Genomic DNA, 72089 nt, shown 5'->3' on the forward strand with positions numbered 1-72089 from the left:
GACCTGAGCCGAAGGCTCAATTTTAGGATATTTAGGGTATTATAAGGCTCAAAATTCTGTCTCATCCATTCAAATAATCTTGGTACAGGTCTCAGAGTCCCACTTTTATTTTTTTTCCTCATCAGGACCTTGACTTTGACCTAGGACACCTATCAAAACTCTGAATTCAATCTCTTCTGTAGCTAATTTGAGCCTTATAATATCCTATAATATCCTAAAAATATTAGGATATTTTCATCCCCCAACACAGACTTTATGCTATTGTTATCATATATTTTCCATTTTACTAATACATATAAGTGCCAAAATACATTGCATCTTTCTTTTAGATGCATCTTTAAGATGCTATTTATTTGGGCACCTGGGTGGCTTAGTCAGTTAAGCAGCTGCCTTTAGCTCAGGCCATGATCCCAGGGTACTGGGATTGAGTCCTGCATCAGTCTCCCTGCTCAGTGGGGGACCTGCTTCTCCCTCTGTCTGCCGCTCCCCCTGCTTGTGCTCTCTCTCTCTGTCAAATAAGTAAATAATATCTTTTTAAAAAAATATGTTATGTATTTATTTCGGGGGGAGAGAGAGAGAGAGCGCTCACGCTCGCACGAGTGGGGGGAGGGGCTGATGGAGGGAAGCAGACTTCCTGCTGAGAACAGAGCCTAATGCAGGGCTTGATCTTAAGACCCTGAGATCATGATCTGAGCCAAAATCAAGAGTTGGCCGCTTAACTAACTGAGCCAATCAGGTGCCCTGGTGACTTAGATTTTAAAGAGATTCAAATAAGAAGAAATGATCTTATATATTTACTCATGTAGTAGCCATTTTCAGTGCTCCTTTTTTCTAAATATAGATCTGTATGTCCATCTTGTATCAAAACAAACAAAAAATGACTGCATATACAGTTTATATTCCTAAATAAAAAATATATCCATAAAATATATGCTAAAGAGAAAAATAAATCAGAAAAGGGAGATAAGGGGTAAGAATATGTGTATAGAAATTTCAAAGAGGGTAGTCAGTTAAGACCTCATTAGGAAAGTACCTTTTGGGTAATACCCAAAGGAAGTGAGCCAGATGGGTATCTGGATGAAGAATATTCTTGAGGTATGTGGTAGACCTAAATAACAACCCCTGTCCACACCCTAATCCCAGAAAACTGAATATATTACCTTAATGGCAAAAGGGACTTTGTGGATGTGATTAAGTTTAGAATCCTGAGATGGAGAGATTATCGTGAATTATCCAGGTGGGCCCAATATGATCACAAGAGCCTTTGCAAGAGGACGGCAAGGGGGTGAGAATCTGTGAAGGAGGTGTGATGACACTAAGCTACTGGCTTTGAAGATGGTTGAAAAAGCCACGAGCCATGGAATACAGGTGGCCTTTAGAAGTTGGCATAGGCAAGGAAATGGATTCTCTCCTAGAATCTTCAGAAGGAACTCGACCCTGCTAACATTTTGATTTTGGCCCAATGAGACTGATTTTGGATTTTTGACTTCCAGACTATAGGACAAACTTGTGTTTTTTTAAGTCATCAAGTCTGGGGTAATTTGTTACACAGCAATAGTAAACTTATACAAGGCAATGCCTGATGTGTTTGAGAGGTAAGAAGTGGAGAAGTAAGGAGTAGAGAGGTCATGTGGAGCCCTCCAGGCCATTATAGGGACTTTGGGTTTTACTGAGTGTGATGTTTTGACTTATGTTTTAACAAGATCACTCTGGCTGTTGTGTGGAGAGTGGGGCTGGGGGAAGCAGTGTCGAAGGTAGAGCAGGGGAGACCATAGAGGAGGTCATTGCATTAACCCAGGTAAGAAGTGAATGGTGGCCTGCCAAGCAAATTAACCATTTGGCCCTTGTGACTGCTCCTGTGTTTCTTCTGATTGTGCTTCCCAGCACCCAATTTTCCTCCTTGATGATGTTGACCTTTTTGACTCTCAGTGCCTCTCACTTGGCAGTCTTTTGTTATGTGCCTTAGTGTCCTTCCCACAGTCGCTGATGAATCTTACAATGGACCTGTCACTTCCTCCTCACCAACTGCTGGGGATGATTCCTTCTGATCATGATTATTTTCTTTTTCCAGCCTCTCTTGAATCTAAACTTCTAGCTCTGTTGCCTTTGTATGTTGTCTTCTTCTGTACTTGCCAATCAATCTTCAGCGTGCTTTAAGCGGTTAAAAATTCATCTAGGGTAAAGTTTATATTTAACTTAAAACAAAATAGTTTAACTATTAACTATTAACTAATAGCAAGTACTTATGTGGGGCTTACTAGGTGTCAGGTTCTGTTTAATGTGATATATGCATAGCACGTCATATAACTCTCACAAATCTATGAGGGAGGTACTATTTTCACCCCTTATTACAGATGGGGAAACTGAGCTATAGAATTTCAGAATTTTCTCCAGATGGCACAGCTACTAAATGGCAGAGCTGGGTTCTGAACCCAGAAATTCCTGCACCAGTTTCCCTCAAATACCATCCGATACTGCCCTTCAAAAGGAGCCAATTTTTATATTACCAGGTAAAATAATTTTCTTTCGTTTCAGCTATTGCTGACTTTGAATCTTTAGTGAATGAAGAACATCATTATCTTCCAGTGGAAGAAGTAGGAGAGAGAGAGACAGAGAAGAGAAGGTTTTTATAACATGGGTCTTGGCCAAATAATAGAAGTGCTGCTCCAAGGCGTCTGGTTCTGCGAGTATGTGTCAGACAATGGAACACACAAGAAATTTGAATTTAATGTAAAAGGGTCAACACCCTCTCTGCTCTCTACTCAAACACAGGTAGCAGTTGGCAATTACTGATGCATTTATTTCAAAGGATTTTTTTTTTAAAGTCCTTCGAAAGTCACAGGCTTAGACCCTTTCTTAAAAATCAGTAAAATGCATGCCATTATGGGCTGAATTGTGTCCTTCCAAAAATATGTTTGAGTCCTAATCCTCAGTACCTTAGAATGTGATTTTATTTGGACACAGAGTCTTTACAGAAGTAATCAAGTTCAAATGAGGCCATCAGGGTGACCTAATCCAAAATGACTGGTATTCATATAAAAAGGGGAAATTTGGACATAGACAAATGCAGGGACAGCAGTAGGTGAAGATAAGGCAGAGATCAAGGTGAGGCTTCTATAAGATGAGGAACACCAAAGATTGCTAGCAAACCACCAGAAGTGAAGGGAGAAGCTGGGAGCAAATCCATCTTACAGCCCTCAGAAGGAAGCAACGCCTGCCAACACCTTGGTCTGGGACATCTGGCCCCCAGAGCTGTGAGACAATACATTTCTGTTGTTTAAGCCGCCCAGGTTGTGGTACTTCTGTTACGGCAGCCCCGGCAGACTAATAATGCACTTGCAGACACGACTTACTGTAAAAATATCTCCGTCTTCTTAGTTTCTTATTCTACTTTCTCTCTTCCCTTTTGTTTTCATTTTCTCTCTTTCCCATGCATGTTCTCTGATGCCTGTGGTCTCTGTGGCCCCAACCCCCTGCCCTGCAGTCTCTCACTCTTGGTTTCATTTGAAATCGTCTGCTCCAGGTGGATATAGGACCCAGGGGACATGTCATCTTAGGGACAGATGAAACTGTCTAGAAACTGTCTGGGTCCACCCCTGAATTCCTCAGCTCAGTTAATAGTTGCTTGACTTTAAAGAAATGCAAAAAGGCAGTTACCAATGCTGCTGAGCAGGCAGGACAGGTTTTGAAAGTGTGGATAAAGAGAAACCAAACCTGAGTCAGCCCTTCTGATTTACTGATTATTGGAAGATATTTTGAACCTCTCATGATGCAGTGAGGCACTGAGCACCCCACTCTGCCCTCTGTCAGTCCTCCCACTGAAGCAGGGACAGTGAGGCAGGACACCAAGAGCCTTCTGTGACCCTGCCTGCTCCCCACCCCTGACCTCCAGATTCCTGGGGAGGGCAGCAGACGTGGACCCTGAAGTCTGCCCGCCTGAGGTTAAGCCTGATTCTACCACTTCTCTTGGCTTTCCCACATGTGAAATGGGAACAACAGTCGACCTCATAGGATCGTTCTGTGCACTGACATGAGATGGGTAAGTCACTTAGAAAATGGCCCAGAAGACAGGAACTATTCAAAGAAAAACATGTGACTTGTTCTCACCAGTCCTAAAGTGGGGGAGGACACAGTTGCCACTGACTTTCTACACAAGAAGGGAAATGAAATGACTGACCATGTCCCCAGAGGAGTTGAAAGGGGATGGCAGCTTTCGTGTAACCAAACCCTGTCCCCAGCAGCAGGGCATGCTTTAGTTAACAGGCACTGACTAGCAGAAAGGTCTTTAGAATGTGAGCAGTGTGCTACCATGGATCAAGTTTCTCTGGAGGTTGATGGTGGTGGCCAAGACCTTGCTATGCAAGTAAGTGCTGGCTCTCACCATGGAAGCCTGGCCCTGGGCTGACTGGCTGGCTCCCTGCAAATGCTGCAAGGAAGGGCCCACATTGGCCTCTGTTGACCTGGGGCTAGTTCTTAGAACTAGTGGCTGACCGGAAGAGCCTCGTTCTGAGCTACAATGATGTTGCTTAGACCCTCTCCCTCCCCACTATTTCCCTGACCCTACTTGGAGGCAAGTTCCCTTCCCATCCCATTTCAGTTCTGTTTTTAGTTTTATTTCGATTCTGGCAAGGACTAGCGATTAAACGATAAGGATTTCTTTCCTTGCAGGCACACATCGCATAGTAAACATGGAATGGGAGCTACGTGTAGCAGGGTACCGGTCAGTTGCTGGGGGTGATTGGGAGGAGGGCTGGTTGGGTATTTGGAGGGTTTAGAAGTGTGTGTGCTCAAAAACACGATCTCTAAGTCAAGAGAGAAAACTGGGGCTGCATTTTGAGCACAGCTCCTTTTCTTCCCTCCAAGGGTGGGGGGAAAAGCAGAACCATTGTTGGGTTGACAGTCTTAGATTTTGGATTTTATGGCTTGAGCATGATCAATGTAAACTTTGCTACTTCATACTAAGTGTCAGTGAAAGCCTAACAGTGAATGTTCTCATGAACACTCTTGTAACATTCTCCAGCCCCAAACAACTACAGGCTCTGGGACCCCATTGACCATCCAACCATAGGCTCAGCCCCTCTGAGTTTCTGAGCCACTCTGATTAGCAGATGGACTCTGTGCTAAGTCTCCATAGTAATCTGAGGTCTCATCAGCTTGTGGAGACTCTGCCCTCACACATGGTCTAATAAGGATCATGGGCTCCCCTAAATGCAGCTACGTGCTCCTTACCAGGCTTCTGTCTCAATTCCCTGATTTGCAACCTACGTACAACAGCAGCAACAGGCATTTTCTGAGCATTTGTCGTGTGTAGGACATTGATGGCTACAAAGATGAATCAGACATGGAGGCTGTCCCCAAGGTGGGACCGTTCTAGTTGGGGAGATAGACCGGGAAATGGAGGATTCTAATGCAAGGTAATGAAAGAAGAGGTGAGAACAGGACATTGCAGGAGTCCTCAACAGGGACCCCTAACCCAGACTGGGTACAGGAGACTAATCTAGGGAAGATTTCCCAGAGGAAGTGGAACACTCCCGCCTCATGCCTGGGACTGAAGCCCTGATTTTTGAATCTTACGTGGGTACTGCATCCTGTCGCTTGTTTCTGCAGCAGATGTCTGAGCTCTGCTCTAGGTCACAGCCCACCTGGTCTTCGGACATGCGATTGCTGCCCTTCAGTATTGCACGGCCTGAGGACTCCTGGTACTTGTCTGCCCACTGTACCACAACTCCAGCCACAGCCACCAGTTGGGTCATGTGTGGGTTCCTCACACTCAGTCATTTATTTGGGGTCCAGTCCCAGAGGGTGCTTTGGACTCTATTTTTGGGGGGGGAGGCAGTTTATTCCCCAGTAACCTGGCTGAGAGCCTGCTGTCTGTCTTTCTGACTGAACTCATCTGAGTGAAGGCAGGATCTTTTGCAGATGGTATATTGACTTCCACTCTCAGTACAACCAAAGAATTCTACATTTGTTTTGCTCTTGACCTCCTACGGGCTGGTTTTGGGGTACCTTATGTACCCTTCAAAGTACCACACACAAGAGACAAAAACAGATTCTCAGGGAGCAAAGAGGAAAGGAGCTGGGTGGCAAAGGGGCTGGCTGGTCCTCTTTCCTCTTTGGAAAGTCATCCTTAAGGCTCAACCTACCCACTAGGTGAGTGTAGGGGCCCAGCCTCCTGACCATGGTGTTCAGACATTTTATGACAACGTACAGATGTGGGTTTTGATGTGATTTCAGGAGGTTAAGAATATATGATGGAAAATAGCTAATTTTAAAAAAACAAATCTTTTTCTTTGGTAAAGGCCCATGAGAGACCCACATTGTTTGTGACGTTTCCCTAAGGCTCAATTCTTTCTTTAAATTCTTCCCCAGACTGACTCTCGATCTGTCCAACTCACTTGGAAATTTAATCCTGGCCTGCCTTGCAGTACTTTTTCCATTTATAAACTTTGTTTCTGCAAATAGATGGTCAAGGCCTTGAGGCCAAGGGCTATGTCACACTTCTTTTTATCACCACCCCCTCCCCAGCCACCCCTTCCCTAGAGCTTTGCCAGACTCGGTTTAAGTCCTCACTACACACTGGACTGGAATGATGAATGTCATCTGTTATTTCATCTAACTTTTTTTTTTTTAAGTGGTATATTTTCAGTTTAAGCCACCTTTTAGGTAGACGGTTTTGAAGCTTATATTAGAGAACTGGACTATCCTAAGGGGCATGTGTACTTTCCCCTCGCATCCTGATGTTCAAGTGAGCTTTTAGAAATTCCTAGAAGGCAAATGAGGAGCAGACTCAAGGGACCATAGGAACTTTGAATTGTGGCCTAACCCCTGAAGAATGTATGCACAGAGTAAGAATGTGGGCAAAACAGAGTGGACACTGGAATGAGGGAGTGGGCTGCTCTCTCACCATCCCTGCATAAGCACCACACTCTCTGGGAGGGGAGACGCTTGGTAGCTTTCCCTGTTGGGGCAATTGATGCCAGGCTGAAGTCAGTGTCTCAGCAAGAAATAGTTTCATCTGCAAGGAGATGGGAATGTGAGAGGTTGAAGAAGCTGACTTGAGAGATGCCTCAGCCTATGCACAGCCTTCCATCTCTACGCCGTCATGCTAAGTCCCCCGGATCTCCTGCCTGGATTTCCCAGCTTGATCTACTGTTTGACCTGTTTGTCCAGTGATTCTGACACCAACCGGTATGCAGCAATTCAGTTCTGGCACTAACCACCTGGAGTTCAAGCAGACCCCATAAATTAAAGGGTGTGGTCCACAACAAGACTGCTCTCATTTCTGACTGACTAGCAACAAATCTGGGAGGTTCCCATGATCCTCCTCAGGTTTGATAATTCACTAGAATGATTCACAGAACTCAGCAAAGTGCTATGCTTGTGGTTATGGTTTTATTATAAAGGATATAAATGAGAAACAGCCAAATGAAGAGGTACATAGCATAAGTTCAGAAGGGCCCCAAATGCAGAGCTTCTGTGTTCTGTCCCCATGGAATCAAGGCATATGACCTTTCTAGCACATTGATGTATTCACCAATCAGGACGCTCCACCAAGCTTCAGTGTCCAGAGTTTGTGTTGAGGTTTTACTACAAAGGCATGATTGATTGAACCGTTGGCCATGTGACTGAACTTAATAATCAGCCCCCCACCCTTCCCTGGAGGTTGGGAGGTCAGGCTGATGCCAGTGGCTCAAAGCCCTAATTCTCTAATCAATCACATCGTTGGTCTTTCCAGCATGATCAGCGCATCCTGAAACAATCTAGGGTTCCATGTGAGTCAGCTCATTAGCATAAACTCGGATATAAACCAGGGGCTCATGAACAATGAAGACACTCCTATTACTTGGGAAATTCCAAGGACTTAGAGTCTCCCTCCCAGGAGCCAGGGACAGAAGCTCGTCGAATTCTTTATTATATGATACTAGCTTTTGGCCTTCTTGTTTTATTTTCCAGATTCAAACTCATCTATTGGCTGTGAACTTGGGGAAGTTATGATATTCTCTATAGAGGGAAACAACTAGAGCTGCTCCCCACTGCCTGACCACTCAACTCAGGTAAGATTATGATAACAGGGAGCTTCGAGATCACTGGAACAAAGCACTGCTGTTCACTTGTGCTGTGTGGACCTTGCAGGTTGGTGCCACTCTGTTGCTTAGGGGCTTCATATGGGGCCCCAGGCTCATGGAGCAGCGGTCATCAGCATAGGGCTAGCCATTGTGGTAGAGGAAAAGAGGAGCATCTCCCAGCAGGCATGGGCCCTTACGGCTTCTGCCGTAAGTGACACATCACTTCCATCCGTTTTCATTGGCCAAAGAAGGGCTTTTGGCAAGTGATAACTATGACCCAATCTCAGATTTAGGAAGACAAATTACAGTCCAGGGGATAGCGCCTTAAGGCAGAGACAGGACCGAAGAAGGAGGGGGAGGGGCGCCAGAGGCCATGGGGAGCAGTCATATGAGGAGGCAAGGGCAAGGAAGGACCCAGGGGTTCCTGAGGGATCTAGTTTGGGTAACGTGGGGGCATTGGCACCCAGAAGGTCAGGAGGAGCCCGCAGAATGTTCTCTGCCTTTGCCGGATGGTGCTGGAGGCAGCACCTGGGCTTCCAGCCAGCAGGAGGAATATAGGGAAAAGATGAGGTTTCTTCATCTCAAAAACAATCAACCCGTCAATAAGCAGGCGGCCCTCTTAACCTGAACTCCCTGTGTTAATCGAAAGCCAGGAGGACTTTGACCATGCAGGCTCGGTTGCAGAACTGGTTTCAATGCACTATTGTTTTCCAGCCTGGTTTTTTCCATGATGAAAGTGATTCGTGGGCCCTGCTGGGCAGGAGATCATATTTAAACGTTTCCTGGGTTTGATCTCCGTAAGGGGCTTGTGCTGAGGCACAGAGTAAGTGGTAAATGGATCGAATTAACTTAGACGTATTTGAGCCATCACGGTGGGCGGTGGTGACCCAAGGTGTGGGTGCCTGTTGCTTCCCAGCCTGGTCAGCCCCAGAACTTGCCACTCTTGTACTTCACCAACTCGAAGGGGTTTGACAGTGGAGAAGCCAGGGTGGGGGTGGGGAAGCCAGGCCGGGAGCCAGGGGTCTATAACGTATTTCTGCTTTTGCTGCGAGCCTGGGCAAGTCGTGACACGTTCTAAAGATTTGCCAACTGTTCAAGGACAGTGATGGGGTGAGGGTGGGTATCCCAGCTAATGGAATATGGAAGTTTGTAGACAGCTCCTGAGGAATTCTCAATGCCAAGCCACTTTCCAGAAAGAAGAAGAGATTCCGTTTTCCTCTGTCTGCTGTGGGAGTGAGCAGGGACCATGCTGTTTGCACAGGAACCTCCACTGCCTTGAGGCCGCCCTTCCCCGACCAGAGTGGACTCTGGCTCGGCGAGCTGTGCGCCTGGCTTTTCTGCTTTGGAACCAGGGCGAGGGGGGCGTGGGAGGAGAGAGAACCGGGGAGTCAAGGAGGCAAGTGGTGAGGAGTGTCTGGAATAGGGGGAGGAAGACTCAGAAATTTGCTTACAGGAGGGAATTGGGAATTGCGCGTAGGGGTGAGACAAAGGGAGTGGAGAAAGAGAGGCAGCTGTGAGGAGACAGGCTTTGGGGAGGGGCAGAGAGTCCGAGAGAAGTTGGGGGGTCAGTGGAAGAGAAGGAAAAAGAAGATTTCAGAAACGTTTGCATTAAACTCCATCCTCTGATGTCCGCTTGAAATTCTAAGTAGTAATTGGATTGATTTTTAATCAGAAATTCCTGTGGAATGGTTCTTCCTGTGAATCCACATGTGGGATTCAGGGTGTCCCCAGAATCCGAGCTGCTCTGTGGCTTGGGTCAGCGTGGGAGCTCATGGCTGGCAGGAAACACCCTGCCCGGGAGGGCGGGGATCTGTGCCTGCTGGTGCCAGCTTTACCGCAGAGGACGCTGGGCCGGGCTGGCTGCCTGCTGGAGCCTCAGCTTACCCAACTGTCAAACGGAAATGGCCTTGCCCACTCCGTCCTGGACTCTAGCTTTCTCATTAGACGGAAAGCGCCTCAGGGGCAGGCCCCTGCCCACACATGTGTGCAACAATGGGCACTCACTCCAGGGCTGGGGAGCAATGAAGAAAGTGTGCACAGCCCGGTGTGGCCCTTCTTGAGCACGGGAGCCCTTTGGCCATGTTTCTTTGCTTCACCTTTCCTGTTTCAACGCTTCTCACTGGATCATGGGCTCACTGCATCCTGAGTCCTTTCCACTGGAAAACAGGATGTGTTGCTTTGACCTCAACCTTCTCTCCCCTACCCAATAGCTCCGAAGCCCAAACACTTGGCTTCGTTTGCTAAGATGCAGCTGGTTGGTCGACTTCCTCAGCGTCGACTGCAGCTTCCTCCTTCTGGGTCCACAGACACCGGAAAGGTAAACCTGCCCTTCCCAGATCCTCTGCACGAGGGTTCTGGACGTGATGAAGTTTCTGCCGCCCAGAGGCACATGACGAAAGTAATTTGAAATGTAGTGAAGGGGGTTACAGAGGCAGGGCAGAGGGCTTCCAGGGCACGCACGGCTGTCGTCGCCCTGGCTTCCTGGTTTGGTGCCTGGGAAGTCCCTGATCACAGCCAGGGGGCGGGTCCTTTGGTGTGGCTTTGGGAGATGAACCTGAGGCCTGACCTGGCCTACGTTAACCGTCCCAGAGATTCTGTGAGCCTTCTGATCCCTTACAGGCTGCCCTTTTCTGCTTTCAGGTAGACTAGGTTCTCTGCAGCTGAGTCCTGCCTGCCACCTAAGAGAACCCTGGTTTGAAGGGTAGTTGTGAGGAGCCCGTCTCACACGTGGTCCTGGCCACCATGTCGCAGGGTCTGAGGTGGCTGGCCGGCCCCTTGACCTTTTGCCGTTTGCCTCTCTTTTCTTCCCCACTAGAGCCTGGTTGCCAACATGCAACCAGGAAGGGGCGGTGGCTGACAGAGGGGCAGAAAAACCTGAGAGCTGGAGACCGGTGACACTGTGCCTCTGGGCTCTTGCGCGTGTGTGAGGAGCTTCTTCAGACACCGCCTTTCTCCGCATCTGGGGCCCTGATCCCTCTCCTGCCCAGGGCTAGGGTGTCTTCATTCTCTCTGGTGTTGTATTTTTGGCTCTACTGTTCCTTGAAAGCCTTCAGGTTTTCTGTGACATTGATTTTCCAGAACAATCCAAGGGTGGGTTGATGCTTTTATGTCTCTAATTTTCTGTGCTTTGTCTACTACAAGAGCAAACATAAATGTTAAAAAAGACTGTTTGTACCTTTGGATGATTAACTCCTCCTACTGATTAGGGTGGAGGGCATAGGGGGTGAGGAAGAGCAAGGAGGCTTTAGAGTCAGACCCAGCGGCTTTGAATCCAGGCTCCACCACTCACTAGCTGTGTGACTTCGGAGAAGTAACTAAACCTCTGTGAACTTCAGTTCACTCATCTAGAGATTGGTAATAGCAACAGTCACCAGCTCACTGGATTGTTAGAAATTGAAATAAGGTAATGAAATCTATAAATATTTGACTAGTTCATGGTATTTATTAAGAGCGAATTTTTATAAAAGCTCCTATTGTAATTAGCCTCAGTGTTTTCATCTGTAAAAGGGACGAATAGTAAAATGCCACAAACTAACTAATAGAAAACTGGCTCTAGAGCAAGGAATTTTTATAAGGCCAACCCAATGGTTTTGGGGCTTATTGGCCTGACAGAGGTTAAGAGGAGATCTGAGTGGATTCTGGGGGCAGCTGAGGAAGGGAAAGGCCAGGCTCTCTGTCTCTGTCCTCGCCTTATACTGGACTGCTTCCCTCTCACCCTGCGCAGACCTCAACAGATGGGCCTGCAACAAGCAGGTCCAGGACTCTCACTTAGGGTAGGTTTTCTTTCTTTTGAACATTTACACATGGCGTCTTCCTTGGGATACTGAGTCATTAATAGGGGCTAATCATCAGACAAGAAACAATCTTGTAGGGCCTAGGTTGGGTATGAAATGTTCTTCTTGGTCCATCGGAAGAAAGGAGAATCCGCTTTGCCTGATGATGCCATAGCCCCTGAAATACTAAAGGTTGGGGGGGATCCTTCTCAGTTTTGTACACCAGGGCTCCAAGAACAAAACTATGGAGTAGTATAAAAGGGGGAAGCAATACATGTTTGTCCCTCTAAGTCCCTTCTACAAATGTTTTCTCAACTTCTTCTAGATCACTTCAAATTTGGTCTCTAGGTTGAGATATTTTGGAATTCATCTGAATAAATGTAATTAACCTCTTCTTCCAACAATCTTCAACTCAACTTACCCACAACATGAAGAATGTACAGAATGGAAGTTCAAGAAGTCCCTTCTCAAAGTTCGACTGCAGTCTTTCTTAATTTTCAAAAGTTTGCTTTGGTGTTCATTGATAAGATCAACATTTTTGGATGGGTTTAAGAGTGAGAATCAGATCTCTCCCACACAGCTTTGAAGACTCCAGCAACAGTCAACTTCCATGGTGTGTGTGGCTCTGGGCTTGGGTTGGAGGCCTGGCCCCAGGCCTCCATGGGGATACCCCACTCCTCCGCCTTCCCCTCGCACCACCCTGGGACAGCTCTGTGGCTCCCAACATGCGGTCCCTCAGAAGGCTAGTGCTGGCCACATCTGTTCCTTGGGCTGATCCACCCCCATGTTAAAAATGCAAATGTCTGATCACAACTTGTTCTATCCCCTGCCCCCATTTTGAAAACTCCTAAGCTCTGGTGTCTGCCACTAAGAATTACATTGATTAAGGGCGCCTGGGTGGCTCAGTTGGTTAAGCGACTGCCTTCGGCTCAGGTCATGATCCTGGAGTCCTGGGATCGAGTCCCGCATCGGGCTCCCTGCTCGGCAGGGGGCCTGCTTCTCCCTCTGCCCCTCCCCTCCCCCCATGTGCTTTCTCTCTCTCTCAAAAATAAATAAATAAAAAATCTTTAAAAAAAAAGAATTACATTGATTAGAATTAGCTTTGAGGAGACTTTTCTCTTTGTCACATGTCTAACCTGTTTATTAAAAATATAGCCTATCTTTAAATTCTTTTCCCTCCATATGTTCTTCAGTTAAATTTTTTTCTCTCATTTCCCACTCCGCTGCTAAATTCCTTTAGGTATACCCCCACTTCCTTCTTTCTCCTGGACCTCTTTTAGTCAAGGGATCCTTATGCTCCCATTATTTTGCTGGTCTCCTCATTTTACATCTGATTTACAAAGAAAACTGGCATCCTCATACTTTTCCATGCTTGCTTGAAATACCATCTAGTGAAGTAATGTATGAAAAAAAATTGAAAATAGCTTTTCGGTCTCCTTCAAAAATTTTTTCGTCTCTAGTTGCAACACATGGAGCCAAATAGCAGATGGAATACATTTCTTCATCTTTAAAAACACCAAATGGTTTTTTTTTCCTTATTTGATTTTTTATAGTCACACTGATTCTCCATCTAGCCTGTCTGTTCTTCATCTCCCAAATCTCCTAGTTCTGTTTATCATGAAAATAATCCCCAGAAACATGAAAACTCGGGCTCTCAAGGTGTCCATACATTTGGGGAGGACAAGCTGGCTTAAAGAATAAGGGATGTATGGAAAACAGGGAGCCCCACTTTCAGGCTATGGCTATAGGTTTGGTAAATAAAAATATGAGTCTTCCCCCATTCCCACAAAAAGAACATGGGTTCTCACAACTCGGGGCACACAGCAGTGAATGAAAACTTTGCTTCTATAGTGAAGGAGCTAAATCATCTTAGCTTTATAGCTTAATAAAACATAAGAGTAAAAGTCTTATGCACTGCCCAGGTCTTGGATCTTCTGTATGGCTTCTTCGTGGGCCAATCTTCCATCGTGTTTTGATTTAAGTCTTGATGAGTCATTTTGCACATTTATAAAGTGTGGGTTGTTGATAGACCATAATATTTAAAACAAGGTATAGATGTCCTAATCCTCGCGGCACTCAGGGAGGAATGATTTTTGTGAGAGGCTGAAGCAAGCTCATACACAATTATGTTCCCAAAAGAATATGATCGTCAAGACAGAGATTCCATGAGGGACGAGACCATACCCTTCAGGGGGCACAAAAGAAGCAAAATCTGCATTAGAGCCCAAGGAAGCAAGAGAGGAAGGATTAATTTGGGGAGTTGAGGAATTTACAGGAGGCAATCATGAAGAATTTGAAAACCTTATCTGTATGAATCGAAATCATAGTATTATCACCTATCTATTCTATAATGGTATGTATTTTCCTTAAAAATGAAAAAATGAGTATGCTATCTCTAGAACTGGTTATAAAAATAATTACAGTTCTATTCACAATTCTGTTGCTGAGGAAAACAATATTTTTGGTCAGCTTTCTCTACTTTCATTAAGAACTTATCAATGATAGTTCACTCAATCACAAATATTAATAATTTCTTTTCTTTAAAAAAAATTTTTTTTTTTTTTTTGTCAGAGAGAGAGAGAGAGAGAGAGAGAGCTCAAGCAGGGGGAGCAGCAGACAGAGGGAGAAGCAGGCTCCCCGCGGAGCAGGGAGCCCGATGTGGGACTCGATCCCAGGGCCCTGGGATCATGACCTGAGCCGAAGGTAGATGCCTAACTGACTGAGCCACCCAGGAGTCCCACAGATATTAATAATTTCTTCATGGAAATAGAAAGGAAGCTGCCCTGGCCTTTCACACTGGTGGAGTGGCGGGAGTCTGAATTCCAAACATTGGGCCCTGTCACATGAGGGTTGTAATTCGGAATGCAGACTGCAGGCCTCTGCCCTGGCACCTCCATCTGCTCAAAGGAACTTCTCCCCAGCTGAGGAGGAGGCTAGAGACTGAATTTCATCCACCCAGATTCACACGTTGAAGCCCTAACCCCCAATGGGATGGTATTTGGAGGTAGTGCCTCTGGGAGATGATCAGGTTTAGAAGAGGTCAGGAGGGTGGCCCCAGGATGGGATTAGTGTCTTCATAAGACACTGCAGGTGTCTCTCTCCCTCTCTCTGCCATGTGAGGACACACCAAGAAAGCAGCGTCTGTGAGCCAAGAAGCAGGCCCTCACCAGGAACTGAGCCGGCCAGCACCTTGGTCTGGGCCTTTCAGCCTTAGGTCTGTGAGAAATAAATTCTGGTTGTTTAAGACGCCCACTCTGTGGTGTTTTGTCATAGTGCTCACTATCGCTCAATGGTGGCCCTCTGCCTCCCTCTCCTGCCCCACCCAGGCCCGCGCTCCAGAGTGCTCACAGGTGAAGTCCAGGCCTCTCGGCAGGTGCCTGTTAAGAATGGCATTTGCTTCGAACCCTTTTACTGGTGTGATAGCTCTTTCCAAGCAATAATGGTGGAACGACAATATTTGTCAGGGAGCAGTGAGAATCCTTTAATAGTTTCTTTTTGCCTCTAAATTGGACTGTTTTTCAAAGGTTGCAGTTTTTAATACAGGGGTTTACTCCCCTCCTTTTTTTGTAGCTTGCAAACTATGTTCTTGGTTGCCATATGGCTTTGTGCTTATCCGTGGGTTTGGATAAGCACAGGGGAGCTTCCCTTTATAGAGCATGGGTAAGGCTTTTGGACTCGAGGCCAAGCGGGGCTGTCAGGAGGCCGGGGCCTAAGCAATGGGGCAGTGAAGACAAGGAGGACAGAGGGGCACATTCGAGAAGAGGGAAATGCAGTAACAGGAGCAGGAGGAAAGAAGGGGCCGAGGAGTGCAGAGGTGAACCTTTAGGGGAGCGGGGGAGCCGACCAGCTGCTCCAAGTCTCGGGCCCGCGCACTGCCTGTGGAGGGCAGGGGCCCGAAGAGGGCAGGAGCCCAGCCTGGCCGCCTGTGCCCTCATAAACTAGGGCGTCACCCAAGGGGGGAGGCAGGGGGACGGAAGAGGCATGAGAAGCCTGGCCTTTAACCCAGCTGCTTTCAGGGAACTGTTAACCCAGGGGAGCACAGGAAGGGGAAGTTGGGAATGAGGCCAGAGTCTCTTCTGAGGAGGCGGAGGTTCTGGTTTATTGACCCTTCCTGAGAGCAGGAGTGACTGGGCCCGCTCCATCCCACCAGGCACGGGCCTGATAAGGCAGGGACACTTCGAAGGTGGGCTAAAAATAGGTTCTCCCCAAACCTCTTCCTTCACATTCCTACAGCCTCTGAGCTGCTGAGATAGAAAGACAGGCCGCAACACCCCCCCCCCCCCCCCCCGCCAAGTTTAAAGTTTGGCTCAAGGCTCCCAAGTCTCCTCCCTGCACAGGTTTGCTGTCCCAGGGGGACTGGCGCTTCCGCTGTGAAGCCCACCATGCTGGGAGTGAATGAGCACGAGACTCTCCCAGAACACAGATGATAAGTGACCAGCCGCTTTTGTCCCCAGGAGTGACAACAAAGCACAAAAGGAATGTCCCTTTGGGGCCTGGAGGTTGGCGGGCTGCCTGGCACTCAGTAGTGCTCAGTAATACAAAAGGGCTGAGTGAGCAGAGTGATGCCAGGCCTGGGCACAGACCTCACGCACTGGCTGGGAGACTAAGGCTCCCGGCTGGCCTTGCAGCTCAGCTCTGGGGCTACATCTGGGCCAGTGAGCCTGGGTTTGGGCTCAGGTCTCCAGCTTGCAGGGGATTGAGAGTGGGCCGCACTCCAGGGCTGGAGGAGGCGAGGAGGGGGCCAGGCCCAGGAAGGGAATCACACCAGACCCCTGCCCCATCTATGGTCTTCCATCTCACCCCCTCTGGCCTCTCTCTCACCTGCTGCTAGCGATACTTCCCTAAAACCTCCAGCTGGCCAGGCCACTCCCCCGCTCAGATCCTTTCCGTTGGCTTTGTAGGACAGAAGACATCCACTTATCTATTCCTCAGACATTTGTTGAGGCCCAGGGACGAGGGTCGGTGGCCTGGCAGGGAGGGTGAACGTCAAGGGGCCCACAGACTGCTGAGCACGGAGGCCGTGACTCACAGGGCAGCAGAGGAAGGAGCATGATTCAGGCCCCTCCTGCGGCGTCTGAGGGCCAACCTCCCTCCCGCGGCCGCCTCTTGCCTTCTTCCAGCTTTAAGCCCTGCATCAATGACAGGGTTTGCTCCATTCTGTCCTTGCAACGTCCTGGTGTTCCCAAAGCCTGGCGCCGGGTTAATGCTCAGGAGCTGTCAGTTGCCCCTCTGTCCCCAGACCTTCCTTACTGTGACTCAGGCCAAATTTGCAGTCTACTCTTCTAGCAGAGAAACGGTCTCATCCATTGTGATGAGTGCACAGTGCCTGGCGCAGAGTAAGCCACGACTCAGGTGGGTGGAAAGCAGTCGAAAATTGGGGCAGCTTCCATTGAAAGAGTTGTCTGAGAGAGGGGACGAAGGCAGAGTATCTCACAGGGGTATTTGGTCAGGTTCCCATGGAGCGGGGGCCTGTGGAGTGAGAACAGAAGAGAACCGAGTGGGAAGGTCTAGAATGAGGGGCCCTGCCTTGGGGCCCGGGTACCTGGGAGGCCTTTGCCTAGGGCTGGCTCTATTGTGACGGGACCTCAGCTGACCATACGCCTTGGGGCCACCTGCGAACACACACTGCTGGCTCACCTGGAATGTTCCCTCAGGTGCTGGGGATGGCCCCCAGCATCTGGGGTGCCAGAGCCAGGAGAGTCAATGGTCGCTTCAACTGAGGCAGCATCTCTTGGAATCAAGCCTTGGAAATTTGGGAGAATTTATAAAAACACATACATAGAAAAGCAAGAATGATTTTCCACAGTGATCAAAAAAAAAAAAAAAAAAAGCACAACAGGCCTCTTGGGGCTTTGAGGTAGAGTCTGTTGTCGGCACCATCAGAAGGAAAGAATTTGCATGTGATTTCTATTAAGCCAGAAGGTTTTTCTCAGGATGCTCTGGAGGCCCTGTTACTGGTTTGCTTTAACTTTGCCAATCCTTTCCCTGAACACATCTGCAAAGTTCAGCTCGGTTTCTAGTATGTAGGAATTTAAAACAATCCATTTCTCCACCTCTTGAAGAATTGATCCCACTTTCCTAAGTTGCAGAGGGAAAGGGTAGGTTTGTAAGGACTTAGATTGACTCACTCGGTGCCTCTGAGCCATACCTAGACCTTCCAGGTCCATGAGGCTGACCTGACCAGCACACATCAGACAACACGGACCTCCTGAATGGAAAACCTGCCCCAGGCAGAGAGGCGGTCTCTTTCCAGATCCAGGAAAACATGTTTATCCTTTCTGTTTAGGAGTCCTCAGGTTCTATACCCTCCCTTCAAAAAGATTTCACTTCTCTCCTCTAATATAGGAAACTCGCCTGCTATCCCTGTTCCCTCTCAGCTGTGGGAGGCTCAGAGGCCTCAGTTTCCCCTGCAGAAGTGCAGCCTGGGGCCCATGGGCAGGCCGGGCCATGCTTGGTCCCCAGGAAGGGCCCCCACCCAAAGCAAAGCTAGGGGACCTGAGGCTATCTCTGGCAGAAGCAGCCGGCAGGACAATCTTCAGGTCCAGCTGCGGGGTCTGCAGGTGCCCGGAGACCCCCAACATGACGCATGCTTTCCTTCTCTGGCCGGGAGGGGCCAGGCAGCAGGGACACCTGACGAGAGGCATCCCGCCGTTAGCATACAGCCTCAGACCGAGTCTCCGCCACACCCCCCCCCCTCCCCCGGCAGAAGGGCTCTAGCTGCCTGGGTTTCATTTTTAACACCCCTCGTTAATTCTCCCTGGAGGGCACTCGACAGGAGATGGGCCAGCTCATCGCGGCTGCCCCGAGGCAGCACAGGTGGTCTGTTCCACGGCGGCAAGCCCCCGTTCCCATCCTTCTTCTCTTCTCTGTCTACATCTACACCTCTCAGAAAGGTCCCCCTGTGCACTGCTGAGCGTTGGGTGAAGAGCAAAGAAAATCATGCATCCCGCCTGTCCAGGGACAGCTGGTTGTTGGCAGTGGGGTCCCCAGGCCATGGTGGCCATCCCGGCCCTTCTCCTCCCTGACACCGCTTGCCACTGGGGAGAGCCTAGGAGAACCGTCAGTGATGGGGAGAACAGAGCGGGGAAGGGAGAGGAAGGGGGACGGGTGTTGAGTGCCAGATCCAGGTCCCCACCTGATACGTCGTCATGTGGACATGAGCACGGCTCCTCATCACACGCTGCCTTAGTTTTCGCATCTGTAAAATATCCCAAACTAATGGCACGTGCACCGTGTGTGTTTGTGTGTGTGTGTGTGTGCTTGTGTGGTGTGTGTGCTGAGTGTGTTACTGGGCGTGGTTGTGTGTTTTGTGTGTGAGCATGGGTACGTGTGTGTATGTTGTATGTCTGTGTGTGATGAATGTATAGGGTTGTATGTGTGTATATGCTAAGTATGTGTTACAGTGTGAGTGTGCGGTTGTGTGTGAGTATTTGGTGAGTGTGTATGGTTGTGTGTATGTGAGTGTGTGAGTGTGTGGTGAGTGTGTATGGTTGTGTGTGAGTATGCCGAGTATGTTACTGTGTGCAAGTGTATGGTGTGTGCAAGTGTGTGTGAGTGTGTGTGGTTGCATGTGAGTATGCTGAGTATGTGTTACTGTGTGTGGTGTGTGTGGTTGTGCGTGAGTGTGTGTGGTTGCATGTGAGTATGCTGAGTGTTACTGTGTGCGAGTGTGTGGTGTGTGTGTGGTTGTGTGTGAGTATGTTGAGTGTGTTACTGTGGGGGGGTAGGGGTAAGGGTGGTGAGAGTCATTTCTGAGGTTTCTTCCAGTTCTGCAACTCGTGCAGGGCAGAGTGTAGGCCAGGCTTTGGTTCCCTTAGAACCCAGGGAGTAAGACGGTGGAGGTACAGGGGGCGTCTCCTTCCGCCCAGGATGCGCTAGATCTCTCAGAAGTGATGGAGGAGCTCCCATGGCTTCCCTGACTGCATGGGCTTCCCTTCCCTACCCCCATGCCCTTTCCTCAAGCCCTGGGCCAGTTGGGACCCACAGGTCCTGCTGGCACACCTTGGCGATTCCTCAGCTCCCTGTCATCTTCCCTGATGCTCCTTTGCCCAAACTCCTCAAATCTTGGGGTGAAAAGGGCACTGGGGACTTAGGATCACCGAGTTCAACCTGTAGTTGGACTCTGGGCCACAAGCTCCTTCCAAGGGCTCTTCCTCCGTGCTTTGAGCACATCTGATGATGAGAGCTCATCACACCAGCATGGCCTGGCCCCTCGGAGGGGTTTTGACCCTTAGGCTTGGTTACCTTGGGCTGAACTCTGTGTCCTCACGGTGCCAAATAGAACAAGTGTAGCATCTTCTCAGACCTAGGCTTTGGCTCTCTTCAGCCCCTGTGCACCTGCTTTCCCAGACCAAACAGCTTGGCTCCTCAGCCCTCGGTCATTCGAGCCGGTCTCCTGTGAGCGTCTGTACCATCTAACAGGAGCTGTAGAGAAGATTTTCTGGGCCTGGAGGTCAGAAGACCGAATGTGAACCCCAACTCTGCCATGTTAACCTGTAAACTGGGACCAAGACCTCTTCATAAGATCGTCAGAGGATGAGATTAAAATGTATGTGAATGCACTTGGCAAATTAGATTAGACATCTTTCTGGCACTGTCTTCCAGTAAATTCCTCGGTGTTCCTCTTGTTTCTGCAATTATGTTTTTAAGATTTCAATTTAACATTAATTTTAATTCAATGTTAAGGGTAGTATTTAATATTTCAAAAGAAGTTTTAGACTTTTCTTATGAGCCCTGGAGCTGCTATCTTAGCCCAGGGAAGCTGGTCTTCCTTGCACTTTTCCTTCCCAAAGCTCACCTGCTCTGAGTCACCATACCCTTCCTCTTGTTGACAGTTTGTTGGGGCTGACATTCTTGGTGGGCTCCCCAAAGCCATCGCCAACCATTCCCTCGCTCACCCACTTCTCAATTGCCTTGCAGCTGAGCGTGGCATGTGGAACATAAGGCAAGGGTGTGGGCAGTGCGGGAGATGCTGGGGTCCCTCTCGCACTCCTGCCTGTTCGGGTGGTGCCAAGCGTGGTGGTGACGCTCGGGTCTGGGACAGCCTTCTTGGAGCCTTGGGAGGGAAGACAGAGAATGCAGAGATGCCATGTCACAGTTACTGAACCAGCCAGAACTTTCCTCCTGTCCTGTTCTGCTATTCAGTAAACGATGAATGCGTTTACGGTTTAAACCATATGGCCACGTCCAGCCTGCTGCCTGGTTTTGTAAATCAGGTTTTACTGGGACACAGCCAGGCTCGTCTGCACACTCCTTGTTGGTGGTGCTTTGGAGCTGCAATGGCAAGCACTAGCCTTGTGACAAAGGCCATGTGCCCACAAAGCCTCAAATACTTAACTATCTGACTGTTCGAAGGAAAAGCTTGAAGGAAAAACTTGCTGATTCCTGATTTAAATCATTGGCGAGTTGGGGTTTTGATTACTTTCAGCCAAATGCATCTTACCTGATCTTGTAACAGAAAAGGCAAGCCCAAGGAGCTCATACTCTCCAGGAGCATGTGACCGAGAGAGGGCTGATGGGTGTGCTGAGCCCCGTGTGCATCCTGCTGCCTCGTTGCTGGGTGGACAGCCTCAGAGTCGTCGCTTCTGCACAAATGTCGGGCAGGAGAGGGTGATGATGTTTCCTTCTGGGTCTTTTTAAAATTTTTAGAGCAGAGCGAGCTCCCCCAGAAGCCTCTCTGGAGACCCACCTCTTTTTCATACCGAGTGGAGCTGGGCCACGTGTTGACCCCTACCCCAGCCACTGGCACGCACCGCTCACTTGGATGAACCCAGATCCACCCAGCGGAGGGAGGGGCGTCAGACACATGCAGGGAAGTAGAAGGGCCGGTGGGCACGAGCCGCCCCGAGCCCAGGAACCCCACATGTCTCTGGGACGCCATCGCTGGTCTTCCCATGCACCCTGAGATTGACCAAGAGCTGAGTCAGGAGCCAAAAATGTCCCCAGTCTGCAGATGTGCCTTTGTTGTCCTTAATAAATGTGAGGGAAGTTTGGATAAGAATTCCATCCGGCAAGCTGGCCGAGCATTGTCTGTGTGCCAGGGTCTTCTGTTATGTGCTGGGGATTCAGGATAAAAAAAAAACCCAAACATAGTCCTGGTCCTGAGGGACCTCGGGGCCGTGGGGGAATCAGACAAGCCGGCAAAAGTAATGGCAGCGATGTGACGACTCAGTTGTATGCCAGGGGCCTGGGGAGACAGGAGGCAGGGGATTCTTGGGGAGGTGGCATTGATTCTGAGCCTTAAACCATGAGTGAGAACCCCTCCCTGGGAAGCCTGATGGTTTCTTCTAGTCCCACTGCTGGTCATTGGGATTCTCTTGCTATTAGTTCCAACTTATATGTTACAGGATTTTCCTGAACTTTCCCATATGGGGTTTCATCCCTTGGACAGGGCCCGGTGTAGGAAGCAGCACCCTGTGACACTTCGGTTTTATAGGCCAGCACAGAGAGGGCCTCAGAGTGATTGCCCAAAGTGTGAAGGTTGGAGCTCAGGTCGGGATAGGATCCATGAATCTGGTCTCTGTGTCCCTCAGGAAGGCACCATTTATTTGCAAAACATTGAGTAGACTCCTGCCGTAAGCTGGGCACCGTGTTAGGAGCAGGAGATGCAGTGGTGTCCCAGACAGGCAAGGTCCCCATCATCAAGAGGTCACACACTGGCACGGAGCAAGATGCATGTGTCAGATGTCTGGAAGGGAGCATGGTTTTGAGGGAAGGCTGGAACAGGCTCTCCTCTGAGGAGTAATAGTGATCCTAAGTATCATAGACATCTGTACACACCCGACAAAGCTGTGTGAGATGAACAAACGAACCACACTTCGCAGTTTATAAAGCACTATGAGGCTAGCCAAGTGAAGAAAATACGAGATCATTTATTTGAGTTCCACGGACCTAGTAACTAGGAAACATTTCTTGCCTTAGGTGAGAGGAGAAAGGCGGTCTACATTCTCAGGCTTACTAAAGATGAGATGGATAAGGCGCCTTGGAGGGAGACCTCCACCCCGTCCTGCATCAGGTGCTGGAGATGCAGAGGTGAGTAATAAGTAGCCTCTGCCGTCAAGGAGCTCAGGGTCTGGTGGTGGCTGGTTCCAAAAGCCATGCTCATTGATTCAATCAGCGAACACGTATTGCCCATGTCTGGCCTCTCAGGGCTATAGCAGCCCAGGTACAGAAACCCCGTTGCTACGGAGCATACCTTGCAGAGGCTGGGCATGGGGACAGATGTCAGGCAAGCTGCTCTCAACGCCTTACTTAGACTTACTGCCTCACCTATCGCCTGTCATGTGTCACCATCAGACTGGTCCAGACCGTGCCTTGGGTGTGTGGCTGCTTCCTGTGTCTTGCCCCCATACTACCAGGATGTGACATTGTGACATTGTGATCCTTCTTGTCATCACTGCATCCCAAGTGCCTGGCACGTAGCAGGAGGGCAATAGATATTTTTCAATAAATTAAATAAGGAAAAAACCCAAATATACAATTACAGCTAGAGATAAGTGAAGACTCCCTGGGAGGGAGAATGTGGTGGGAGACTGACAGGAAGTGCTTGAAGGAGCCATTGGAGTACCAGAAGGCCAAGGAGGAGCTGGGGTTGAAATCGGAGGGGGTGGCCATGAGGGTGTTGCAGGCAGTAAACTGGCTGGATCAGCTCTCTCTAAAGGAGGTCGAGCCTGCAGGGGAGCATGAAGGAGGGATTGGTTCACTCTGTCCACAGGGGAGGCGGGGCTGGGTGGGGAGGTCCCTGTCAGAGGTGGCATGGGAGCTGGTTCCTGAAGGAACCAGAGCATGTGGCCGGGGAAGAAGGAAAGGCCATTCCTGGTGGGAGGAAGCAGAGATGCAAAGGCCGGGAGGTCTGAATGAGAACGTTGTGTTCTAACGGCAAACAGCCTGTCTGCATAATGTGTAGAGCCTGTGGGGAGTGGTGCATAAGGAGGAGCAGTTCTCCAAGAGGAGGGTTTAACATCTAACTTAGGATCCTCTTAGCGGGCTTGGTGGGAAAAGCTGGTGGTGACAGGTTCTCATGAGTTATTACCTCTTTGCCTCCTCACAGCCACATTGTGTGGATGACTGAGCTTTGGCTCTGTCCCTGAGCTTCTGAATCCTCATGAGGGGAGACGCTAGATGGTCTGTAAGCTTCTGTCCAGATCTGTGATTCTACAATTCTTTCAGGAGCCCAGTAAGGATGGGAAACCAGTTACCCGAGAGAAAGCCCTTAGTCTCCAGTAAACGCTGTGCTGCTGGATTGTTCATGAGGGCGATTCAGGGCATGCCCCCATTGCAGTGTGCTCGTGACAGGGGCTCTTTCCTCCTCCGGGCTGGCCTCAGTCACTCTGAGACAAGACAGAGGATGAATGTTAGGCATTCTGTGGCATGCTTGAATCTGGGACTCTTGCCAGGCCCGGATTTAACTGGCACCATTCCTGACGGTCTAGAAGAGGAAACTCGTCAGGTCTTGCCTTCCTAATGGAATAGGTCACCATCCGGAAACGGCATCACTTGAGCTGCGATATCTTTGGTAGGCAATAAAACAGATTGCCTGGGTCAAGTTAAGAACAGATGGGTGAAAGGCAGGGAAGAATTGCCCCTTTAAATAATACAACCTTTGGTGGGCAGCTTATGAATGTTACCTCATGAGAGCAGGCAGTAATGCCGAACAACTTGGTGGAGCGGGTGATTTACCTGGGTACAAAGTGTAAGATGGTCAAATAATTTTCATGAATTCAGGCAACAAAGTTCTGTCTTTTCTCAATGTTGTTGTGCATGGTTGGGCAGACCTCCCAGTACACACCTGGGCAACCATACATGGAGACGAGGCTATTCTACAGTTCGTTTATTCTACAACATTTATTTAATAACTTCTTTATACTAGGTACATGCCCGGTGATGGGCATAGGAAGTGAACTGCAATGGGTCTCAGGCCTCAGGAAAATACAGACAGATAGGACCTTCATGTAGGGCAGCGTGGTCAATGTTTTGATAGAAGGCTCAGGGAGGGAGCGGTGGGAGGGCAGGGAAGAAGACCTTAGCCCAGACTCGGTGGAGTGGTGGAGGGAAAGAGGAAGACAAGGCCCGGAAAGCATGACCGAGAGAGTAGCACCCAACATTTGCTACGTTCTCCTGGCCCAGGGAACTCGACGGACCTTCTCGATGGGAGCATTGTCCTTTCAAACTCTGCCGCTGGATCCTTGTTCTTCTGATGGCATGGCATTACTGTAAGTGAACCTTCTCTTCCTGAAAGAGAATGCCTATCCCCGGGGATGTGGCTTGAGGAAGACCAAGTAGGACCAGGAGCCTGCTCCTATCTGCTGTGGTTGTGTCCATGTGGCCTGCCCTGCCCCTGTCCGAGGTCAGGGGGGTGAGCAATAGGGCCGTGCCTACTAGCTCCAGTTGGCCAGGATTTTAATCTCACCCTGTCTTCAGTGGTAATCCCTGTTTAAACAAAGTGTCAAATGTTTTTCAAACCATAAAAACATAACACAGCAGCCACATCTCTTATCCAGAGGGCACTGATTTTTTTTTTTTTAAGATTTTATTTATTTGTCAGAGAAAGAGAGAAACAGCACATGCAGGGGGAGCGGCAGGCAGAGGGAGAAGCAGGTTCCCCGCTGAGCAAGGAGCCCAGTGTGGGGCTGGATCCTGGGACTCCGGGATCATGACCTGAACCGAAGGCAGACGCTTACCCGAGGCGTCCCCAGAGGGCACTGATCTTGTAACCAACCAAGACCCAATAAGTAAGCCAAAGGCTCTGGGAAACCCCAACAACTGTTCTCATCTCTGGACAGCGAAGTGAATATATCAGAGGGACCCTCAAGCCCTCACTCCTAAATGTGTTTACTCTTCTCACAAGCCCCACACTGACCAATGCAGCATATTCTCCAGACCTGTCCTCTCTTAGGGATGTGCCTGCCTCCACCCTGCCCGCCACCCAATCTCCATGTCTCTATTTACTCTATGACTATCACCTGGCAAACAGCTTTGGTCTCCACACCCTAACCATTCCTTCCTCTCTCCCCTAAATTCTTGCAGTGGTCTTCAACTGAGTTCCCTTCCCCTTGCCAATCCACCATCCAACCCTCAGCAGCCTGATGGGGGCTTTCTAAGCTGCAAATCTCATCAATTTTTCCAAATTATACCATGGTTCTTCATTTTCCCCATCATAAAATCTGAATTTCTTCACATGGCTCCCAGAGCTTCCCATGATCAGAACTCTGTTTAGCTCTCAATTCTTTTTCCCCTGGTAGTCTCTACCCCCAAATACGGAGACTTGCTCTTAGTCCTCAGAACACGCCAGCTCTTTTGCATCCCTCGCTTTTGCATGTACTACTCCATGGCTTCTATTGTGTGTCCCCAATTAGCTAACTCCCTCTTTTCCGTTAGGACTCAGTTTGGAGAGGACTTCTCTGGGAAACCCTCCCATCCCTTGTCCAGCTGGGCAGGGTGCTTCGGCAGCTATATTTCCATGGTGTATTAGGATAACCCTTATGAGGGCATTTGTCTCAGAGTATCTGGATTCTTCCCTGGATCTTTCCTTAGACTAAATGCTGCTTGAGGGCATGGCAGGGTCTTATTGATCAAATTGCATAGAACAAAGCTCATAGAAGGCATTCGGGCAGTACGGATTAAATGAACGATAAATCTGAATTCCTGGGGAAAATTAGAAGAAGTAAGTTATTTGGGTTTGAGATTCTTGATGAAGTCAAATATGCTGTTAATTAGTTAAGAATGCTTTCAGCTGCAACGACATAAAGCCTCAAGTAATGATGGTTTGTGAGAGAAGTGTGTCTCTTCTTGTGAAAGTCCTGCGCACTGCGTGTGACTGCAGAAGTTGTGGCCTCCTGGCAATGCTGGGACAGGGGCCATCTTCTGGGAGCTTTGCCCACCGTCTGTGTTGCTTTTAGCCCTCCTGATAATTCTGTTAACTATCCAGATCTCTTTCTGTCTTAACTAGCTGGTATAGATTCTAGTTGCCTGTAGGTAACAATGCTGGCAAATACAAATCTTTTACTTGAATCCCACAAAAATGCCAAAGCAATAGAATGTCTGGTTTTATAGTAGTAACTGGGAGATGTGTAAAAGGCAGCTTTGGAAACAGTTGAGACACTAGAAGCTGATTCCCAGGAGGAGAACTGGTCCCTGCTTAAAACCCACGTATATCCTCAAATCTGTTTTTCCCATTCTCAGTTACCGAATGTTAGAATTAGAAAGGATAACAAGTTTCATAGTGGAAATGTCCTCATTTGATGAAGAGAGACCGAGATGTCCAAACCACATGGCTGAGAGGCTAAGCTGGACTCAACCCTCGGAGAACAAGTTTGTTCCTGCTGATCCGTGCTGCCAAGGCCAGCTGAGCAGAGAAACAAAGTGGAACAGGAAAGCCTGATAAAGAGACTTAAACCTTGTCTACCAGCTTAACAACAAATCTGTGTAACTGTCAAATTGCCTGCTTGTAAATGGTTTATATCCCAAGAGGGCCTACAACAAATTTCCTTTGCACTGAGCACAGCCAGCTGGGCATGTGTAGGGCCTGACTTCTCAGCGGACAGTCATGGGGTCAGGGCCTTGCTGTCCAGAGTCTGGGCGTCAAGCCTAACAGAGGACCACACTCCATAGCCCTCTGAGTTTCTAACATTATCCATTATAGCATTTTACGTGGAAGATTTAATTAGATCCCCGGAGTTTTCTCTTTTACGTGGGTTTAACTTCAGATTTCAACATTTTAAGCATTTCTCCAGCGGTGGGCCTGGCACCTTTGGAAGATGCATTTCCTTTTGCAGGCTTTGGGGGGACCACTAAGTGCTGGGAAGTTCTGACAGGTCAAATGGCCCCATTATTACTGGCCTGTGGGGGAAAGGCACTTCTCAGGGTGCTTGAGTCACTGAAGAAGTAGCAGCCGCTTCTGGAGCAGAGCCCTGCTCACCAGGCTGCCTGGGGAAAGGTGCTGGGGAGAGATAAGGGGTAGAAACCTCTTTAAAAGTTAATGAGCTCAGGGAGCCTCCCAGGGCTCTGTTTTCTACGCAGCTTTGCAGCACTTTGAATTTCCACGCCCTCTGAAGATTGGCTCCTGCAGAGCCCAGCTGGCTTTTAACCCTTTCAGGCACCTCAGATGCTCCTGTGAAGGAGGAGCTTCTCTGGCCTCTTCCAGAACTAGTCTGCGTCCCATGCCTCCGGTCATTGCTCTGGGAAATCCCAGCTTCCCAGACCAGCTGGGCCTTGAATGCACATCACTGTTTGCCCCTGCTGCCCACGACCAGATGACCATGGTGCAGCCTTCCTGCAAGTCGTTGCTCCTTTGCCTTCCCTGACCCCAGGCCCTTGCCTCTCCCTGGCTCACTGGCTGCACTGCAGGCTGCTGAGCTATGAACACCCCACAAGCTCAGTCCCAACTGCAGTGTTGAGAACACTGAGTGAGGGCGCTGGACCTGTGAGGGGTGGACATTGGACATTGGACCAGGTTGCAAGGGCTTGTTGACTTGGCTTTCTCATTTAGCTGAGCCTGTGAGCAGGCACCCTCCTTCCTTAGGCCTCAAGGCTGCCTCTCCAAAGTTGCCCTTGATCCATGGTGTAGGGAAGAAAAAATAATTTTCCTCTACCCTTCTAGGTTCTTGGCTGAGACCCTGTAATAAAAAGGCAGATTAACAGGAGCAAAGCAACAGAAGTTTGATAACATGTATATCTCCTGTATATATGGGAAATACTCAGGAAAACTGAATAACTCCCAGAAATGGCTGAAGCCATCACCTTAAATACTGTCTTCAGCTCAAGACAAGAAAAAAAAAAAAGACATTGGGGAGACTGGTGACAGGGCCCCGTTATCGGGAGGTCACCAGGAAACCACAGTAAATAGGGTAAGGCTGTAATGCAGATTTAAATTCTTGCCTTCTGCATTGGTAAGAGTTTCTAGAGATTGTGTCCCCCCGCCCCACTTCCTGGTACAGAGGGAGACACCCTCACACATGGGGATTTCCTTTTAAATGTGAATATCCCTTACAAAAGAATAACTTCTACTAGGTTTTCAGAGTTTCTCCTGTGTCTGCTGTTTATTAATAATAATCAGCTCAAGATAATCCTTCTGCCAAAGAGGCATAGTTTGGGGTGTCATATTCTTCCCTTCACTGGTTTCCATAGCAGGGAGGGTGTGAAGGAAGGTATCAAGATCACTGTGGGCTTTTAAAGAATTCTTATATCGTCCTTCTTTCTAGAGGGCATTTCAACATATGGCAGAAGAAGAAAGGGGACACAAAGGGCTCACACACCCATGCGCAGGCATAAGCGCTTGCGCACACGCACGTATTTTTTCTTTTTTGGAGATAAAAAGATACCTAGTCTGATTATCCCCTCCCTAAGCTGATAAACACTGGACCAGATTAGTGATTCCTAAACTCCTGGCTGTTTCTAAGAATTCCTCAGGCTAGATTAGTTAAGAATTCAGATTCTTGGACCCCTCCTCAGATCCATTCGTTCGGAACCCTTGGGGCAGGACTCAGGAATCTGCATTTTAAGAAGTCTCCTGGGGTATCTTCATACTCAGCGCCTTGGTGGGTCACTGGGCAGACAGGTCATTGGGTAGTCTCCAGCCCCATGTGGAGGCCCAGAGAGCAGGATGCTTTAGGTTTGGGGGGTGCCTGGACCACTCTTGAGGTCAGCCCTTCAGAATTTCATGGGGACATCCTGCATCCCCCCCCAGGCTGGGAAGACCACTTACCAGTCAATTCCTGCAGCACAAAGTGAAGGGTGCTCCATCTGATAGGAAACAGACAACTGTGCTTGGTTGTGTAGCAGGGGAGGGGAGGCAGGGTAATCTAATTCACCATGCCTGTGCAAATATGATATAAAATCAACATCCCCTCTGCTTGCAGCAGGGGCAAGGGGGATGGGATAAGGGAGTCCACAGCAGTCTGCAAGAAGACCAGGCATCAGCTCACTGCCCAGGCCACTTCCCTTCAAGGCAACAGATTCGGGTGCCCAACGCAGCTGGCGGCCTTTTCTAAATGTGCGTGGTCCCCCAACCCAGCCCCTCTCCTCTGAGCCAATCCCTTGCAAATCCCTCAAGCATTAAAAGATAAGTTCCTGCAACCCTGCTTTCTTCAGTGTTTGAAGCTGTAATTTGACATTAGAATGTTGGCAAAGATGAAGAGAGTCATGTCCAACAACAAACACCCTGAGGTCTCATGGAAACCTCGGGGCACTGGCCAATGAATGTGATCAAATGCTGCAGTGTCATGATCTCTACTTGTCTGGAGAGACCCACTGAGTTTGGAAGGCCACAAAGAAGAGCTTCAAAAGAAAAGATTTCCTAAAAAAAGAGAGAGAGAGAGAGAGAAAGGAAAGATTTTCTAAAAAAAAAAAAAATCAACTAACAGTGAATTCACAGCTGTGTTCTGGATGGTGGACCAAGTGGGTAAAAAAAAAAAAAAAAGCTGCAGAAATTACATTCAAAGTAGAATGGGTTTCATTTCATAGTGAGAAAGAGAAGAGCAGCCTTGCACCAGGGGCTGGCCTGGTCCTCTTGGCTGGATACTCACAGCTGGCCAGTGGTGTCCTCCTGTTGAACAGAAATATTTTTGCAGAACATCAACTTCAGACAAAACACCATCCCATCGTGATGGAGCCAGGCAAACACCAGACCCCTCAGGATCAGTCTGAACGCAGCACGTACGCTGTCCAGCCGCAGAAGACCAAACATGCCCCCCTCCCGTCCTCAGGACATCAGCAGTGTCCTTCCCCAGTTCCAGGCTTGGGCCTGGGCCTCACCATCCTGCATTCTATGTGAGATTTACTAAGATACCCAATCATAAAATTACCCCTGCTCCCTGGCAGCATCAAATCCAAGCCCCTTTCCTGAAGCCCATTCCCTCATTGCCCAGCAAAGTCCAAGTCCTTCAGGTCCTTTCTGAACCCTGCACTCAGATGCCTGCGGGTCCCTGGTGCATGTCCCCCTTGCTGCAAATGGCCATCAACTCAACTGGTTCAGCCCTAGGGGCCTCCTGGCCCTTGGCTGAAGGACTCTGACAACGGAGTCCAAAATACAGACATAGCCAAGGCATCTTGCAACACGGAGAATGTGGGGCAGCATGGCACTATGTCCTGTCTTTAAGCTAAGGTGGCTCCAGAACATTTGGTGAAAGGGAAACATACATGCCGGAGTGTGAGCTGCAGAGATGCTTGCATCCATGCAGGTGGGGGTGGGGGGGCACAAACTCCCACATTGAATTGACCCATTGAAAGACCAGTTCTTCTTTTATAACCTCAGCAGTTTGGTGGTCCAGTCTACTGACTTAACCATTTTTTCCCTCTTTTATCTTGTGTGTGTGTGTGTGTGTGTGTGTGTGTGTGTGTGTGTGTGTGTGTGTGTATGTGAACACTTAAGTTCACTCTCTTAGCAAATTTCAATTAGACAGTTTTATCAACTATAGTTACCCATTTTCTAATCCTAACCTAAATTCCCAGGTGTCACTAGCTGGGACCGACTGGAAGGCCTAGAAAATCACTTCTACATTAATATAGTCCAATGTAGGATGTTAGTCCCTCCTTAGGTCCTTCCAGACACTCCTTCAAGGCCCCAGAATGTGCCTCAGTTGTGCTCATCTCTAAGTCGTTCCCTTCCCCCTCTCTCCTGCGGAACTGATGCTTTCTCACAAGGGGCTTCTGGACCCCCACATGCCCAGGACTCAGGCAAAAGATGGGTCACAGACCCTCGACCAACCACATGTTCATTTGGTCCTGTGGGCTCAGAAACAGCACTGCTTGAGTCCCCAGAGAACCCCATGGGTTGGACTCAAGGCCTCTCTCTCCTCAGTTGGCCTCTTATCTCAAGAGACCCAATTTGGGAGATGGCACAAAGTCCCCTCCATTCCCCATTGGCATGAACCGTTCCTGCTGCTTCTTCAGGTAAAATCCAGAAGTCCCCAAGTGAATGAGCCTTGCAAACGAATTCTTCTGGGGCTCTCCATTCCTCACGTGGTGGTTATTTAAGCTCAGCTGGGCTCACAAATCAGGCAACTGTGTTAGAAAATGCAGACGCTGAGCCACAGATTTCTAGACAGACCATCTGGTTGCAATTCCTTGATCTGCCATTTGCTGGCTTGAGCATGTTCTGTACTTTCTGAGCCTCAGTTTCATGGGTCTGAAAAATGAGGTCGATAATAGTTCCTTATTGTTAGAGTTCTTGTGAGAGTCAAACAAGATCTGGTCTAGGGATTGTCATAGTGCCTGGTGTGCACTAAGAGTTCCATAAATGTTGCCTTATGGTCACTATCGATAAACCAATTAATTCACATGTTCAGAAAGCAGACCTACACAGAGAGGTGGGAGGAATGGAAGGTGGTTCGTTTTAAAGTAAACCCAGCGAAAGAGGGCAGGATCCTAAGGTGCTGTCCATTCAAGAAGCCGTATTAAGCAGGGCTCACTGCTTGTTGACCTTCGCACTCCCTTGGCCAGGGTTCTGGCTGCATCAGAGCAGAGGGGGAGGCTAAGGGAAGGAGGCCGTGCTTTGGCCTGTTTAACTTGGCCGTCCAGCCAGTTTCAGCCTTTGCAGGTGAGGCCCCTTAATGTTTTTTGTCCTGTGAAGCAGCTAGGCTTGTTTTCCTTGATCGCTAATAGGTTGGGATTCTCTCAATTTGGCTGCACATTTCTGTTTCTGTGGGTTTGGGCTGAGCATTAACAGCCACATTTCCACTTGTGTGAATAAACTTAGGTAAACGCAGCCATCTGGGAAAGGACCCTGAGATCCATTTCCAAACCAATGAGATGCTAACATGGGGAGAAGAGAGGAAAAAACAGGGACAGAAACACCAGTCCAGTGGATGAATCTGAGTTCTCAGCAGAGGCATTGTTGGCAGCAAAATGGCTCCAAGGTGGGCAGCAGGGGAGAGCAAGGAAAGCGGGGGGAGGGGTGTCGTTGATCAATGGGGCAGTGTTAAATCTGGGGCAGTAGTCAAAGTGTCCACTTCTTCCTTCACCCTGAGCCTAGATAAATGAGCGCTCTTCCCAGCTCCCCTGGCAAAAGTGCCTTAGACGAGAGCATGAGGAAAGACTGTTAGATGATGGAAAGCTTCATTTCTTTGTCTTTATACCCTGCCAAAGTGGGGGCCCATCGCAGAGCCAGGACTTAGGGGCAGGAGATCTGTTCGGCGTCTGGTTTGCCCACTGCCTTTGTTTACATACTTTGGAATCAAAGACATTTTATTTCTCTAAGACATTTTATTTCTCTCCTTTTTTTCATGGTGCTGGTCATGGAGACTAAAGCAGGGTTGCCAGATTTAGCAAATAACAGTACAGGATGCCTAGGTAAATTTGAAGAATGGCTCTACTTGCCAATTTTTTGTAGTTTATTGAAACAAGCTGAATATAGGACATTTAGGAAATCCTGACAAAGTCAGTAGAGGATGCAACATCATTAAACACAGGACAGGTCGTGGCTCTACAAGGACACTGGCAACCCCGACTAAAGCCATCACATTTAACAGCCATTTCGAACTGTGATAGATACAAAGAAGGAAGCACAACATGGAATATACATACATGTGCTCACCACTAGCTACTTATTTATAATGGACCGGTTTTACTATAAATTTTATGGGATGTGTAACCAGCCAAGATACATACAAAATATGTATGCATTATTATTCTAAATATTAATCAGTCAGCAAATTCATAGTTCTGCTGGTCAAACAGAGGCCAAAAAGATTAATTCCCCAATCAGCTTAGGTAGTTTTCCAAACACTAGTTGGCTGGTTGAAAGAACTTTTTGCTTAGGAACATATGAATATAAAATTCTATAGGTTTAGGTGGCAGCTCAGAGGTTAACTGTGAAGGCCTGACAAAAGAAATGAAGAAATCCTGGGACAATAGTGATTTTAATGTTATTCCAGTGCTATCTGAGTGAAACACTGCCCTGGTGATAAAACACTAATGTGGTTATAGAAAGCCAGCTCTTTCAACGGAGAACTCGTGTGGCTACTTTCATTTACACAGAGCATGTTTGTTATTTATTGCTAATTCTCAAAGCCAAGCCTACTGGGTGATCACAACATTGAGTGTTAAAGAGGGAGGGGGGGAAAAACCTGCCAGTAGGTCAGCAATCCCTTGTTTCAGAAATATTTATTGAGCAGCCTGTGGGTGCCAGGTGGTATGGGTGCCCGGCAAGGTGCTGGGGAGGGAGTGGTAGGAGAATACAGCGTTCTCCTCACACTTATCACAAAGCCAGTGGCATCAGGAGGGAATCCTGGGTCCATACAGAAACCCAGCTGGACAGGGAAAACCTTGTGCTCTCTTCTTTAGTGCCTGACTCTGGGGTTATTTGGGGTTCTGGGTCAGCCCCCTGGCTGTGTTCCCACAGTGAGCTCACTGCTTTCGTACGGATGGGAGTTCTGATGGGCAGCAAACCTGTCCTTGTGGAACTCACCACAGGTCAACCTGCAAGAGCCGACATCATGTGGCAGCCATTGGGAGGCCCACTGAGCCCAGGTGGGCAATGCAAAAGAAACCAGGGTTGGAGAATGGGGGGTCAGGTGGGAGAAGGACCTTTATGACACACAACAGACATGCATTCCTACATGACAGATGACAACCTACAACCTGCCTTGTTTGGCTGTCAAAAAGCGGGTGAGTCTTGGGATGTGGTGGAAAGGGGTCAAGTGTTCTCAGAAAAGGCTGGCCTGCTCCTGGGGCCTGGGGAGGGTGTTGGGGGGTGATGGTGAGAAAATAAAGTCTTGGGAAAGGAATCAGTGGTTTCAGTACTAGATTGCCATATTCTTCCAATCCGTATAGCTGTCCATCTGATTCCAAAATGGCACTGAAGGAGGAAATGGTGGCCAAAAGAAATTAGTGATTTTCCAAGGTCACTTAGCATACCCATGCCAGTCCTGGGATTATAACTCATGGTCCTGTTTGAGTGGAAATGCCCAGAGTAGGGGTAGAAATCTAAGATAATAATCCAAACCGTTGTCAAAGATACTTTCAGCAGACTTGTGATTCATTAAAAAGCAAAACAATAAACAAAAGAACCAACACATTTGCTGAACACCTGCTGTGAGACCCAAAGAAGGGATCTACAAAAGCCCAAGGAGCAGTGGACTTTCCTCAAGGAGCTTGGACTTTAGGGCAGGAGATGAGCCAGACACACACACGGAAGTGAGCCAACCACACATGTCAAAAGCGGTTAAGTCCAGGTTAAGGTGGAGTAGAACAGGCATTCCTAGGTGACAGACAATCCAAGAACCATTTGAGGTCCCTGCCTCCATTCCTGTGCACTTCCAAACCCTCATTCTGCTTGCACCAAAGAAGATGAACACACAGGCTCTGTCTTCAGTTATCAATAAGAGTCAGAACTTTGCCTGTGAGTATACCTTCTGTAATCTAGGCCCGGCTTCCCTGGCCCGCGGCATTCCTTCAGGCTCTCCAGCTATGGCCTGTTGTCTGGCCAGGTGGCACAAAGCAGACACACCATATCATGCCTGTGTGCCTTTCCACATGCTGTTCCTTCTGCTTGGAGTGCCAGGCCTTTCTGCTTGCCATGCACCTAGTAATACTCCTACTCATCCACAACAGCCCAGCCCAAGGATCGCCCCTTCAGAGGTGAGGGAACGTATCCAGAGTGTAAGTGGAAAACGGAAGGCTTTTTATCTGCCCAGAAAGAGTCAAATGCATACCCTTTGTAGACTTTCACTATAATCTTTGCGAGGGGAATGGGAGGTTTCTACAATGAATACACAAATCAAATGGCGAATAATACAGAAAAATAAGTTCTGGAGAAAAGAAGGCCCAAGTATTTGGGGACAATTGAAGGCATTCAGAGAGTCTCAGTTTTCTCCCGCCTTGCCAGGTGTGTCCCCATGTACTGTATCTGCCTGTCCCTGCTCTGAGGAGTAAGAACAACTTGTGAGCACAGGAAGGAGTTAGGGGGTCAGATTTCACACGGGAAGCGATCACTAAGTCAGCTTATGGAAGATGAGTTGAGTTATAGATAAGCAGATGGATGGGAAGTGAGTGGGTTACCTGGGCAGAAAAGCGTGAGCAGTGGTGCAGGGGGGGAAAGTGAGCCTAGTAGGGGGAATATTCCCATATCCTGAAGCTGGCCACTTATATATGACGACTATATATATATGCCAAATAGAATATATTATATATAATACACAATAAATATATTTTACACCCCCATCACCACCACCCCCACACACGCTTGCACCACAGTGACCAGCTTCAGAATCTGGGAATAGACTCACTATGGTATATACATGTAGTATATACAGTATGTATATATAAGTGCATCTATCTTTTTGAATTTGTGTTTTCATTTTATTTGGATAAATACTCAGTAGTACAATTACTGAATTATATGGTAATTCTATTTTTAACTTTTTAAAAGGAAACTCCATGCTGTTTTGCGGAGTGGCTGTGCCAGTTTGCAACCCACCAAAAGGGCTCGAAGGTTCTCTTCTCTCTTCATCCTGTTATTTCTTGTCTTCTTAATTTTAGCCAGCCTGACAGGTGTGATATGATAGCTCACTGTGGTTTTGATTTGCATTTTCCTGATGATTACTGATGTTGAGGATCTTTTCAAGTGTCTGTTGGAAATCTGTATGTCTTTTTTGGGAAAATGTTTATTCAGGTCCACTGCCCATTTTTAATTGGATTATTTGTGGGTGTTTTGGTGTTGAGTTGTATAAGTTCTTTATATATTTTGGATATTAGCTTCTTATCAGATATATCATTTGCAAATATCTTCTCCCATTTAGTAAGTTACCTTGTGGTTTTGTTGATGGTTTCCTTTGCTGTGCAAAAGCCTTTTATTTTGATGTAGTCCCAATATCTACAGGATATTGTTTTTTGCTTTTGTTTCCCTTGCCTCAGGAGACATATCTAGAAAAAGGTTGCTACAGCCTATCTGATGTCAAAGAAATTACTACCTATGTTTTCTTCTGGTAGCTTTATGGTTTCAGGTCTCACATTTAGGCCTTTAATCTATTTTGAGTTTATTTTTGTGTGTGATGTAAGAAAGTGGTTCAGTTTCATTCTTTTGTTTGTAGCTGTCCAGTTTTCCTAGCAGCATTTGTTGAAGAAATTGTCTTTTCCCCATTGTACGTTCTTGCTGCCTTTGTCTTAGATAATTGACCGTATAATCATGGGTTTATTTCTGGGCTCTCCGTTCTGCTCCATTCATCTACAAGTCTATTTTTTGTGCAAGAACCATACTGTTTGATTATTACAGCTTTGTAGTATTTCTTGAAATCTGGGACTGTGATTCCTCCAGCTTTGTTCTTCTTTCTCAAGACTGATTGCTTTGGCTGTTCAGGGTATTTTGTGGTTCCACACGAATTTTAGTATTTTTATTCTAGGTCTGTGAAAAATACTGTTGGCATTTTGATAGGAATTGCATTAAATCTGTAGATTGCTTTGGGTAGTATGGACATTTTGATGATATTGGTTCTTCCACTCCATGAGCATGGGATATCTCTTCATTTATTTGTGTCATCTCTAATTTCTTTCATCAGTGTTTTATAGTTTTTAGAGTATATTTCTTTCATCTTCTTAGTGAAATGTATTCCTAGGTATTTGATTCTTTTTGGTGCAATTTTAAGTGGGATTGTTTTCTTAATTTCTCTTTCTGCTGCTTCATTATTAATGTATAGAAATACTACAGATTTCTGTATATTAATTTTGTATCCTGTAACTTTACTGAATTCATTTATCAGTTCTAATAATTTTTTGGTGGAGTCTTTATGGTTTTCTGTATATAGTAGCATGTCATCTGCAAATAGTGAAAGTTTTACTTCTTTCTTACCAATTTCGATGCTTTTTATTTCTCTTTGTTGTCTGATTACTGTGGCTAGCACTTCCAGTACTGTGTTGAATCAAAGTGGTGAGATTGGACATCCTAGTCTTATTCCTAACTTTAGGGGAAAAGCTCTCGGTTTTCACCGTTGAGTATGAGGTTAGCTGCGAGTTTTTCATACATGGCCTTTATTATGTTGAGGTATGTTCCTTCTAAACCTATTTTGTTGATAGTTTTTACCATGAATTGATATTGTACTTTGTCAAATGCTTTTCTGCATCTATTGAAATGATCATTGGTTTTTATCCTTTCTCTTATTAATGTGATGTATCACATTGATTTGCAAATATTGAACCACCCTTGCATCCCTGGAATAAATACCACTTGATCGTGGTGAATGATTTTTTAAGTGTATTATGGGATTTAGTTTGTTAATAGGTACAGTCCTTTTAAAGAAGACAAATTCTTTTAGACTCTGGGACTAGTCCCTCAAACCTTCAGGAGTCTTCAGGTCAAGTATATGAAAGACTGAATTATTATTTAAGGGAGGTAGGCAATCACTTGTGCCAAACTGATCATAAGTAAATATAAATATAAAACATGAACATAGCTACTAAAATCTCCTAGATTACCCAAATGATCCAGAATACATTTGTTTTTGAATTTCTAGATTATTGCAATGAAAACAAAATAATTAAGAAGTATCTTTACCTAGCAAATCTGTGAGAATGTGTACACAAGCCCCAGACACACATGGGGAAATGGAGAAATTCTGGTCAAGGACAACAGCAAAATTCCTCTAGGAGAAGAAAAGTCTCTTGCTATGGGTCTATGAAACACCTTAATGGCTTATTGGTTATGTAATGTTAACTTGGGTCTTGTCTGAGTTAAGGGGAGAGGTTAAGGCAGATATTTCTTTGTCTATGTTCTGTTTTCTTTGTGGTGGCTAGAAAGACAGAGGGTCTGGCCCTGGGCCCTGTGAACTGAGAAGGGGAATGGGGTCTTGCAGAGAGTAAGAATGAGCCCCAGCAATATGGTGGGCACCAAGGAGAGGAGGTGAGTGTTCCCTGGGAGAGAAAATAACCAGTGAACTGAAGGAATAATGAATCCAACATTTAATCTCAGATATTCCTAATCCCAAATTATCAACAACAGACTGATGGACCCAATAACTTGTTATGCTTGGAGAATGAAGCAGGGAGGAAGAGGCTGGGCTGTGTTCACTCTGGAGAAAGGAATAGAGAGAGAAGGGCAGGTCCAGGGATGCAAGGGGGAGAGGTTGGGAGTTAGGTGAGAGCAGGAATTCAGAGTGAGAGAGAGTGGGAAGGTGGTCACGTGGCCGTACTGGACCAGCCAGGACAGTGCTGAGCATCCCTCAGTCCCATGGGAGATGTGGGTTGGGCTATATATTCGAGTTACCTGTATGCAGGCAGTGACATCTCTTCTGTTGTCTGGTCTTTACTTGTATTATTTATTTGTATTTATAATTATATTTGTTAAACTTTGCGTGTGTGTTATGTTAGTGTGCTCTTCTTCAGCAGACCCTGATTCTTTGAAGGGTACAATGGACAGTTTAAATTAAATTTGGAAGTCTGTATAGAGGAGTAATCACAGAGAAGTTGGAAGAAGTTGGTTAGAGCCAGATCATTGTATAATGTTGGTTGCTATATATTTCAGAATACTTCAGTGTGAACCCTGTGATGTATTTAAAAATGTGTTGTTAACTTCACACCTTAGGAGTGGTTAGTAAGCAATCAAGAACTTATACTTGACAGGGGCTTTAGCAAGTGCTTCAATTGTCATTGCATACATCTGCACAGAGAATGCATTTTTAGCATATCAGATATTAGAAATAACTTTTCATTGGTGAAATAAGTAGCACTCAGGACATGTGCTTAGTTAGAAAGTTTGCGTGAGCACCTGCACGATGAGGAGTGAGGACACAGGGTGCTCAGTTCCCCTCCCCTCCCGCAGAGTTTTCTGTGGGGAACTCCGACGAGTCCTATGGCCTTCCATCGCCCTTCCCAGGGGACACTGTCTCACCTGTCCAAGTAGAAGCCTGGGTGGTAGAACTCTTATGACATCTGTCCCAGAGTGGACCTTGCATGAAGGATGCTTGCTGGAGCCTAAACTGACAGAGAGCAGTATCTCACCAAGGTTCCAGGACCAGGTAGAATGACTGTTTTAATGCCTGCTGATAATAATCTCATTTGAGTGCTGTGCCCAATTAACATTCACATTGACAGAAAGCCACTCCTAATATTTTCTGGTCAGTCTGCAACACATGGGTGGCCTTGACGTGTATGCAGAGGGTGTTTAGAATTTAAAACTCTGGTCATGAGGGAGTCTTTGAAGATTCTGAAGCAGGGGAATGATATGGAGAACGTGTTGTGGTGTTGAGGGCCCAGAGGCAGGGAGACAAGTTAAAACCAGAGAGTTGAGCTAAGAAGGGGGTGGACCCTTTTGCAAGGTCAGAATCCACAGGCTCCCCACAATTCCTCTGAACCCTGGGGCTGGCCCAGGACTTCTCATGTCAGAGGGGATGTGAAGAGAAGCCAACTTAGTCCACCGTGACAAAGCCACATTGTGATGAGTCAGGAGGAGATCTGTCCCAGACACATGGATTACATTTCCTCTCAGATATACATGGGGATGGGGGTGGGGATGGAATTCCCAGCCAGGCCAATGTGAACGGCGGCCTGAGCTTTGCCAAGAAGACATGCTCACAGAAATGATGTTGAAGCAGTCAGGAAGGCCTGGAGGCTCAGACTCTCCTAGGGCAGGCTCACTGATTCTCGTCTCTTGTGAGATAAAACCAGAGTCTGTTGTAATGGCTTCTGAAAGGGACTGGCGTGAAGGATCATTTTCATAAAGAAATGAATGGAACAGGGAGTCACCCTGCAGATCCCTTGACCAGAGGGGATGGAGCATTGGGCTCAGGACCCCTTCTTGACTTTTGGTTCTTCTTCCTGCTTTCCCTTTCTGGCAGGGTCTGGCATTCTTGCCCCTGCTTTTCCTCTCTGAGACTCATTTCCTAAGTTTGGCTTCTTCTCAGTTGGAGGCTACGCTTTCTCTGATCAAAACTCACGAGCTGTGCAGTGTGCTGGCTATTGCTCCCTGGGGTGGGTTTTTAAAAGTTTGCAGAAAATGGAGTAAGAACAAATAGAATGGCTAGGGAACAGCCTGGTCCTCCCACCTACCCCCCAGCCCACCCTCTCTCTCCCAAGATAGGTTTACAGGATGGGATGGAGAAACTTTTAGAAATCTTTAACACGATGGCTCTTTCTTAATGTTTAGGCAAATGTGGACATTTGGGGACTAAGCTCAGGCCAGATCCGCCTGTGGGTCTCTATTAACAACTGACGCCAGTGGTTTTTTTCCCTCAAGATCTTGACCTCTCTCCACTCACAGCACTGCCATGAGGAATAAAAGCTATTTGGGAAGAATAATAATTAGTATTATGAATATTATGAATATGATTATGAATATTATTAACCATCACTGAGTGCTTAGCATGTATGAGGCACGTGCCAGGCCTTTCATGTGGAGCAACCTGTTCAGTCTTCACAGCTCTTTGAGAGGGTGATTACTGAGCTTCCATTTTACAGATGAGGAAACTGAGGTTTACGTTAAAGATTTGCCCACAGTCTTGTAGCGGGTTGAATGGAGCCCCCCACCCCCAATATGACTGAATCCCTGGGACCTGTGAATGTGATCTTATTTTTGAAAAGAGTTTTTGCAGACATAATTAAGGATTCTGAGATCATCCTGGATTATGAGGGTAGGCCCCAAATTCAAAAACAAGTGTCCTATAATAGGAGGGAAGACACAGACAGAATAGAAGGCCAAGGTGGAGGCAGAGAGTGGAGTCACGTGGCCCAGAGCCATGGAATGCCTGCAATCACTGGACACTGGAAGAAGAAGGGCAGGCTTCTCCCCCAGAGCCTCAGAGGGAGTGTGGCCTGCCTGCAACTTGAATTTGGACTTCAGCTCTCCACGATGGAGAGGATACATTCTGTTGTTTTAAGCCACCCAGTTTGTTCTAGTTTGTTCCAATGGCCCCAGGAATCTAATACAGTCACGTAGCTCTTAATGGATGGAGCAAAGGTGCTATAAAAGTTAAAGCCATCATGATAGGAAAAGAACCAGTGACATCTACCAAGAATTATGATATATTATCAAATGGAAGAAACAGGCTTTAGATACATATTTTAAACTTTTATATATTTATGTATATTCATATCTATACATTAGTATATCACATATATATTAGAAAGAGGTTCCATGGACTCAGATGCACCCATTCACCCAACTGGTGAGGTAGCAGGTGATAAGGTGGAGCTTCTTGGAATAACCCCCCCGGAAGCAGAGTTCTGGAAAAAGCCCCACTCTTCTGGCGGTTCTGGCCACCAGAATCCCCACATCCTCTACCAAGGAAGACTCTGGGTTCCTCTTGGGGATCACAAAGTCCACCAATTAATTACTTTCATTTCAGTATTATTTACATATGCGTACAGTTCTGCCTCACATTGGTTGATATATTCTAGAAAGGTTGTAAGCAAATGAAGTTGTAATACATTGAATTGTACTGAAAACGCAGATTAGCCGTGTCCGTGAAACTCACTTGGACATTTTTGTGAGGTAGATTATTATCTTGCTTTGCACCCGCTCCCACTGCCCACCCTCACTGTTCCTGAAGAATCCAGCATGGGTAGACTAGATTTCCATGGCGGGGGTGGGGAGGCCTCCTTGCTCTGTCATCAGGCACTTGTAGCTCTTAAATGCAACTATTCCCGGTGTCGGCGCACTCACCCACGCCAGGGACACACCAGGCACGGTAACCCCCAGCAGGCAAAGCCTTTGGCAGCTGTACCAGTGCCCCTGGACACCCTGTCACTGGGGTTAAGGTGGAGGCGGAGAGAAGGGAACCTAGCAACCCCTACTTGCAGGGCTGAAGGGGGACGCTGCTGGGGAGGGGAGGCCAGGAGGGTCAAGAAGAGCTGCAGGTGGGCCCGAGGACATGGGAGGCGCCAGAGCTGGGGTCTGAGTTCAGGTGTGGGCTAGTGTGAGCCCGCTACTTCCAGTCCCCTGCCTCTAGCTCCCCCAGTGCTTAGCAAACATGCCCACCGAGGGGGCAAGCTGCAGGGGGCACGGCAGCTGTCAAAGCCAAGGCAAGGGCTGTAAGACTGCCAGTCGGGCGATTCCAGAGCCCTAATAATGAGCCAACAGTGTTGCTTAGTTTTGTTTTGCTTCAAGTGATTGAAATGCTTTAAAAGGGAAGGGAGGTCAGAAAGGAATTACTCCCACAGCTGGCTTCAAATCCTCCCACCTGGATTCTTTCTTTTAGTTTTATACGCAAAGGTTTCGTTGTTGTTTTTAAAAAAATCTAAATATAATAAATGAGACACTATAGATAAAACTGTTAAGTTTTTCAAATACTATCCAGGCTAAAACCAAAAATCTCAAACTGGCCACAGGCATTGTCCATTTTTCAAGGTCTTTTTAATGAAACATTGTCTATAGCTTTTAGAACAATTTAATATCAGACTCTGGAATTGGCAGAATTTTCCCCTCGGTCCTAAATGTACAATCTGCCTAGTTTAAGTCGAGAGGGTTTCCTTGCCTTGTCATATGGAGTTTGAAGAACTCAGGACCAGGAGGACCACAGAGCAGACTTGGATGCTGCCTAGCCAGGAACAAAGGAGTCAGGACCACTCAGCCCGGGACACACCTTAGCCACCATGACCCATGTGCAGCTCAGCATCTGTGACTCAGGACATCAGAAACTACCTTGTGACTGCCCAGAAGGACCAGCTATGGGTGCTCATCGATTCTTATTTCCTATCATCCCCCAGCATGTGGAGAGACTACTCATAGAGAAGACTTGAGCCCTCACCTGGTGACGGTATGTGGAGCTCCAGCTCCCAGGTGGAAAACAGAGTCATATCTTCTCTGATCTACCATCTGAGCTGTCATCAGGAGTTTTAAGGACTGACTTGATGAATAAAATATAAGGGTTTAGAGTGAACTCTGCATGTGCAGGTTTGAAGAGAATAAATAGTTCTTTGCATGTCGAAGATCCTTCCTGATAACCCAACCTGAGAAATCTCTGCTTCAGCCGCATCTGCTGCTGCGGAATGCTGAAAAAAATAGTGACTATAAAATGAAATGAAGCTTGGAGGTGAACCATATGAAATTCCGTGGATTGGGGGAGAAATCATCCACTATTACAATGGAGTCTAGGGAAAGAGGGGGAGAGGAGGTGGGGCGACCATGAAAAATCAACAGTGAACATTGAAAATGTGGATTTTCTCTTGGGAAGCTCCCTTCCCTGGGAAAGAAGAAAACATGAACAATGAAGCTTTGCCTGGAGAGCAATACTGTTCACATTTGCATGTTAAATGGATTGAGGCTCTCCTAGGCTCCCCCTGGGGAAGGCTGTCACAGGCAGCTCTAACATCTAATGGTCCCTTGCCCACACTTACTCTGGTTTGGAGCCCACAGCCCCAAAGAGACCCTTGTATGCCATAGGTGCTCAATAAATATTTGTACTGAATTGTATTTAAAAGCTAGTTTCTTGAGTGACCCCCCCCAAAGGCTGTGTTCAGATATCTCCCTATGTACATCTTGAATTCTGTGTAATCTGTACAGTGAGATTTTAGGAAGAGGTAGTTTTCATCCAAAAGCCTTCTTTGCATTAATTTCAGTTTTATTGCCTGCCCCCTCCCACCTTTAGAAAAACAGGCCTGAATTATCACCAGAGCTGCAGAAACAGCACTGGGAGTTTGAGACTTGGGGGCTTGGCAGGGTCAGCCTTGGTTTTAGCTGTGGTGACTTGCAAAGCCCTGGCTTGCCCTCCCCATGTTCTCTGGGTAGAGCAGAGACTCCTTACCCCTGGAGTACATGCAATGGGGGCCATGCTCTGAAGCTTCGTGCAACTCACTTACAGGATGCGTGGCTCTTGAGGCATCCTCCGTCTTTACACACCTGTGGGCATATCTGTCCTGGCACCATCCACCCACTGCCCAGACCTCTATGTCCATATGTTTGGATTCTGGTAGCTTCTGATGAATAAATTTCTTTCCTTTTTGTTTGTTCAACATATGGTTATTGAAGGACTGCTTTATGCCAGGTGTTTCTCTAGGTGCTTAGGGATGCCGCAAGGACAAACTAGATAAAATTCTGCCTTTATGGAGCTTACATTCTGGTGGGGAAAGACAGGCCATGACAAACATGATCAGTAAGTAGATATTGCATTAGAAGGTGATGTGCTTTGGTTAAAAACAGAGCAGGATACGGAGGATCCGGAGTGAGTGGAGCGGGATCGAGATTGGAAAGGGGTGGTTGGGACAAGCCTCCAATAGAAGGGAGAGCCAATGGCATTTGCGGAAGGATAGCTGTGGGTTCCAAGGAAAAGGCAGGCATTGGCTTCGCAGGTACTGGTCTGACTTGGTTATCTGCACCAAGAGGGAGAATGGAGGGACAAGTAGTCTGGGTGCAAGGGCTGCTGGGGGGAAATTCAATCACTGATTTTTTTGGATATTGTTTATGCAAACTCTGAAACAAACCTTACAAATGGGGAGGAGGGTAAATGAAGAGAATGAACCTGACATAGATGACAGAAGGGAGCTCTGCCCAGATACCAAGGGGGTGGTAGGGGGAGGGTGGAGAGGAGGACAAGATGTGTGTGTATCAGGACATGGCAGAGTGTTCTGTGCCTCCCCATTGGTTGGGACCCAGGCTGGAGTCGCCCAGGGATGACCTCTGTGGCTGGGCTTGCGATAGGCCCTGGTCAGAGAGCCAAGAGGGAACTGTGCCCTAGAGAGGGGTGAGGACCCTCCCCTGGGAAGAAGGGTCTCTGTCTTCCCCTCCAAGAGGAACACAAGGGCACCCCACATTGATCTTGGGATGTAAGGGGATTTTGTCCATCTGTTTGGTTCATTGGTCGCATCTCAAGTGCCTAGGAAGGGGCCTGGGTCATAGTACAGGTTTGCTGGATAATTGTTGAGCGAGTAAATGGATTCATCAAGTACTCATGGGCTGCACTCTGGAATTCCACCCTTGCTGGGTATGGTAAGCTCACAGGGAGATGTGAGTGTTGCTCCTCCTGGCTCCTCTGAAACCCGGCTCAAGAAGCAGCATCTTCCTCCAGCAAGCCAACGTGTCTCCTGAGCTTTAGAGACGAAGACATAGAGCAAAGAGCTCTGAACTTGGCACCAGGGAGCCCAGGTTTACTGGCCACAGACTTGGCCAAATCACTCAACTTCTGTGAGCCCCTTCACCTGTGAGTCCCAAAGAAAGGTGTCCTGCCAGTCTTGCCTGCTTTGCAGGGTGCTTTTGAAGAGCACAGATGTGCATAAGGAAGCACTGGGGGACCAAACCACCATGCAGTGTAAGGCATTATTCTCTCTACTCTCACACTTGGAAAAAAAATAAAGACACAGAAAAATACAAAGAATATCGTAACAAATACAGAAGTACTCACCCCTCAGAATAACAGGTGCTAATCAGTTACATTTGCTTCATATCTCTCTGGAACAAACTCATGATGTATAAAGTTCCAGTCCCCTGTTATCCATTCCTTAATTTTATTCCTCTCTACCCTCCTCCTCCTCAGAGGCAACCACTATTATGAATTTGGTGTATATCACTTTATCCCAAGTCTTAAATATTTTTAATATACTATTTATGGGGATCACAACATATAAGCAACACATTATTATAAAGTCTTTTGAAAAAAAGTTTGCATAGGAGTGCCTGGTGGCTCAGTCGGTTGAGAGTTCGACTCTTTTTTTTTTAATAAAGATTTTATTTATTTATTTGACAGAGAGAGACACAGCGAGAGAGGGAACACAAGCAGGGGGAGTGGGAGAGGGAGAAGCAGGCTTCCCGCGGAGCAGGGAGCCCGATGCGGGGCTCGATCCCAGGCGCTCCGAGAGTCTGACTCTTGATCTGTCTGGGCCGACTCCAAGCTCAGCCAGGAGTCTGCTTGAGATTCTCTCCTTCTCCGACTGCCCTTTTCCCCACTCTCTCTCTCTCTCTCAAATAAATACATAAATCTTTTTAAAAAATTAAAAAATAAAAAGTTTGCATAAATAATACTAAATTCCTGCACCCAATTCCGAGTGTGTCTGGAGGTTTCCTGCACCACCAAGCCATTCTCCAACGCCATCTGGGTGTCCTAGAATTCATCTCGGCCCTGACACTGTTTATCTGGAGACAGCGTCAGCTTCCACAGGTTAAGGGTTCAGGCCCACAAGACTGCCCCCCTCCCCGACACACATCACAAGTCCAGGCTGTCCCCTGTACTTGTCACCAGCTATTGATCAGAGATGCCAACGAATCCCTCCATGGGTTCAATTAATTTGCTAGAGTGGCTCACAGAACTCAGAGAAACACTTTACTTGCTATAGCAATGGTTTATTACAAAAAGATATAACTCAGGAAGAGTCAGATGGAAGAGATGCACAGGGCAAGGTCAAGGGAAGGGCATGGAACTTCCCTGCCCTTTCTGAGCATGGCACTCTCCCGAAATCTCCATGTGTTCACCAACATGGAAGCTCTTCAAACCCAATCATTTTGGGCTTTCATGGGGGCTTCATTACATAGGTACAATTGATTAAACCATTGAACCCACAGGCAGGTCACTCCCTGATACAGGCTCTGTTTTGGGGTATGCCAAGGAGAAATGAAACATGAGGGACTGGTCCCAGCACTGGAGATTGTTTTCCCTTAAATTCAATTCCAAATCTTGGGCTTGCCCCGGAGTTACCCCAACTAACTTGGGTCCTTGGGGGAAACAGATGGATGGGATTGATGTATATTTGGAATTTATTTGGACTCTGACCAAAAACTATCCCAGCTTAGACCTGGCTCTCAAGGAAAAGGGGTGTTGCCTTGCTCTCCCTCTGTCACCCTCCTGGCCATAGCGACAAGCAGGCTGAGAGGAGGAGTGGCCCCCAGGGATGAAGCATTCCGTGGTGCTTTTCCTGCTCACAGAGGGCTGGGTGCCCAGGTACCACCCAAGGGACCTATGTGCAGGGCCTCAACTTCCAAGAGCCCCATCCTCTGGCTTGTTCTCCCCAGTACATTCCAGAATCATGACACGTCTCTCAGAAAGGAAGAATTATTTTTGCCCATGGCATAAATAAATCCAGGAACCAGTTCCAGTAATCACAAGTACATGCCAGTTTTCAAGTGCACTCTTGACAAAAGCAGAAAGAAATCAGTATAGCCTGCCCAGAAAGGTCACTGGCGGTATGGAAGCCAGCAGGATTCTGGAGAAAGGAAGCAGGAAGGAGGGGCTAGATTTTCATTTAACATTATCAAGTTTTTCAAACAAACAGAAAGAGAGAGCAATTTAAAAAACAAATTTGAAGTTATTTTGCCCAATTTACTTCAGATCTTAAGAAATAAAAATAAAATGTCACCTGGGTGGCTCAGTCTATTAAGCATCCACCTTCGGCTTAGGTAATGATCCCAGGGACCTGGGATCCATCCCCGCATCAGGCTCTCTCCTCAGCGGGGAGCTTGCTTTTCTCTCTCTCCCTCTGTGCTCTCTCTCTCTCTCTCTCTCTCGCTCTCTCGCTCTCACTCTCTCTCAAATAAATAAAATCTTTAAAAAAATGAAAATAAAACATTAGTTCCACTAGAAACCTGACCATCCTCTATAATTCTCTCCCCAGAGGTCTTTGCTACCATCAGTTTGTGTTTGCCTTTCTCATGCTTCCTTTAATATTTTCATGATATATATATATATATGCAACTATAAAAACAACTGTATGTGATATTCTTTTTTTAAGCTTTTTAAATTTTTCCTTTGATACATTTATTTTTAAATTAATTTTTTAAATTTAAATTTAATTAAATTTTAGCTAGCTAACATACAGTGCAATATTGGTTTCCGGAATAGAATGCAGTGATTCATCATTTACATACAACACCCAGTGCTCATCACAACAAGTGCCCTCTTTAATACCCATCCCCCATCTAGCCCTTCCCCACTCACCTGCCTCCATCAGCCCTGTTTGTTCTCCATTGTTAAGAGTCTCTTATGGTTTGTTTCCTTCTCTCCTTTTTTCTTTTCCCCCTTCCCATTTGTTCATTTGTTTTGTTTCTAAAATTCCACATGAGTGAGATCATATGGTATTTGTGATTCTCTAATTTATTTCATTTATCATAAAACACTCTAGCTCCATCCATGTCCTTTCAAATGACAAGATTTCATTTTTTGATGGCTGAGTAATATTCCCTACATGATTTTCCACTGTATATATGATTTTGCAACTTGCTTTTTAAGACAAATTGTAGCAAAAAGAAAAAACACACGCAATTCACCCTCCCAATCATTTCCAAGTGTATAGTATTGTCAACCACATGAACCCCTCCTGTGTGACTGAATCTACACCCACCAAACACAACTCTCCACCTTCCCCTTTCCCAGCCCCTGGCAATTACCATTCTACATTTTAGAAAGTTGACTGCTTTGGATACCTCATATAAATGGAATCATCGAGTATTTTTGTGACTGCCTTATTTCACTTGCGTAATGTCCTCAAAGTTCATCCATGTTGTAGCACATGTGAAGTTCTTTCCTTTTATGGCTGAATGATATTCCATTGTATGTATGTGCTGCATTTTGTTTATCTATTAATCCATTCTTGGACATTTTTTTTCTCTCAACAGTTTATTTTTATTTTTATTTATTTAATTTTAATTTTTAATTTGAATATAGTTGACACTATTGTTACAAAAACATGGAACGCTTCACAAATTTGTGTGTCATCCTTGCTCAGGGGCCATGCTAATCTTCTCTGTATTGTTCCAATTTTTAGAATATGTGCTGCCGAAGCGAGCACCATTTATGGACATTTAAGTTGCCCCCACCTCTTGGCTGTCATGAACACTGCTGCCATGAACATGGGTATGCAAACATCTTTTTGAGATCCTTTTTAATTTTTTTTTATATACACACCCAGCAGTGGGATTGTTGGATCATATAATAATTCTATTTTGAATTTTTTCAGGAAACTCCGAACTGTTTTCCCTAGTGGCTGCACCATTTTACATTACCACCAACAGCACACAAACATTCCAATTTCTCCTCACCCTAGCTAACACTTGTTATTTTCTGCGTTTTGGGTAGTGGCCATCCTGATGCGTGTGAGGTGATATCTCATTGTGGTTTTGGTTTACATTTCCCTGATGATTAGTGAGTTTGAGTATCTTTTCATGTGCTTGTTAGACCTTTGGAGAATTGTCTATTCAAATTCTTTACCCATTTTTAAATTGGGTTATTTGTTTTTTTTTTTTTTGTTATTGAGTTATAGGAGTTCTTTTTATATTCTGGATACTAACTTTTTATCAGATAAATGGTTTGCACATCTTTTCTCTATATGGTTGCCTTTTCACTCTGTTGATTTTTTGTTGCTGTTATTCACAGAAAATTTTAAGTTTGATGTGGTCCCATTTGTCTATTTTTGCTTTTGTTGCCTGTGCTTTTGGTGTTATATCTAAGAAATCCTTATTAAATCCAATGTCATTGAGCTTCCTCCCTGTTTTCTTCTAGGAGTTTTATAGTTTCAGGTCTTATATTTAGGTCTTTAATAAATTTTGAATTAATTTTTGTATATCGTGCACACAACTTGCTTTTTGAACTGATTTTGTCTTTGAGATTTATCTGTGTTAGTACAAGGAGTTCTAGCTCACCTACTGTCACTGCTGATGGAAAGTCTATGTAACATTCTCCACAAGTTGTTCACCCATTTTTCAACTTGTCACAAATAGTATGGTGATGGACATTCTAAGTCTCCCACACACATGTGTAACAAGCAGAATCACTGGCTCCAAGGGCATACGAGCACACCTCTTCCATATTAACAGACATCTCTCAGTTGTCATACAAAGGGATCGTATGAACAGACGGCGCTGCTTCTCTTCCCTGCAGGCACCTGCACCCTCCTGCATTGATGATGTGCCTCATGATGCTAATTTCTATTTTCCTGATTGCTAAATAAAATTTGAGGCATATAGTTTATTAACTTGTTTCATGTTTTCCTACTCCCCGGAGCAGTTAGAGCAGGTAATTATCATAATGATAAAACTCAGGAAGTAACACTAAGTTACTCCATGGAACGCTCTTTTGTCTCCTGCCCCCGCAATTTCAACTCGATGATAATAACCCATTATAGTAGTTTGGGGCAAAGGGGAGAGAATAAAGCCAGTCAGCAAAACCCATGCCTATCTCAAAGAGATAAACTAAAGAAGAAATAGATGCCTGGTTTGGATTACGGGTCTTAGGCAGGACAAGAACTGCCCTATACTTAGATATCTGGGCCACGCTGTCCTCACTTGTTCCTGGGACTCCCTAAATAATGATACACTGTAAATGAGAGGTAAATGACATTTCTCAAATTCAGATTAATATTGAGATGGGCTGATCTGAATTAGTGATGGCTGAGTTGTGAACCATCAAAACTTCAAGTTACTAAGTTTTTAAGGGCATATAACAAAACAAGGGCAAGTAGGCTTGCTTTAGCAACCCCCATGAGAATCACCTGTCTGGTCTAGCCCTCCAGGGTGGGGGTAGGAAGAGGTGGGCACCCAAGGCCCAAAGCCACACTATAAATGCAAAAGTAGTTTGTCTATTTGGGGTTGCAAAAACACCAGGTAGTCTCCAATATCAGAATGACGCCCTGAGAAAAGGCTCTGCCAGAGGACAGGATTCAGGTGATAAAATAATAAGAAAAGATGCTGATCTGGTACATTTGGAAGTTGTCACTCCTGTGTTCATGACAAAGAAAAAGCTGAACAAACTAAAAATCAACAACTCTTCTTAGATCTATTAGAGAACTAAAGTCATAAGCTAATCACCTGCCTCCCAAACTGGGGAGACAGACAGGCAGATAGAATCACAGCTTATTGGCAGAGGATCACAACTTACTGGAACAGTAGCTTAGAAACAGAAATCTTGGTGGGAACCAGTTATTGGTGTAGGAAAAGCCAAACTTTAATTGATGAATTGCTAGAAACTCCAGTCTGAGACTTGGACAAGTCTGAAAGTTTGGCTCCTGGGGGAACTCAGGATTTGGAAGGGGTCCCCCTTTTTGTGAGTTTTACTTCCATGAGTCCTATCAGGTTCTTACAGCAAAGATTAGAGAAAAATCCCTTGGGCTTCTGGTAGGAGGAGGGGAGAAGTAACCATTCTGAAATATGCCAGAGCATTCTGTCCTTCTTAATAAGGTCTGCCCTCAAGAGAAACTACTAACCTACTGGGGCCTAACCAACTTGGAGGAGAGAAAACATTCAACTCCAGCCCCCTCTAGCCATCCTATTCCATGCAAGTTGCAGGGGTAGGGGGACAACTGAGAAGCTCTTGTGAAGATCACAGTCCAGGGCTCAGGCTTATTAAAAGACTGAGACCTAATCATAAAACCATAGACCTCTCCCCTCTCCTACACCTCACCAGCACATCAGTAATGCTCCTGTATAATATCTAGGGAATACAACAGCAGGACTGTCATGTGTCTGACTTTGTTTAAGAAGACTTTAAGAAACCGAAGCATGAACATACAGGAGAGACAAAAACAAGGACACCAGAGGCAATTTTAGCTTGTGACACCTACGGCGATAGTAAACACTAAACACAGCCTAACTCCCAGACAAACAAACATAAAACCTCACACTAAAGGCCTATTTACTTCAGTCCCTTTTACTTAGTACATCCTGTCTGGTTTTCACCAAAAAATTACAAGCCTTACTGAAAGACTAAACGCACAGTTTGAAAAAACAGAGCAAGCATTAGAAACACAGTCAGGTATGGCAGAGATGGAATTATCAGGTCAGAAATTTAAAGCAACTATGATTAATATGCTAAGGTCCCTAACAGAAAAAGTAGATATCATGCAAGAACAGATGGGTAATGTAAGCAGAGAGATGGAAATCCTAAGAAATAATCAAAATGAATTCTATAAATAAAAACCACTCTAACAGAAATGGAAAATGCCTTTGAGGGGCTCATCAATAGACTGGACATGGCCAAGGAAAGAATCAGTGAACTTGAAGAAATGTCAGTAGAAATTCCTAAACTGAAATGCAAAGATAAAAAAATAAAAGTGATGGAACAGTCCAAGCACTGTAAGACAATTACAAAAGGTGTAATATACATGTAATGGGAATACAAGAAGGAAAAAAGAGATAAAGAACAGAAGAAATATTTGAAGTAATAATGACTGAGAATTTTCCAAAATTAACAATAGACACCAAACCATAGATCCAGGATGCTCAGAAAACACTAAGAAGGATAAATACTGAAAAATCTATACCTAGGTGTATATTCAAATTGCAGAAAATCAAAGGCAAAGAGAAAATCTTGAAAGAAGCCACAGAATAAAACACCTTACCTATGGAAGAATAAGAATTAGAATCACATATGTCTTCTCTTCAAAAACTGTGCAAGCAAGGAGAGAGTGGAATGAATTATTTAGTGTTGAAATTAAAAAATCACCAACCTAGAGTTTTGTATCTAGTGAAATTGTCCTTTAATAGTGAAGGAGAAATAAAGATTTTTCTCAGGCGGACAAAAATTGAGGGAATTTGTTGCCATTAGATCACCTGACAAGAAGTATTAAAAGTTCTTTAAAGAGAAGGAAAATGATGTGGATCACAAACTTGGATCTACATAAGGAAGAGCATTAAAGAAGGAATAAATGAAAGTTGAGTAAAACCTTTTATTTTTCTTATTCTTACTTGATTTAACAGAAACAGCTCAAAACAATGACAATGCATTTGGTGATTGTAGTTTATGGATAATTGAAGTCAATGACATCAATGTTATAAGAAACAGGAGAGAAAAATTGGGAATACTCTGTTACAAGGAATATGTAATACTCATGAAGCAGTATAGTGTTATTTGTAAGTGGACTTAGATGAGTTGTAAATGTATACTGTAAACTCTAGGGCAACCACTAAAAAAGGTTTCATAAAAGATTATAATTGATGTATTAGGCAGGGTTCTCCAAGAAATAGGGTGTGTGTCTAAATAAGGAATTGGCTTATGCAAGACTGAGAAGTCCCAAGATCTGCAATCTGGAGAGCCAGGAGAGCCAATCGTACAGCTCCAGTATGAGTCTGAAAGCATGAGAATCAGGAAAGCCAACTGTGTAAGTTCCAGTCCAGGTACAAAGGCAGGAGACCGATGTCCCAGCTCAACATCATCAGGTAGGCAGAGAGAATTCTCTCTGGTCCAGTCTTTTGTTCTATTCAGGCCTTTAACAGATTGGATTAAGCCTGCCCACATTGCGGAAGACAATCTGCTTTACTCCATCCACTGATTTAAATGCTAATTTCATCCAGAAACACCCTCATAGACACACCTATAATTTTCTTTTAGGAAATATCTGGGCACCCCAAGACCTAGTCAAGTCAACACATAAGACTGACCATCACAATTGATATGCTAAGAGAGAAGAGAAAGTGGAATCATATAAAATGCTCAGTTAAAACCAGAGAGGGGAAAAAAGAAGACAAAAACAAACAAATAAAAAACAAGAGCAATAGCTAGAAAATGTAACAAATATGGAAGATATTAATCTACCTATATCAATAATAAAAATTGACTTTAAATGTCAATTGTCTGAATATACCAATTAAAAGACAGGCTGTCAGAGTAGGTTAAAAAAACAAAAGACCCTGGGGCACCTGGGTAACTCAGTCAGTTAAGCATCTGCCTTTGGCTCAGGTCATGATCTTGGGATCCTGGGATTGAACCCCAAGTCGGGCTGGGTGTCTGCTCCCCCATCTTCCTCTGCCCCTCCCCCTGCTTGTGCTCTCTCTCTCTCTCATAAATAAATTAAAAAAAAATTTTTTTTTAAGACCCAATCATATGTTGTTTACAAGAAACCCACTTTAAAGAAAAGACAAGATTAAAAGTAAATGGGTGCAGAAAGATACATCATACTAACACTAATCAAAAGAGTGCTGGAAGCACTATGTTAATTTCAAACAAAGGAAACTTCAGAGCAAGGAAAGTTATCAGAGATAAAGAGAGGTGTAGATAATGATAAAAGGATCAGTTCTCCAAGAAGACATAATAATTCTTAATGTGTATGCACTTAACAACAGAGCATCAAAATATGAGACAAAAATTGTTAGAAAAGCAAGGAGAAACAGATAAATGCGGTATTACATTTGGAAGCTTCAACACCCCTTTATCACAAATGGACAGATCCAGCAGGCAGAACATCAGTAGGATATAGTTGAACTAAACAACACCATTAACTGTATTTAATTGACATTTACAGACTACTTTAGCCAACAACAGCAGAACACACATTCTCTGCAAGTTCACACAGACCATTTGCCAAAATAGACCACATTCTGGGTCATAAAACAAACAATAAATTTAAAAGAATAGAAATCATACAAAATTTTCTTTCAGATAATAATAGAATTAAACCAGAGATCACTAATAGAAAGATCATGAGAAAATCCCAACACAGTTGGAGATTAAACAACATACTTCCAAATAACACAGGAGTCACACACACACACACACACACACACACACACACACACACACTCAAGTCTCAGGAGAAATTTAAAGATATTTTTGAACTAAATGAAAATGAAAATACAACCTATCAAAATTTGTGGAATACAGTGAAAGCAGTGCTTACAGGGAAATCTATTGCATTGAATGAATTGAATGTATTATTAAAGAAAAAAGATCCAAAATCAATTATCTAGGCTTCTACTTTGGGAAACAAAAAAAGAAGAGCAAATTAAATCCCAGTAAGCAGAAGAAAAGAAATAATAAAAAATAGAACAGAAATCAAGGAAATTTAAAATAAGAGATTAATCAAGAAAAGCAATGAAACCAAAGCTGGTCCTTTGAAGAGATCAATATAATTAATGAACCTCTAGTCAGGTTAACTAAGAAAAAAAGAGAGAAAACACAAATTACTAAAATCAGAAATGAAAGAGGGGCCAGCACTACTGATCCCATGGACATTAAAAGGATAATAAAGGAATACTATGAACAAGTCTATGCCCACAAATTTGATAACTTAGAATGAAATGAATTAATTCCTTGAAAGCTGCAACTTACTGAAATGCACACAAAACTCACAGAAGGAGAAATATATACCCTGAATAGGTCCATATCTGTTAAAGAAAATTGAACCAATACTTAATCACCTTCTAGAACAGAAAGCACCAGCCCCGTTGGGTTCACTGGTAAATTTTACCAAACATTAAAGAAGAAACTATACCAGTGCTTTATAATCTTTTCTAGAAAATAGAAGCAGAAGGAACACTTCCTAACTAATTCTATGAGGTCAACATTACCCTAATACCAAAACCAAAAAAAGATGTTACAAGAAAGGAAAACTACAGATCAATATCTCTTATGAACACAGGTGCAAACATCCTCAACAAATTAGCAAAATTGTATCCAACAATGAATAAATAGAATTATACACCATGACAAAATGGGATTTATTCCAGGTATGCAAGGCTAGTTCAACACTGAAAACCAATTAGCGTAATCTTAGTCTGCTCAGGCAGACTCACAATACCACAGAACGGGTGGCTTAGGCTACAGAAATTTATTTTCTCACAGTTATGGGGGCTGAAAGTCCAAGATCAAGATGTTGGCAAGTTTGATTTCTCCTAAGGCCCTTCTCCTTGGCTTTCAGATGTCTGCCTTCTCTCTGTATCTTCACATAGCCTTTCCTCTGTGTGCACATCCTTGTTATCTCTGTCCCTGTGTCTTAACCTCTCCTTATCCTAACCTCTTCACAAATAGATCAGCGGAACAGTCAGATTGGACTAGGGTGCATTTTAACTTAATTACCTCTTGTAAATGCCCCATCTTTAAATATAGGCACATTCTAAGGTACTAGGGGTTAGGGCTTCAACATGTGAATTTTAGGGAGGACACAATTCAGTCCATAAAAGGGAGATTGAACATTTTCAAGATGTCAATTCTTCACAATTTGGTCTATATATCCAATGTAATCAATCAAAATCCCAGCAAGTTATTTTGTGGATATAGAAAAACTGATCTAAAGTTTATATGAAGAGGGGGTACCTGGGTGGCTCAGTCATTAAATGTCTGCCTTTGGCTTGGGTCATGATCCCAGGGTCCTGGGATCAAGCCCTGCATTGGGCTCCCTGCTCAGCAGGAAACCTGCTTCTCCCTCTCCCACTCCTCCTGCTTGTGTTCCCTCTCTCACTGTCTCTGTCTGTCAAATACATAAATAAATAAAATCTTTAAAAAAAATAAAGTTTATATGGAGAGGTAAAAAATCCAGAATAGCTAACACAATATTGAAGGAGAATAACAAAGTCAGAGGACTGACACTACCCAACTTCAAGACTTACTACTATAAACTATAATAATCAAGACAATATGGTATTGGTGAAGGAATAGGCAAATAGATCAATGGAGCAGAAAAGAGAGCTCAGGAAAAGATCCACAGAAATATAGTCAACTGATCTTTGACAAAAGATCAAAGGCAATTGAACGGAAAAATGATAGTCTTTTCACATAGTAGTGCTAAGAACAATTGGGTATCCAAATGCAAAAATATGAATCTAGACATAGATCTTACATCTTTCATAAAAACAAACTCAAAATGGATTATGAATCTAAGTGTAAAATGCATAAAAGTCCGAGAGGATAACACAAGAGAAAATCTAGGTGACTTTGGATTTGGTGATGATTCTTTAGATATAAGACCAAAAGTATGATCCATGAGAAAAAAATGATAGCTGAGGTTTATTAAAATTAAAAGCTTCTGCTCTATGAGAAACACTATGAAGAGAATGAAAAGATAAGCCACAGACTAGGGAAAAAAATCTTTGCAAAACACACATCTGATAAAGATCTGGCATTCAAATATGCAAAGAACTTCTAAAAGCCAATGTAAGTAACAGACAACCTGATTAAAAAATGGGCAAAAGACCTGAACAGATGCCTAACCAAAGAAGATATACAGATGGCAAATCAGCATATGAAAGATGCTCCCCATCACATGTCATTAGGGAATTGCAAATTAAAACAATGAGATACCACTACACATCTATTAGAATGGCCAAAATCCAAAACACCAACAACACCAAATGCTAGCAAGGATGGAGAGCAACAGGAACTCTCATTCATTGCGGGTGGGAATGAAAAATGGTACAGCCATTTTGGAACACAGTTTGGTAGTTTCTCACAAAACTACATATACTTTTACTATATGATTCAGCAGTCTTACTCTTTGGTATTCACCCAAAGGAGTTGAAAACTTATGTCCACACAAAAACCTGCACACAAATGTTTATACATTTATTATACAAATGTTTATTCATAATTGCCAAAACTTGGAAGCAACCAAGATGTCTTTTGGTAGGTAAATAGATAAATAAACTGTGGCACATCAAGACAATGGAATATTATTCAGGCCCAAAAAGAAATGAACTATCAAGGGGTAACTGGGTGGCTCAGTCGGTTAAGCATCTGCCTTTGTCTCAGGTCATGATCCCCGGGTCCTGGGATGGAGCCTGGCTCAGGCTCCCCACTCAGCTGGGAGGCTGCTTCTCCCTCTCCCTCTGCCCCTCCCCACCCCCACTTGTGCTCTCTCTCTCTCTCTCAAATAAATAAAATCTTAAAAAAAAAAAAGAAATGAGCTATCAAGTCATGAAAAGACATGGAAGAAACTTCAATTCATTTTACTAAGTGAAAGAAGCCAATTTGAAAAGGCTTCACTGATATTGTATGATTCCGACTATATGGCATTCTGGAAAAGGCAAAACTATAGCGACAGTAAGATCAATGGTTGCCAGGGGTTGGTAGAGTAGAGAGGGATGGACAGGTGGAGCACAGAGGATTTTTAGGGCAGCAAAGTACTCTGTATGATGGTGGATACATGACATTATACTATTTTCCCTCTACTCATAACACTTCTGATACCAAATGTGTGGGGTTTTCCCACATTAACCAATTCCCACCTCCGGACACCAACTAGATGCCCTACAATTCAATTCTTTTTTTTTTTTTTTTTTTAAAGATTTTATTTATTTATTTGAGACAGAGAGAAAGCACATGAGAGGGGGGAGGGTCAGAGGGAGAAGCAGACTCCCCGCCAAGCAGGGAGCCCGATGTGGGACTCGATCCTGGGACTCCAGGATCATGACCTGAGCCGAAGGCAGTCGCTTAACCAACTGAGCCACCCAGGCGCCCCCTACAATTCAATTCTGACACTCCTGGGAGTTGGTGCAGACTCCACAAGACCCAGACAATGTAAAACACAAAGAGTGATTGTTAAAAATGTATCAATATTGGCTCACCAATTGTAATGAATGTATTACACTAATGCACAATGTTAACAATAAAGGATACTTGGCCCAGAGCGGGTAAGGCTGAGGAAGTAAATGGGAACTCTCTATTTTCTGATAATTTTTCTGTAAACTTAAACCTGCCCTAAAAATTAAAGTTTATTAATTTAAAAAATAGAAAAGCAGGTGCTTTGAAGTCGAAGCGATGACTAAATCAGAATGGTGAGGCAGATGGGAAGAGAGAAATGACACAGGTATTGAAATGGAACACACAGAGAAGGCCTGAGGAATGGGCATGTTGATAGCCAAGGAGTCGGTAACTCATTTTGACAATATCTGCGCTCTGCCTGATCAGAGAAGAGCCTTTCGGTGGGAGACCACCGGACCACAAAACCATTAACTCTACAGGTAAGAAAGCTGAAGAACCTACGAAAGTGTTTTGTCTTTTAATTAAGTAAACCTTAACCTGTAGTATAATTTGTCCCAGTACTTTTTTTCCAAAGTTTATTTATTTATCTTAGAGAGAGAGAGAAAGAGCATGTGAGGGGGGGGACAAAGGGAAAGGGAGAGGAGCAGAGTCCCTGCTGAGCCGGGAGCCTAGGTGGGGCTTGATCCCATAACCCCAAGATCATGACCTGAGCCGAAATCAAGAGCTGGACAGTCACCTGACTGTGCTACCCAGGAGCCCCGGTCCTATTACTTCTTTAGCAAAACTTGTCTTTCGTAGATAATTCAAAAGTAAATTAAATCCAAGCCCCTTAGGGATTCTAGGTTGGGTCCAGATGAGTGAAGTTTCCTATGTTACCATTTTATTCTGAATTGTCCCTTTCTGTAGTGATGAAGTAGTGTCATGTTTCTGGGTATTGTGGAGGATAGTAGAAGAACAAATACAAGCTCCACCAGCCATTGGGCATCATGTTGGAGTTTTATAGAGATAAGCTAAGATTGGTTTTCATCATTCTTGAAACCCCGCCTCTTACCTCATTGTGCAATATGGAGAAAGAATGTCATTGCCCAGTCTCTGCCATGACTGGCTGAAAACAAGTAGGCAAACTGTTTAGCCAATACACTGGGCCTCAGTGGTCATCTGTGTTTGCTGCTAAAGCCTTATATCCATAGGGCTTAAGACCCTTTAATGACCTCATAATGAACGCAAATAAAGACCACCTGTGAGCTCAACACCTGGTCACTTTCTCTTAACTTTGGAACCATATCTACCTGCCCATGGGCCAGCTCCTTTTGGATGTCCACAGGTGCTCAAACAAAATGTGTCCAGCACCGAAGCTGGCTCTTCCTCCTGTGATCTGAGATCCCCCTGACTGAGAATGCTACCAATTGTCCTCCAGGTGCATAAGCCAAAAACATCATCTCTTTCTCTACTCTTCCTTACCCTTCCATACCCATGTGTCCTATAGACCCCCCATTCCTTTTCCCCCTTTTATAACTACTTCAGTACAGACCACCCTTATTTGTCATTTGGAGGACACTTCCCTTTGTTAGTTGTTTTCTTTTCTTTTTCTTTAGGATTTATTTATTTATTTATGAGAGACCAAGCACAAGCAGGGGGAGGGGCAGAGGGAGAGGGAGAGGGAGAGAGAATCCACAAGCAGACTCCCAGCTGAGTGTGGAGCCCCACATGGGGCTCGATTACAGGACCCCAAGACTATTACTTGACCTGAAACCAAGAGTCAGCCACTCAACTGACCAAGCTACCCAGGCACCCCTGTTAGTTGTTTTCAAAGAATCCTGTTCTTCTCCATTAGAAAAGTTACCTGTGTAATTACACACCCATTGTGGTGGCTGATTTACTGATTCCCCTTTTTGACCATAATCTCCATGAAAGCAGGACGCTTTCTTTCTTCTCCCGATTTTATTTCCAGTATCTCTACAGAGCCTGGTGCACAGTAGATCCTTCATAAACATTTGTAGAATTAGTGGGTAATTGAAACCGCTCCCTAATGGTCTCTTGCTTTTGTCCGTCTCCCCATTGCAGCAAGAACACATATCTGATCATGATGTCATTTTCCTGATGAAAACTTTGCAATAGCTTCTCATCGCTCTCAGATAAAAGTCAGTGCTTGACAAGGCTTCTGACGTCAATTTCCACCATTGCCCCTAAGGGCTGGGAGCCATTCTCATCGTTTAGATCCTTCCTCCATCTCCTTTCAGGCCTCCACATTTGTTGTTCCTTCTGCCTGAATACTTGCTCTTCAATCCCCTTTTGTTTGACCTGCTCATTATTCCTTATTTCGACTTGGATGTCACGCCTGCCGAGATATCTTCCCTGACCCCCTCCATCACACTAGTGCTCTACACACCAGTGTATTTTCTCTGTCACTTTACTCATCTGACCATATCTTACTGGCATACTTAATTGCCTGTCTTCTTTATAATATATGAATCACCTAAGAGCAGATACCTGTCCTATTCATTGGACTTCTCACAGCTCCTGGCTTGGGGTAGACTCAGTCAATCCTTGTTGAATGAATGAATCAATGAATAACCAAAGGGCAAAAGAATACTGACTAATACTTCTAGGCTCTAAAAATGGGATGGGAGATAGAGTTCATCTAAGATTTATTTAGTGAGCATGCATTAAGGACATGCTCTGTGCTAGTGTCATGGAGACGGACACAGAGAGCAACTTTTGTAACAGATGGGGTGGTGAGCACCCTCAGAGCACAGGAGCCACCCCCACTGGTGTCTGCAGGAGAGACCCTGCTCCACTTGCCTCCCAGAGACAGACAAGGAAGACCTGGGTGCTTTCCACCTCTCCTGCTATTTCACCCACAGATTTTGTCCCTTCATGCTAGACCCATTGAATTTTTTCTCTCACTATCTGTGATGGAAAATCAGTCAGAAAATCATGGGATGTAGAGAAACTTGAAAGTCATCTAATTAGTCTCCTACTTTCAGGGAAGACTACTCTTTGTTTAAATGCAATTAGACAAAATTCCGTAGCCGCTTTCAGCAACAGTCTGGAATTTCGCACACCTTGATGCCAAGCTTTTTTTCTTATAGGTAATCTCAGTCTCTCCTGCTATAATTTGAGCTCATTTCTTCTTCTCTGCACCCAGCTTGTGACCCACCCAATCACTGTTTATGTCATTCTCTGCCTGGAGTGCCTCCCTCTCTCCCCTTGGCTCTACCTAATTGTTGCGGTCCCTGCACACCAGCTCCCTCTGAGTGTGGTCCAAGGACTTCTCAAATCTAACTTGCCTTGGGGGTGATAAAAGGAATGAATTAGATTTCCATTTGTCAATATTGATTGAACTCCAAAACACAGTGCTGAATAAAGAAAATTTGAGAATGAAGCATACACACATTATTTATGTAAATCAAATACTATATAAAATATGTGTAAAATACTACACATTTATGGAGGTGAACACACACACACACACACAAATCAAGAGTGGGAGGAGGGCTGGGAAGATGCAGTAATAATATGAGATTGTGTTATGGGAAGGTGGGACCAGAAGCAAAGATAAAAGGACCCAAAGAAGAAGTAAATGTCTGCATGTATCAGACACCTGTGGCACACTGTGCAGCCAACTAAGGAGATGGTAACTTGAATTTGTTCAAATTCAGCCCCCAAAAGGAAAAGCACCAACTCAAGTTGCATTACATGTAGGGGTGGCTCTGAGGTGGACAGAATGCAGAGTTGGGGGAAACGAGAGGATGAGTAAGGGGAAGGCAGTCGAGTGGAAGGCGCCCAGCGAGGGGTGAGCAATGCGCGCTTGCGCTCTCTGGAACTTCTGTTACAAGGTGCATCTGTTCACAGAGGGAAAGAAAAAAGAAGAACCTCTGAGCAGTGGTGCCGAGAAAATAGTCTAACTTTTTTTTTTTTTCTGGCACTAAGAAAGATACACAGACATGTCCCCTGTAATAGAACAAACAAGCCTATGAGGGATCTTTAGCTCCAAATATCAGGAATGTTTACATAAACTGAGTAGCATTTAACGTCATGACTTTGTGAGAGTTAGATTTGGTATTTTTAAGGAAATGTCAAAAAGGATTCATGGGCCTTTGAGGTTGCTGGTCTAACCATCCAACCATGGACCCCTCAGGCTAACTGTCCAGCTCCTGAGCCATTACCAGGGCCCCGTGGCACCAACCCTCACCATCCTGGGGGCTGGGCTACCACCCACCCACCTTATTCCTGCCTCCACACGGCTCGCTCTTGCCTTCAGGCTTGTTTGTGTTTCTTTGAACTTTATCTAAATTGTGTTACATTTAAAAAAATATTTTTATGTTAATGTTATTATATTTTGCTATCCTATCGCTCTGTCTTTTAATCGGGTGAGCACATTTCCTAGAAAAGCACAATTCAGTTAACTGCCTCCTGGAAGTAAGTTATTCAGACTACAAAGCCCTAAGCTCACAATGCTGGCTTGCCTGGATCTGGAGCCGTGCCTCTGGCCTGCCCACTGCTAATGCCACTTTTAGCTGATGGTGAAGGTTCCTCCCACTTTCCCCTCCTCAGCCACCCAACTTCCACCACGACTAGAGTTAGACTTTGTAATGCAACGATAAGACGAGGCTCTTCCTCAGTGTCACCTGAGGCACCGGTCAACAAGAGGCCAGCACCTCTACGTTCCAAAGATGGGAGTCAGCCCACCCAGTAGGGCTTTCAAAGGAGGTCTCTGCACACGGTGTCTGCCTGCCTATGAGAAAGGATGGACAGAGCTGAGCGGTCCAAGGCACAGGACTTACATTGTGGGCATACAGTGAGTCCTTCCCCTTCTGTGGGGAAAGAGTAGGGGTGCTCCCCCTTACCTCCAGTTTAGGGAGAGGAGCTTTAAGCAGACAGCTGGGCACTGACGAGGGGATCTACGTCTGCCACTGGCCTGAGAATGTAAGGGGGACACTTGATTGAACTGGCTGGAGAAGTTATTAGTGGGAAGTTACTAGTCTTCGCAAGGGATGCAGCAGAAGACATTCCTGTCTCACCTGAGAGGGCAGGCCCTGGGCCTCTTTGCCCTTGTTAGCGCAGAATAAAATGCCCCCCACCTCCTCTGTGACGATGAGCCTCCAAAAACCAGGGACCAAAAGGGAGTTGTTGTGGCCAGCTGGGCAGTGCCTCACCCTCCTCAAGAGAACTAGAGGTGAGAGGTCCCCAGAAATGTCAAAAGTAGGTCCCCAAAGGACCCAAGACAAGCCTACAAGGGACCTTTAGAGAAGAAGTACGTCTTATTCTGGAGAGAAAGGCTGGTTTTTTGTATCTGCTGTGGCCACAGAGCTCCAAATCCAAATCCAGTTGGAGAGAATCCTTCCCTCCCTGCTAAGGCTCTAGCCCCGCGCCCCCCGCCTCCCCAGCTACAGTTCTGGAGAGGTCAAAGCTAGGGAGAGGGGGTGGGGGTGAAAATGCTGGCAATGGGAGGAGGTATTATTGGTTAAATTGCATCTCCCCCACCTGCTGGACTCATATGCTGCAGTCCTGACCCCCATTACCTCAGAATATAACTGTATTTGGAGATAGGGTCTTTTTAAAAGCTTTTTAAATTAAGATTTTAATTTTAATTCCAGTCCATACAGTGTTATATTAGTTTCAGGTGTACAATATAGTGATTCAACGACTCTATACACTACTCAGTGCTCATCGTGATAAGTGTGCTCTTCAATGCCCGTCACCTATTTCCCCCACCCCTCACCCACCTCCCCTCTGGAGACTATCAGTTTGTTCTCTATACGTAAGAGTCTGGTTCTTGGTTTGTGTCTCTCTCTCTTTCTTTTTCCTTTGCTTGTTTGTTTTGTTTCTTAAATTCCAAATGAGTGAAATCATAGGTATTTGTCTTTCTTGGACTTGTTTCACTTAGCATTATACTCTCTAGCTCCATCCATGTCATTGCAAATGGCAAGATTTCATTCTTTCTTACGGCTGAATAATATTCCATTGTATATATCCACCATATCTTCTTTATTCATTCCTCAGTTGTTGGACACTTGGGCTGCTTCCATATCTTGGCTATTGACAATAATGCTGAATAAACATAGGGGTGCATGTATCCTTTTGAATTAGTGTTTTTGTATTTCGGGGGTACATACCCAGTAGTGTGATTACTAGACTATAATGTAGTTCTATTTCTAACTTTTTGAAGAAACTCCAGGCTGTTTTCCAGAGTGGCTATACCAGTTTGCATTCCTGCCAATAGTGCACGATGGTTCCTTTTTCTCCACATCCTTGCCAACACTTGCTGTTTCTTCTGTTTTTGATTTTAGCCATTCTGACAGGTGTGAGGTGATATCTCATTATAGTTTTGATTTGCATTTCCCCGATGCTAAGTGATGTTGAGCATCTTTTCATGTATCTGTTGGCCATCTGGTTATCTTCTTTGGAGAAATGTCTATTCATGTCTTCTGTCCATTTTTTAATTGGATTATTTGTTTTTTGAGTTATATCAGTTCTTTGTATATTTTGGATACTAACCCTTTATCAGCTATGTCATTTGCAAATATCTTCTTTCATTCTGTAGGTTACTTTTTAGTTTTGTTGATTGTTTCTTTCACTGTGCAGAAGATTTTTATTTTGATGTAGTTCCAATAGTTTATTTTTGCTTTTATTTCCCTTGCCTCAGGAGACCTATCTAGAAAAATATTGCTATGGTTGATGTCAGACAACAAAAAGAAATAAAAGGCACCTAAATTGGTAAGGAAGAAGTAAAATTTTCACTATGTGCAGATGACATGATACTATATATAAAAAAACCCTAATTACTCCACCAAAAAACTACTAGAACTGATTAATGAATTCAGTAAACTCACAGAATACAAAATCAATGTACGGAAATCTGTTGCATTTCTATATACTAATAATGAAGCAGCAGAGAGAGAAATTAAGAAAAGAATCCCAATTTAAAATTGCACCAAAAACAATAAACTATCTAGGAATGAATATAACCGAAGAGATGAAAGACCTATGCCCTGAAAACTATAAAACACCAATGAAAGAAATTGAAGATAGCGTAAAGAAATGGAAAGACATCCCATGCTCATGGATTGAAAGAACAAATATTGTTAAAATGTCCATACTACTCAAAGCAATCTTAACACATTCAGTGTAATCCTTATCAAAATACCACCAGATTTTTTCACAGAGCTAGAGCAAATTTGTATGGAACCACATTTGTGGTTCTAAATTTGTATGGAACTACAAAAGACCCAGAATAGCCAAGGCAATCTTGAAAAAGAAAAACAAAACTGGAGGTATCATCATTCCAGACTTCAAGTTGTATTACAAAGCTGTAGTCATCAAAACAGTATGGTACTGGCACAAAAACAGACAGATAGATCAATGGAAATAGGGTCTTTTGAGGGCAATTAAGTTAAATTGAGGTTATTAGGGTGGGCTCTAATCCAATCTGGTGTCCTATAAGAAGAGATTAGGTTAAGGGAAGACCATGTGAAGGCACAGGGAGATAGCAGTTGACCACAAGCCAAGGAGAGAGGCCTCAGAAGGAACCAATCCTGCCAACACATTGGTCATGGACTTCCAGCCTCCAGAACTGTGAGAAAATAGATTTCTGGTATTGAAGCCACTCATCTATGTACGGTTCTTTGTTATGACCACCTAAGCTGACGAGTATACCATGTCTCCATTCTCCCTGCTGGCTTCCTGCCTACAGCAGGCCCGAGTTTTCACTTTGAATGAGATTCACAAAGGATGTGTTAATAACTGAACTACAGTCATTCGTGGAGCTCAGATTTCCAGCAAACTCCCTGTTCACGGGTGGGGACATGAGCCATGCCCACTCCTGTCTGCCTGGGTCCTGGGAGAGCCAGCTGCATAGGTGGGTTTGCAGGAGAGGTCCAGGCAAACTTTGAGGTTGCCTCATGATTACACCAAAGGTCCTGCTGATACAAGTCCTGAAAGCAACAACCCCATCACAAGCGTCCTAAGGAGCTCTCCTCCATTTTATAGAGGACTATACACCTCCTAGGGTAGATTTTGGCTGTACCAGTTATTCTCTGGAGAAGACGGAAGTAGGAATTCAAGGTAATGAAGTTCCTAAAGCATGCCCTGCGCTCAGCAAAGCCCCGGCCTCAGCTCTGCTGCTCACATCTGGGGTGGTCTATGAGTCTTCTTGAGGCTATTTTGCAGTCTATTCTCCGAAAAAGATTCTTCTCCCCATGCTTCAGTGGCGTTTCAGTTGCTCTCCTTCAAATCACTTTCCCAAATTAAGGGCTTGCGTTGGAATAATTAAATGTGCTGAGCCAGGATTTGTTGCAAAAGTGACCTTCGATTCCCTAGAGGTGTGCTGAGGCCCCAAGAATGAGAAAATTGACCCCAAAGGAAAGGGACTGGTTTGACCTTGTTCTCCAGAGTACTCAGGGGCGATCTACCTCGCCAGCAGGAAGAGCATGCGGGCTGAGGTTGCAGGAATTCATTCTGAAATGAATTTTGAAAGGAAGCTACCTTACCCGAGATGCATTAGCCTAATTTCCTAAGTCCACCCAACAAACTGAGAGCAAACCCTTCACTTCCCCTCAGACCAGCTCTCTCCCTCCCAGCAAGAGCACAGCCCCTTCCCCTCCATGCCCCCCCCATCCCCAGCCTGGGGGCACGGCTGGGCAAGAAAGCACCCTTGCCATGGACAGTAGTTGATGTGAATATTGAGAGGTCCTGGGGCTGCTGAGCTAAAGTTGCTTTAACCTGGAAGCGGGTCAGCCTCTGCTGGGTCCTTGGTGAGGAAGTGGAGCACTCAGCACGTTCAGCAAGGTTAATAAAACAAATCATGATGGCATTGAAGCCTGTGAGGATAAGCAGGAGGCCCTGGGGGGTGTGTGCTGGGGATAGCCAGGCCACCAGGCGTCCCTGGGTTAACTCCAGGCTGATGCCTCATCAGTTCTGGAGACTGTTGACATGGGTCTTGTGCGTCATCGAGTCCTGGGGGTGGTCCAGGGATCCTGGTCCTGGCGAGCTCACAGAGCGCCTGAGGACTCTGCCGCTGTGCATGATCAACTGCTCTGCACACCAGCAGGAACTAATAGGGACTCAAGCCACAGTCAGCCTGCTGGGGGAGAAGAGTGCTTGGAAGACACATTGGGAGACTTTAATTTGGCCCCTTCAAAAATAAAACCAATCAAAAATAGCAAAACCCCACCACCACCTGAGGATTCTTCACAAAACGTCCAGTAGGTTCTAGAAGCTTCTAAACTCCCAGGCCGATGCATTAGTCAATGCAACACCACTGAGTGCAGACCCGCCAGTTCTTTGTGGATACTTGGGGCCTCAGCTGACATCCCAGAGATCTTGGGGTTGCTTTCCCAAAATTCCACTAGCTCCAATTTCTCAGACAGTGGACACAGCTCTGGAGAGTTGCTGTCCGTCTTAGAGAGGATGAGACATACCTGGGGGAGCTTGTTAGAAGTCGGATTATACATACCTATGAGAATGGTGACGATCCAGGGCCCCGACCACCCCAAACGCTGGCATCTGTAACAGCCGTCCCCCGCTGGAGGATGTTGATGGCGGGGAGGCTGGGCATGTGTGTTTGTGGGTGGAAGACTGGGAACTCTGACTATGCACTCAGTTTTGCTGTGAACCTAAAACAGCTCTAGAAAAATTAAGTCTATTTTTAAAAAAGGAGTTCGGAATCCTGGGGACCCACTTACCTACCTGGAAGGGATTCCGATTCAGCCATGCTGGGGCTGGGCCTGGGAATCCACGTTTTGAATATTTTCCCGTATGCCCTGATGTCAGTTGTATGTGGGTCTCCCTCAGAGGAGCAAAACCTCTCAGCTCCTCGAGAGAGTTGGCGGAGGTGGACAGAGCCCCGCAGCCTGAGCATCCCTCTAGGCATCAGCCGCCCCCACCCCACCCACTCCTCCCCCCAGCAGCTGGGGTGGGCCAAGTACCCCGGCCCGGGGGGGCAATGCAAGAGGTCTTGGCCTCTCCCACCCCTAGGGTCCTGCGCTTTGTGTTGGCAAACTAGGGAGAAGATTTGTGAGTGTTGACCTACCTGGCCAAAGGTTTGGTGTAGGTGGAGGTCGGATTATTGCCATGAATTCCTTCCTGGCTGTTCTCCCAGCCCCTGACTTTTCTCCTCTGCAGGACATAATGTCCACATAATGTGCCCCTGACACATTCTCATTATGCCGGCTCCTTCCTGATCTCCAGATCTTTGGGGGCCCCATGCTCCCTCCACTCCTCCGAACCCCACAGAATTGCCAGCTTCGGCCAGCCTACTGTGCTGTCTGCTTCCTGGAGAGTGGCTCTCCTCACTGCCCATCTCCCTTCTTCAGGATGCACATTCCCCCTCTCTCCCTTTCTGATGCACCTCGTGCCTTAGTTCTGCCAGAACCTCAGTGGAGAGCTTCTCTGCCTGACCCCCTGGGCCCTAGAGAATACAGCAGTGTCATTACAGAGGGTCCATCTGTCTGAATTTGCCTTGGTGTGTCCTTCCACCTGTCTTCACCTGGCCTCCTAGCGAAGAGGCCAGGATGTGGGCAAAGGAGGCACAGGACAGAGATCAACAGGACTGAACCAGGGCACCTGGCCTCAAGGACACACTCTGCCATTCGGTGGCTGTAAGACCAGCCCAAGCTCCTCAGTTTCTCTGAGCTTTTGTTTCTTTACCATAAAGTGAGAATAATAATGCCCTTTTCCCAGGACTGTTGGGAGGGGAAAGGACAATGGTCAGGGATGTGGATGGGCTTTAAATGAGAAAGCGCTTCCCAAGATTCGGCAGCTGTCAGGCTTCATCAAGCCCGGTTCATCAAGGACCAGGCCAGGCCCAGGGCAGACATGAGGCCAGAGAGGGACCACTGTCCCGAGGCTGAGACTGGGGCAGGACCGACAGAAACCCCACCCAAAGGCTTGGAGTCAAGAGCAATGAGGAAGAGTGTTGTTGGGCTGGGAGGTGCGGAAGAGAGATGAGTAGAGCTGACTGGCTGGGCACCCGGACAGCAGAAATGTCCCAGGACCGAGGCCCCGGGCAAGAAAGCAGACAAGCTGCAGGATGAGGCTGAAGTCAAAGACACCAGTTTCTCTGGTTTAGGTAACAGCATCTGGAACACTCTTCATCCAGGGCCCACCTGTGGCCTAAAACAACATTGCGGCAGCCCAAGAACATGTGCCAAGGTCAGGAGTCCCAGAAACTCAGGAGGCTAACATGTTCTCCATTAGAGGGTTGTTGTTGGTGCAGGATTTAAGGAGACTGGATTGTGTCATGATCTAGGGATTTGGCTTTGAAAGACTTTCTGTGGCCTCTCCAGTGTTTTATAAGTTCTTGAAGTTTCAGTTCCTCCTCTATAGAATAACTACCTCATACTGTTGAGGATGACTTTTAATCAGATAAGGCACATAAAATGCTTAGGACAGGGCAGGGCATATACAGGTGGTCAGCGAATCCTAGTTCTAATAATCATTCTTATTCTCACAGAGGCTACTTAGGCAATCCGTAGAAGCTGGAAAGATGTGGGTCTTTCCTTGTACAAAATACAGGTAAGGAAAACATGAATCCACCTCCTGCCCTCAAGACCAAGAGAAGTTTCATCTGGCTGATGCCGGAAAGAAGGCCTTCCATGCTTGCTTCTGTCCAAGAATAAGTCTGTGTCTCCAAGAGGCAGATGAGGGGCTGGGGAGTGTTTTTCCAGATCAGCCTCTGTCGTCCAGACTTCCAAGTTCCCCATCCTTTCAAAGACTGCTTTTCCAGGAGGATTATCTTGAAAATGCTTGCGGCTGTCACGCGGCTCACGTCCAATAACTGCAGCAAGTTACCCACGTTGGGCACACAGTGACATGCATGTGCGGGAAGCCCCGGGGGGAGGTCTGATGGGAAAGGGCAGCGTGCGGCTGGAGGCCTGGCCCCAGGGAGGAGCGCTGCCTGCAGGTGCAGCCCGGCCGGACCACGGGTGATCTGTGACACAGCTACCCTGTGACTGAAGGAGAAAACTCACTTTCGTGGGTAAAAATTTGGAAGCAGTGTGTGCTGAAGTTGGCATTTCAAGACCACTAAGCTAATGCTAGGAGAAGGAAGGAACAGAGGAGGGAGGAGAGGAAGAAGGAGATCGGGAGGCTGGACGGGCTCCTAAGGACGAGACTTCTGACATGCCAAATATAAATACTACTTCAATTCATGTTTACTTTGTCTAAAGACTAATTTGCTAAACATTTCTTGCACTGCTGTTCAGCTCCTGTCTACTCTTACAGGGACTTCTCTGGAGAGGAAGCCAAGGGGCAGCCTTATTAGGGTGCTCTTTCTCAAAAGGCGCTGCTGGTGGGTTTTTGTTTTGTTTTGTTGTTTTGTTTTTCCCTGGTAGAATGACATTTAACCTCACGACACATTTGGGAACAAGTGTAAGGGGTGTAAAGATCCTGCAGCCACCCTCAGTGTTGGGGGGAGGGGCACACCGAGGCGGCTCGGCACCCCACCCCTGCAGGGTTTGGAACGACATAACACAGAGCATGTGGGCTTTTCTTTGGGAATCTGTCACATGGGTAGCAATCTGTGTGTTCTCCCATTATATAGTTTGATGTCTTGTTAGAATAGAAAGATTTCAAAATTAGCATCAACATTTGAGAAGAAATAAAATTTCTTCCATATGCTGCTTAGCTTGGGTGGCAGCAAAAAAGGCAGAGCTGAACCCCAGAATGTTCTGTTTATTACCTCTCCCAACGGTCCATCCAAAACTGTTTGCAGACGTGCCGCCGCCTCCACGGTGGCCTGATTTCGGCTTTCACTGTTTCTCGCCGTTCCCCACCCCTGCGGCCCCTCAGGGCTGGCTCTGCGGCCCCTGCCCTTCCTGACTCAGCCTCGCCAGGCCGTGGCACCAGTGAAGGTGAAGGCCAGCCAACCTCCGCTTCCTCACTCCTTGGCTCTTCTGACCGGGCCCTCCCGAGATGACATGGACCTGGGTGTCTTCCAGCTGGGCCACACGGTGTTCTCTGAAAGCCCTGTTGCACCTTCCCTGGATCTGAACACACAGATGACACTGACCCCTACTTTAAGGCTTTTATGGAGCCCTCGGATTCAAAGGGCTGAGACCCTCAGATCAAGATAAGCACAGATTTATGGGCCACACTTGCCCAGAAGTATTCTGTTTTCTGACTTGTTCACATTCTGGAGACATGGGTCTCTGGGCATTTTACGGGGCCCTACCGTCCAGAAAAAAGCAACTAAGACCTTGACTTTTTTTTTTTTTTTTTTTTGG

General features: G+C 45.8%; 1 non-coding gene across 1 annotated transcript; it reads right to left on the reverse strand.

The window, feature by feature from the left end:
* Positions 1-49360: 49360 nt before the first annotated feature.
* Positions 49361-49468, reverse strand: LOC113924027. Its single transcript, XR_003520511.1, has one exon. It is a non-coding gene; the product is annotated as a U6 spliceosomal RNA (small nuclear RNA).
* Between the last annotated feature and the right edge of the window lie 22621 nt (positions 49469-72089).

This window comes from Zalophus californianus, chromosome 15 (genome assembly GCF_009762305.2).
Source record: "Zalophus californianus isolate mZalCal1 chromosome 15, mZalCal1.pri.v2, whole genome shotgun sequence".
NCBI classification, from domain to species: Eukaryota; Metazoa; Chordata; class Mammalia; order Carnivora; family Otariidae; genus Zalophus; species Zalophus californianus.